At 44.1% G+C, this 71,801-nt stretch overlaps 2 protein-coding genes and 2 pseudogenes across 2 annotated transcripts; 1 reads left to right on the top strand and 3 right to left on the bottom strand.

Annotated features, from left to right (window-relative positions):
- Positions 1–14,874: 14,874 nt before the first annotated feature.
- Positions 14,875–16,626, bottom strand: LOC148700164 (MDIS1-interacting receptor like kinase 2-like; annotated as a pseudogene).
- Positions 16,627–17,049: 423 nt separating this feature from the next.
- On the bottom strand, positions 17,050–34,013 carry LOC149751411 (uncharacterized; annotated as a pseudogene).
- Positions 34,014–40,262: 6,249 nt separating this feature from the next.
- On the top strand, positions 40,263–57,913 carry LOC103723364 (acetyl-coenzyme A synthetase, chloroplastic/glyoxysomal-like). Its single transcript, XM_026800056.4, has 21 exons — positions 40,263–41,252; positions 41,584–41,727; positions 41,837–41,992; positions 42,266–42,388; positions 42,477–42,645; positions 43,767–43,849; positions 44,038–44,139; positions 44,205–44,293; positions 44,407–44,497; positions 44,827–44,940; positions 45,758–45,834; positions 45,907–45,985; positions 46,154–46,222; positions 46,313–46,488; positions 46,658–46,714; positions 46,852–46,942; positions 47,032–47,130; positions 54,697–54,864; positions 55,519–55,563; positions 56,013–56,498; positions 57,053–57,913. The coding sequence occupies exons 1-21, from the start codon at positions 40,869–40,871 to the stop codon at positions 57,827–57,829; spliced, it is 3,579 nt and encodes a 1,192-aa protein (XP_026655857.3). The 5' UTR covers positions 40,263–40,868; the 3' UTR covers positions 57,830–57,913.
- A 2,173-nt stretch (positions 57,914–60,086) lies between these two features.
- On the bottom strand, positions 60,087–68,761 carry LOC103723363 (uncharacterized). Its single transcript, XM_008814256.6, has 13 exons — positions 68,050–68,761; positions 63,607–63,744; positions 63,343–63,424; positions 63,154–63,230; positions 62,574–62,680; positions 62,004–62,115; positions 61,596–61,712; positions 61,416–61,507; positions 61,260–61,326; positions 61,099–61,177; positions 60,873–60,964; positions 60,556–60,699; positions 60,087–60,454 (listed from the first exon to the last, which is right to left on the bottom strand). The coding sequence occupies exons 1-13, from the start codon at positions 68,275–68,277 to the stop codon at positions 60,434–60,436; spliced, it is 1,356 nt and encodes a 451-aa protein (XP_008812478.3). The 5' UTR covers positions 68,278–68,761; the 3' UTR covers positions 60,087–60,433.
- Between the last annotated feature and the right edge of the window lie 3,040 nt (positions 68,762–71,801).

Raw genomic sequence — 71,801 nt, 5'->3', positions numbered from 1 at the left:
ATTTTCCCTCCGAGGTCAAGATCCCCAAGCTCAGGCCTCCCCCTGGAGGGAACACCCGGTTAGGGCTGGAAGTGGGCCGGGCCGGGTCGGGCCAAACCTCTACCCAAGCCCGACCCGAATTTTTTTTTGGGGCTTCGGGCCGGGCCGGGGCCCGAAAAATTTTTAAGGAACAAGGCCCGAGCCCGGCCCGAGCCCATTTGGGCCGGCCCAATTGGGCCCTAACCTGGGCCGGCCCGTTTGGGCCAGCTCGTTTGGGCCAGCCCGATCCCGAGCCCGGCCCGATCCCGAGCCCGGCCAGCCCGTTTGGGTCATAGCATATCCTCCTTTGTGTTTTCTGGCTTTTTCTGATGTTTCATTCTCACCTGCTTCCTTATATTACTAACAGCATTTTTTGTTTGAAGCAGCAATCATGCACGACATGCAAACAAGTTCATGCTATTCTTGGACAAAGAGAACTTAAAATATCCTCTCTTGTTTCATTAGAAAAGTGAGCAACTGATTGGCTTTGTGATTATTATACTTTAATTAAAAGCAGATATCCCAGAGAGTCCAGATAAGCAAATATGTAGGCAATGATAAGAAGTAACATCTGTCAGTCAAAGTGAACCATCTGACTTCCAATACTTGTTAGATTTAGACAAACCTATTGGTAGCAACATATGGAGCATAGTCATGAATATATGAACGTGAGCCTCCCAAGCACAAAGGATATCGTAGAGGAACATCAAGGTACGATGCAATAAGCAATACAGCCTGCAAAGCAAGGAAGAAAATAAATAACAAGCCGACCCTGATATCTCTACCTGCTTACCATGATAGCTCTACAAAGTGAGACTCTTGAGCATGACGTGTTTTGCTACACAGCTACATGCAAAATTTCAAAATCACATGAACTTTAATACAACTTGAACTCAAATTTAAGAGAGATGAGCAGAAGACAAATGCATATTCAGTTGTCAGGCCATGTCAGCTACGTAAATTTTTCAAAAAGAAAAGAAAACGAAAACTTACATGTGCAACATAACCAAGAACAGTTGCAGAGCTCTGAACCTCCTTCCTGCCACTGAAAAAGCTAATCTGTTTTAATGGGCGTGCAGGTAGTTGCAGACCTAAAATTGTTAAAGGCGACAGTTGTGGAGGTTTAGATACATTTGGAGAGCGTGATGAAATAGAATCTCCTGAGAAATATTTGTTTCATCTCAGTATACACTCCAGAAACCAAGAAAGAGCAATAATATGAAAGATATTAAAAATGAAACATTGATCAATAACAATTATTGGGACATAACATTGTGGCAACCCATTGTGCCAATAGAAAATGGTTTCCTTATTGGACATTCTAAAATCACTTGAAGACCAAACCTGCCACCCAATTTTCTGCTCTCCTGGAACTACAGCTGGTTCCATGGTTCATCATAAAGTCACTGAAGCAACCCAGCAATGGATAATAGTGCACTTACCTTTAAAGAACCACAAAGAAACAGTAGATATACGGATCAAAATTCAGCTTTATAATGTCATTCCCCTGAGTGGTTCCATATGCTGCTCTTGTAAACATACAAGCAAAAATGTCGACAAGCAAACAACCTATTCAACTTAAATCAAATATAAGATGGACCAAGTAGGCAATCAGACAGATCATTAACAAAATAGCATCTGATGGTTTGAAGATAACTTGCAAAAAAATTCATTCCATGCAACCAACTGCAACGATACAACTGAAACCAAACAAAAGGATTCCATCAAAAACAGGAGGATAAAAAAAATCATCGGCCTGAAGTCGTTGTTCCCTGCACAATAATATATTCATCATATCCATGTAATAGAGAAACCCCCTGAAGTCAGCTTCAAGCCTGCAGTTCAAAAACATACAACTCTCATAAAATTTTGCAACAAATAACCATGATCCACATGAAAATACTCCATCAACAAACATACTTCATACTTGATACTTTAGGTATGAACTAGATCTGATGAGGGTATCGTCATTCAGTTCTCCCAAATTGCCCACTCTAGGAGTCCAGGGTGTCGTCATCTACATTCAACGTTACAGAACTCGAGCAATTTGCAACTGTTAACACACAAATCAATCATAAATGTTTAAATTATAAGTACAATAAGCAAATAAAAAATATTAGATAAATTTAAAAGATTTATATACCTTCATCATATTGTTCACGAAGCCAATCTTGGGTACACACTAAGGCTTCTACGGTAGAAGGGCTCAAAGAGCTTCGATACTGATCCACAACTCTACCACCAGTGCTGAATGCTGACTCAGATGAAACAGTGGAGACTGGAATAGCTAGAACATCTCGAGCCATTCTTGATAGTATAGGATAGACTGCTGCATTGCTCTTCCACCAAGCCAAGATGTCAAACTCTTTATTCTCCAAATCAGGAAGTACATCATCATCCAAATAACTATCCAACTCGGATCTCTTAGGGCATTTTGAAGAACTCTGACTTCTAAATTGAGCAAAGTCCATACCAAATTTTTTTTTGGAAGAAACTGAACTTATATCACCTTGTCCACCAAAATTAGATGTTCGCTCACTTGAACTCATAGAGGGATGCATTCTTGTTGCATCTACATACTCATTATACAATTGAAAAAGACAAGCACGAATATCATCAATCTTTTTCTTGCACTCCTCCAACTCAAATGCCTTTTGATAACAAAATTCTACAAATATCAACTTTGATCTGGGATCCAAAATAGAAGCAATTATCAACAAATTATTGCACTGAGACCAATATTTGTTAAACTTCTTTAGCATCTCATTTGTTAATTGCTTCACTGTTTCATCAGTATCGATACTTTCATCCATCAACAAAGCCCTAATTCCCCAAACTTCTTTTAGGTATAAATTGGATGTGGGATACTTACAACCAGAAAATACTTTAGTGACATCAAGAAAGGCTTCTAAAAATTTAAGAATTATAGAAGCCTTTTTCCATTCATCATTGGTGGGGCATACACATGAATGCTCAGTTGCATATCTAATAAGAGCATCTTTATAACCAAGTGCATCATGCAACATTTCATAAGTAGAATTCCATCTTGTAGGAACATCCAAAGTGAGTCCTTTTCTAGCAGGAAGTCTCATATGCTGTACAATTTCATTAAATGCTTGCATTCGAGATGGGGATGCAGAGACATATCTAACAATTTCTCTTATACATTCAATAGCTTCATGAATGATTTTCATTCCATCCTGAACCATAATATTTAATATATGTGCACAACATCTAATATGACTGTACTCCCCACTAAACAACATTGAAGCACAAAAGTGATCTCGGAGCCTTCTCATTACAGCATCATTTGTGCTGCAATTATCCAAAGTAATAGCACATATTTTATAATCCAATTCCCATTCAACAAGACATTTTTTTACAGCATCTTCAATTGCAAAGCTGGTGTGAGGGTATGGAAGTTTCTTGAAACTAATAATCTTCTTATGCAGAGTAAAGTCAGAATCAATATAATGTGCTGTGAAAAAAATGTAACCGATTTTCTGATTTGATGTCCAAATATCAGTAGTGAAACTAACTCGAGAACTTAGGTTCTTGAATACATCATGCAATTTTTTCCTCTCTTCTTGATACAAAGCCATACAATCATGTTTTACAGTCTTACGACCCATAATTTTGAATAATGGCTGAAGAGATCTCATAAAATCCAGAAAAACAGTGTGCTCAACAATACGAAATGGAAGCTCAGCACATATGATAAATTTTGCAAGAATTTTTCTACTCTCTTCTTGATTGAATTTGAAACACTTTATCGGATCTTTTGAACTTGGTAGTAAGAGCAACTGATTAGTCGAATTCTTTTGATACCTCTTGCAAATATTTTCAAGATGGCATTTTAGACGACTCGTTCCTCCTTTAGTGCTCCCACTTAAAACTTTTTTACAATATTTGCACTTAGCTATTGACCCTTCAGAATTTTTTTCCTCGATAAAGTGATTCCATACCCAAGATCTTTTTCTAGAAGAATTGTCACAAATATTTTCAGCAGTATCTTCATTTCTATCATCCTCATTCCTTAAATCTTCAACAGTCTCATTTTCACCCACTTTAGAATAAGACATTAGTAAAAATAATCTGCCCAAATAACAAAATAAATATCACAAATTTAACCTATAGCATCAGATATGTACGAAAATTTAAAACTCTTGTTATTGACAAAGTTGGAGATCAACTATTGTAATCTAGCCACAATTGCAACTATTGTAACAAAGAATCTTAGATTAAACAACTAAGAAAAACATACTTCAAATTTTTGTACAGATATGAGTATATGACTCTCATTAGCATTTTCTACAAGAAAGTACACAGACAGAATGATAGATCGGAGCATCCTACAATGGTAAGTATCATTCTATAATGTCTTCTTAGTGAACTCATAGATAACCAAGAAAAAAATCTACAATGTATATAATGTTATCTCAAGAGGTGGATATGACATCAAGGAGATAACACAGCATATAATACATAAGTCAACATCAAGTCCTCCATAATTTTCTGTATTAATTTTCTACAATATATCATCAATCCTAGAATATCTCATTACATGTCACACTCAATCAAATGCATTGGCACAACATATAATACATAATTTTCATTTGCCCTGGCCAATCAAATGTTTTCCTTAATACAGTTACTATCAAGTAAATGAAAAATTCATCGGTGGAAAAAGGTAAGTAAGAGCACATCAAGAAAAAGAAACATTTTGCCAAAAATATGAAGGAAAACTACACTTCTCAAGAAAAAAAAGGACATGCTTAAGGAAGCATGATGAGTGACATTAAGACAGCCAACTACTATTATAACAATAAAAGCTTCAATCTAGAAAATGGTGAAGAAACAAATCATTGAGAATGAACACTATTGCCTAGTGAACCACAGCCACAAAATCCTGCACAATGTGGGCTTCAAAATGAGCTCAAATAAGTTTACAACAATTAGGCATAATAGAATTATAGAAGCCTGGAAATGAAAGCCGAAAAATTGGTAACTTTTATACTGCATGCAAACTAAGGATACAATAATGTACAAAGTGCCAGTCTGCCAGATGGACCAACCTTCTTCCTCTCATTATAAACTTTCGTCCAATAAAATTAGGCATAAATCACGAAAGATAGATCAATAAAAATGGCACCACAGAAAAGTCACAGAAGCCAAGTTAAAGAACAAATCAACATAAACCATATGCCATTTCAGAAAAAATTCTGAGTTCAACGGATCAAACAGCCCAAACAAGAGCAACTGAAAGATAAGGGGGAAAATGCACATTTGTATTCCAGATCTTGATCCTAGAATCAAAACAAGAGCTTTCCCACAGGCCACAGCACTCCTCTCCAAATCAACAAGAGCCGGGTAAGACTGTAAGAGGGTAAAAGGGAGAGAGAGAAGAGAGAAAGATAGAGAGAGAGAGTGGGGGTGGGGAGGAGAACAGCAAAATCGGAAGTAGGGAGCCTAACCTGAGAGCCGACGACGACGAGCCGACGACGACGAGCCGACGACGACGAGCGGAGAAACCCTAGCACAGTAGCACTCGAAAACCACCATCGACGAGCCTCCCCCGCTCTCGTCTCGCCTCTGCACTCGACGAGCCGATGACGACGAGCTGACGACGACGACGATGACGAGCCGACACCGAACCGTAGCCGACGACGACGACGATGATGACGGTCTCCTCCGGCTCCAGGCTGGCCCTCTGCAAATCCCCAAATTGGCAACGGCAAGCAAATAGGGAAATCGCGATTCGGCTACAAAATAGGGCTAACAGGTTACAGGCTAACCTATTTACCGCCGCTCGCTTCGAGCTTGGTTCGGGCTGGCACTGGGCTCGGGCTTGGTCCGGGCCCGGGCCGGGCCAATGGGAAACCCGAGCCCGGCCCGATAAAAATTTGGGTTTAAGTTCCCAGCCCGAGCCCGGCCCGATACAAATTTGGGTTCAATTTTCTAGCCCATAGCCCGGCCCGCGGGCAGCCCGACCCGATGGGCTTCGGGCCGGCCCGAGCCCACTTCCAGCCCTACACCCGGTGAGAGGTCCTGGTGACTGGCCACAACCGTCAGAAGCCGAGTCAGTCCCAGGACAACCTGCACCGGAGCGGACCGCCGCGGCGATCCCCTAAAGTGATGAGCTCGATAAGAAGGTCGGAAAGCTGGAGCGCCAGATTGAGGCACTCCACGGAAGGAGGTCGGGACACAATAGTGACTTCGAGTTCACCACGAGGTCCCCCTTCTCCCAACAAATTGAAGATGAGCCGGTCCCGCCAAGATTCAAGATGCCCCAGGTGGAGCCTTACAACGGTAGGACCGATCCCCTTGACCACCTGGAAAGCTATCGGGCCTTAATGGCCCTGCAGGGAACCTCGGAGGCCATGCTTTGCAAAGCCTTCCCAGCAACACTCTGAGGAGCAGCCCGGCTTTGGTTTACCGGGCTGAAGCCAAGCACCGTCTCCTCCTTCGAGCAGCTCGGCAGGCAGTTCGCCAGCAACTTTGCTGCCAGCCGACCCCAGCGGCGGACCTCGGACTCCCTCTTCGATATAAAACAAAAGGAGGGAGAGTCCCTTAGGGAATATTTAGACCGATTTACCGCCGCAACATGGAAAGTCCGGAAGCTTGACCAGTCAATCGCCATGTCAGCACTAAAGACTGGGGCCCGGTCTTACAAATTCCTCTTCTCCATTGAGAAGAACTTCCCTGCTGACCTCACTGAAATGTTGGTTCGGGCGCGGAAGTATGCGAAAGCCGAGGAAGCTGTTGTCGTTAGATGGAGCGGGGCCGAGCAGACTTCCAAAAAGCAGAAAAGACGCCGTGAGGAGCGCGGCCACCCTAGAAGCCCGTCCCCACGCCGAGCCAAGAATCTGCCTCGTCTGAAGAGTCCACCCCGATTACGGAGACCACCTCAGCAAAGTTCCCCGCTCCGCCCGAGGTCTCCACCACGGGCCCGCATACCCAATGGGAGGTACGAAAATTACACTCCCCTTACTACTCCTCGGGCTGAGATTCTCATGGAGATTGAGGGCCGGGACTATTTCCGGCCCCCGCCCTCGAGACGAGATCCCGGAGCTTGGCGTAACCTCCGGAAGTACTGCCGTTTCCACTGGGATCATGGCCATGATACGGAGGACTGCTTTCAGCTCCGAGACGAGATCGAAGCACTCATTTGCCGAGGAGTACTCGATCGGTTCGTGCGAAGCCGGCGTGAAGAGAAAAGGCCAGCGGAGAGAGTCGCACAGCCCGAAGATCCAAATGTCAACAGGCCCATCGCCGGTACCATCAACACCATCCGAGGCGGGGCCTCGGTCGGAGAAGCTCCAGAAGAAGGAACCCCTCCGAAGCGCCTACGCGCCTCGGAAACCATCTCGTTCTCAGATGAGGACTTGGAGGGAGTCAAACTCCCCACGACGATGCTGTGGTCATCTCGATGGTTATGAATAGATTTAATGTAAAACGCGTCTTAATTGATAAGGGAAGCTGGCTCCGAACTGGGAGGGACCCTACCAAGTCGCACGAGTCCAACGACCCGGGCGTACAAGCTGGAGCCTCTCGACGGGACCCCCATTCCACGAAGTTGGAGTTTCGAAAATCTCCGGACGACCCAGCCCCGCTCGCATATACGACCCTGCTCGGATACAACCAGAACCGAGCGAAGCCGGACGCCTCCGTGAAAAATTCGGAACGCCGATATCGAGCTCGGCTCGATCCCCATCAGCTGTCGAGCTCGGCTCGATCTCCATCTTCTGTCGAGCTCGGCTCGATCTCCATCGGCTGTCGAGCTTGACTCGATCTCCATCTTCTATCGAGCTCGGCTCGATCCCCATCGGCTGTCGAGCTCGGCTCGATCCCCTTCGGCTGTCGAGCTCGGCTCGATCTCCATCAGCTGTCGAGCTCGGCTCGATCCCCATCAGCTGTCGAGCTCGACTCGATCTCCATCGGCTGTCGAGCTCGGCTCGATCTCCATCTTCTATCGAGCTCGGCTCGATCTCCATCAACTGTCGAGCTCGGTCTCGATCTCCAAATATTTCAGCACTTGGGAAGGCGGAGTAGTGCCCTCGTGGCCCTCCGTGGCGCTCAACGACGGGGTAATACCTTCGCGGTCCCCCCGCGGCGCCTCCTCGACTACGGTCGGGATGCCCCGACGAGTCGACAGTGAACCCGAGCTCCCTCGACCTCGGGATGACGGGCTAGTACCTTTGATGCCCCCGGACGAACGTTCGTAATCGCCGAAAACGATCGTGGTCGCCAATAATGTTCGTGGTCGGCAACATGTTCGTGGTCGCCAAAAATGCTCGTGATCGACAATGTTCGTGGTCGGCAACATGTTCGTGGTCGGCAACATGTTCGTGGTCGCCAATAATGTTCGTGGTCGCCAATAATGTTCGTGGTCGGCAACATGTTCGTGGTCGCCAAAAACGCTCGTGATCGACAATATTCATGGTCGACTATACGTTCGTGATTGGTAATAAACATTCCTGATGGCGACCGATTCTCCTAATGCGCCGGCGTCCCCAGGAAGTGGACCCCGAGCAGGAGAGCACCCTCAAATGGCTAAGCAAAACTGCCAACCTCAGCAGGGGATGCTCGACTCTAACGGTACAAAAGGTACATTTTAGATTATGATTGCATTATTCTATTCGCTTCTGCAATGACTAAGTGCATAAATAAAACCCCGACTAGCGCCAGGGCGCTCGCCCAGGCCGATCGTCACCTGGTCCCATCCGCCCCGCATGCACTGCTCCACGGCGAACTCTAGCCTGGTTTATATCGGCAGCTCGGCGAAACTCTGTCCCGAGCTTGGGACTCGTATCAAACCCGCTTGAGTCGAGGAAGTCCGACAATCCGCCCCGGCAACTAGAAGTCCGAGCTCGCGGAGTACAAATAAAATTCGAGTCGGGTTAGTGACCTTTGGTCCTAGGGCTCGGCCGAATTCTGGGCCGAGCTCGAGAAGGCTTGACGAGCCTAAGCATATTCTTTTGGACCTAAATACCGCAACATCGCTGGTCGAAGGTCCGAGCGACGGAAACATAGGACCTGAGCTCAGGGACTCGGCAAATATGCCAAACCTAAACCTAGGTCTAACTACGTAACGGACGAAGTTGAGGCCGCAGAGCCCAGGTCCATAGAACCTAAAGCAGATCCGATTGAAGAAATCCAGATTTACTGAGGATCGGAACTTAAACCAATCACACAAGTTAGAAAAAAAATTCATTTAAGAGAGCCCAAAGGCCAAGTACAAAGTCGAGGCTTGGCCTTGTAACAATGTGAAGGCCATCCCTATTTACAAGAACGATAAAAGATGTGAAAAATGGTCCTAAGGCTCGGCCCTATTGTCTTCGGCGACTTCGGGGACGGCTGGTTCCTCCGCGGCCAAAGTCTCCGCGCGGCCGTCCTCAGTGACCTCGGAAGCAGCCTCGGGCGCCCCCGCTGGGCCCTCCTCGGCAGCTTACCTAGCCTCTTCGGCGGCCTCGTCGACCGCCGGAGTACCCGCTTCTGACTCTTCAACCTCCGCTCCAGGTTGAAGCAGATCAAGGTCGAAGTCGGGGAGAAGTCGCCGTAATTGGTTACGGAAGTCATTGAAGCCGAGGGTGAGCCCGTTCACGCCCTCCTCTTCGAGCAGGTCGCGAAACTCTTCCGATTCATGGAAGAGCTTGACGGCGTTTTGGGCCTGCTCCCGGACCTCCCTCTCCCGAGCTTCGTGATACCCGGCCTTCCGCTCCAGATTCTTCATTTTTCGTTCGCGGGCGATGAGCAAGGACTGCGCGTCGGACAAACGGGCCTCGAACTCTTGGGCCTTGAGGTGAACCTCTTTCACCTCCTGCTCGCGGATGGCGAGCGTCGACGTAGCCTCGGCCAGACGCGCCTCTGCAGCGCGCACTTCGGATCTGGCCAGGGTATGTGCGCCCTTCTCCTCTTCGAGCTCGGCGGTCAGAGCCTGAATCTCGTCCTCGGCCGCCTCCACCCTTGTCTGGAGCACTTTTTGCTCGGCCTCGGATGCGAGGCACCTTGCCTCGGCCTCCTCCTGCCTGCGTTGATGCCTTCAGGCCCGGTCCCGATAGTCTTGGACTATATGCATCAGCGTCTCGATCTCGTGGAGGTGCTGTAAAAGAAGGAAATAAGAAACAAAATCCGAGCCAATTTGAAACAAACTTACACATACGAAGGCAAACTTACCGGACGGCAGAGCAGACGGTCGTATCCATGCAGGCACCATAATTCATGGATCGGATCTTGGCCTGGTCGGCCGGGAGCAGCGTGACCCGAAGAACTTCACGTGCCGTCTGAGGATTATCGAGAGCCGAATCGCCCTCGAAAATCGCCCAGCCAGGAGCGTAGGGCACCCTCTTCTGGTGACCCTGATGACCCGACGGGCCCGGTAGGCTAGGCCCTGCTGGGCTTGGCGGATGCGGTTCCGCGGCCTCCTGGCTGCTCCCCGGATCGGGACTAGGGAGTTGGGGTCGGTCAGGCAGCCGATCCGATTGCTGTGGGATTGAGGCGGGGCACGCAAGCGCGAAAACCGCCGTAGAGCTCATCCCTCCTTGATCGGTGCTCGGAACTTCCTGCCGACCAGGAACTTGCGAAATCGGCGCCGGGCACGGGAGCGCCACCGTAGCTCCAGCAAAGCTCGCGCCCCTAGAACTTGGGCCCTCCCCCCGACCAGCCTCAGAATGCTCGGCACGAGGAGCGCCCTTCTCGGCGGCCACAATAGCCGAGATCTTCGCCTTGTTCTTTTTAGGCTCAGGCGGGTCTCCCGCGAGCTCGGCCGCCCTTTTTCGGAAACGAGCGTACAGGACGTCGCTCTTGGTCACCATTTTTGCAATATCTGCAAAGATGAACAAAAGAAGTTAGCCAAATATTGCAAAAAAAAAGGGAGGGGGACAAAGGAGAATTCCTTAGTTACCACCCTTACCCGGAGGGCGCGCCAAGCTCAGACCAACATTGATCAAAGCATCCTCGTTCACGAGGCCGTTCAGAAGGATGCCATCCCCGAGGCTGCGGATAGTGTCAAGGATTCCCTGCTCGCGCGAGGAAAGCCTGGGGAGTTGGTTAGCGATCTTGAGCCGGCTCCGCCTCCACCTAGGGTTGAACCCCCATGGTTGCTCGGAACCCAAGAAAAAGAATTTTTCCTTCCAACCATGAATGGATGACGGGGCGCCATGAAAGAGTGGCCGACCAGTCCGAAAGGCGATGTAGAGCCACTCTCCGTCTTCCTGGTTAGACTTAAGTGAAAAAAGTCGCCGGAAGATATTCACGGAAGACGGGATCTCGTACGCCATACACAAGGACAGGAACCCAATGATTGTTCTCCATGCGTTCGGAGCGAGCTGCGCAGGGACGATTTCGTACTCTCCGAGCAACTCGTTCACAAACCCATGAAGAGGAAATTGTAGGCCGGCCCAGAGTGCCTCCGAGTACACTCCGATCCGGCCTACAGGGGGGTTCGTTACCCGGTCCCCCAACCCAGCGGGTTCCAAACGGAACCCCCGCAGAGGAAAAAACCATTCCTCGACCATCTCAACCTCTAGCTCGCTCATGGTAGACCCGGACTCACTCGGACCACGACCCATTGGGAATAGAAAAAAGAGGGAAGAAAGTTCCGAACAAATGAAAAGGGAAACACCTTGGGAAGTTCGCCGGAGGTAATGGCGGAACAGCCGTTTCGGACTGAGAAGAAAGTGAAGGTAGAAGAAGACAATAAGAAAGAAGCCGGAGGCCGGGTAGGGGTTTATATAGATCCCTCCAACGGCCCAGATCAACAAGAAAGAACGCCGCTCCCCGTTCAGATCGTGACACGTGTCGGCCCGAGAGTCAGAGCGCCGCATTAAATTCAGGCTGACGCTTCGAACATAGAAGCGCCTCGTCGGATCGTGCGGCCCCATCATGAGCCCACGATGCGAGGATGCTTCGAGAAATGAAAAAGCACCCTAATAATGAAACGTTTCAGAAAAGAAGAGACGCCGCCCATTAAAAACGCCTCGAAGCGCGCGATAATCCGAAATTTTCCTAACCCGCGGTAGCCCAACTAAAACTACTTCCCGCGCTCGAGCTGGTGGCCAGCTCGAGCTCAAAAGTCGGGGGGTAGTGTTGGGGGAAAACCCAAGTCGTCCCGGAACGAAGGCGCCCGACCAGGGAGTGCCGACCAGAAGGTGCTCGACCAAGGAGCGCCGACCAGATGCCCCAACCAGGGAACGCCGACCAGAAGGCGCCCAACTGGGCAACTGGCTCGGCTCGGCACCCGGCCAGGTGCCGAGCCCCGAAATGCCTTGTCCAAATATTCAACTCCGGCCTGATTCCTTGAGGGAACCTGACCCTAGATATCCAATGCCACCGTACTCTGCTACCGTCGTCAAGCCATTAATGCGCGTGGCCTCTGCAGGCCTCCAGTGCACTCAACCATTAATGAACACGGCTCAAGATGATCTCCGGATCACTCGACCATCAAAGTGTATGGCCTTCCCTGATCACCGGTTCACTCAACAATTAATGCGCTTGTTATCTACGGACCCCAGACCCTCCACAGCGGGCGGTTGAACCACTCCACCAGGTCCGATCAACCACGACAATTCGCTGACTCCGGTCTGATCCGGTCTCATCCCCCACGACGCCATTAATGAACATGATCGTGCTCAATTATCACAAAGAGGACAATCTGCCCCGTCACATCACAGGTAACCCAACTCCCTCTATAAAAGGGAAATCCCTCCATTTGAGGGGGGGACGAAAAAACTTTAACTTCTGACTGCTATCTCCACTCTTATATTGGCCCCCTCTGACTTAAGCATCGGAGGGCCGGCGCCGGAAAGCCCGGCCACCGGCTTTTTGCAGGTCCTCCGGAGGACGCCACCAGCCGACGTATCGCCACCCACCGTACCAGCAGCGGAGCTCCTCCCCCCTCAGCCGACGGTCGCCCCCGGGTCCAATTTCCAGCAACAGGTAGGCATACCGGTAGATGTACCGGTTGCCTACTGGACCGATATGGTTCAGTTCGTATCGGAACCGGTCCAGCATGAATCAATAGATTTTTTTTATGTTTTCGTTTTCACATCCGCGCGCGGACACGTGGGATAAATGCTACAGAAGCGCGTGGGCCTTTTGGCCACGCGCTTTCCCACCACACCACGTAAAAAAAAAAATTACGTATCGGTACCAGCCTGAGAACAGTTAGAACCAGTTTCCACGCTGTCCGAATATCAGTTCTAGTACAAACCCGTATTGGGCCGAACCGGCCGGTACGGACTGGTTCGACAGATCTTGGTTGTAATACTTGGATTATGATTTTACTAGTATTCTTTTTGATTTTAACAGAACTTGAGTATTAATACCGGTGCAACGTAATTTCATTAACTATGATTTCTATAAAAAAAAATTGTACAATTACTTGAGTATAATACAATATTCTTTCTACATTGCTTTTTTTCATTTTATTTTTCATTAAGAAAATATGGTACAAGTGCCACCTTTTAAGCAATGGTTGTCTTGGTTGATGGCTGACTTGGATGGTTGGGGAGAAGAAATACAAATGAGTCGAGTAGTAGTAAACTAGTAAACTGCTTGGGTTTGTATATACATCCATATATATCTATATATACCTATCTATCTATCTGTCCATCTACCTAGCTATATATATATAGAAATCCAAACTTGTCTTGTTTGTTTAATTGACCAGTATGTTATCAATCTAAGCCCAAACTTTTATTTAGTTTTGCAATCTTAATTTTCTTTTTTAGCAAATTTTCAAGCACAAATTGTTAAACTCTTTTCTTTTCAACAAAAAAGTTTAACTATTTATTCATTACCAAATATCAATGCATTTCCATCACTATAGTCACGTATGACTGCATAGTTGAATCTCAAACTTCAAATCCTACATTACAAATATCATTATATTTTTTAGCAAATTAAGGAAACCTATTATATTATTTTATTGATAAATAAAATGAAGTACAAATAGAAGCCAAAAAATGAGAAAGCAAAAAAAAGAAAGGAAAAGACAAAGATAAACAGAGGAGACGAAGGGGGGACATAGGATGTCCAAGCCTAAGAAACCATACAATCCAATATCAGTCCAATGAATAAAATCTGATCTAGTACAATTCCAGTTTAAACAGAGCATCGAGATAGCAACTATCCCGACCTAAATGGCCCACTATACTTTTTTCCCCCGAAATTTCTAACAAAAACATGCCAGTTCGCATATTTTCTTCGTAAATGTGAGTGCGTGCTTACAAGTATATTGCTCCGTGGTAAACACAATTTCTATAGTTGGGTGCATATTGTGCCAGGTTGATAAGATATTATTGCCTACACTACATGCAGGCAGCCAATCACGGTCATTGATTTCTGTGGGCTTTATTCATCAAATATGTCCAATTGTCCATCATCATAGGAACCAGTGGTTGTGACTAGCTGCAAGCATGGCCATATTAGGCAATAATTTTTTCTAGATTGACTAGGTCAATAAAATGCTTGAGTATAAATTAATTGTTGTGACAACCCAGTGAAGATAACTATACAGTTTTCAATAGTAAAAGAATGAAGGGATCTATCCGTTGGTTGATATGAATTTACTACATAAGAACTTATCTGTACAACATATAAATAAGAGAATCAAGTTCTGCAAACTCTCTTGAACTGAAAAAAGGAGATAAACTGTATATTAAATGGTGGCTATTGTTAGCAAAATATCTATTTTCTATCATACCTTGACATGGATTGGGCGACATAACTTAATCATGTCCAAAAGTTGGGAGTTTGGTCGTGCCCCGATGGTAGATTGCTGTTGAGATACATTTTGCATCGTCGGACGAGAAAGTGGGTTGTTATCCAAACATGGGAATGTCGTCATAACTACTTTCACGGGTCTAATATATCTTTCAGAAAGATGTTTTCACTAACTGGAGAAGATAAAGTAGAGATAAGATCTCTTGGATACTTTTCCATTACAATCTCAAGTGCTACTACTCCAAAACTATATACATCACATTTCTCAATAACCCTCATTGTGTATGCAAACTCTGCAACGGCTATGGAAAAATATATAATCAAAGTTTTATTGTCAACCACTTCTAATAGAGCTAGTTTCGCCCATTTAGTTAATTCTAGAGTCTACTTGTAACTGCAACATAAGGTATCTTGTAAACTTCAAAACATTCTCAAAATTGTGTATGTCCTCACGAAAGCAAGTCAGCATATAATCAATAGTTTACCATGTATTATATAGTCTAGGACAAATTATAGCTTTGAAAATGTAATAGTATTAAAAGTTAAACAAGCATATCTTCATATCAACTTGGTCACATGAATGTCATGGAGAGTAACATGCAATTAGCTAATTCTAATAAGAACAAGAAAGAAACAATAACTCTTTTTGAGGAAAAAATTGTACTATTTCTTTGAGGAGCATGGAAGTGTGTGATGCATTGATAAGTTACCATGGTCATAGATATGTTACTTTTTTTTTCTATAGACATAAACCTAAAGATGCTCTTAACATATCTTGAACAATGTATTAAAAATTATAAACAAATTTGTAAGGCCATTGTTCTTACATTACAAAAATAGAATTGTAGTATACCTGGGGCTAAATATCCTATTGTGCCTGCAAGCATACTCCAGTTAAATGAATCAGGCTTTAGAAGTCTAACACTACCAAAGTTAGGAATACAAGACTTGTATTTTGAATCAAGTAGAATATTATTACTTGTTATGTCTCGGTGCACTAATGGCAAAGCACAATCATGGTTGCATGTATGATAGAGCATGAGCAATATGTTTTACAGTGTCCACTCTCTTAGACCAAACCAATTCAGGGGCACCTTCACTTTGGAGAGTATTTGCCAAGCTCTCTCCATGTATTCACAAACAAAAAACTTATGTCGAGCACTGGAGCAAAAACCATAAAGCTTCACAATATTCCGATGTTGGATCTAGGTTAGTGTCTGAACTTCGTTCCAAAAAGTTTGCTTGCTTAGTGAGTTTTCAATTTCTAATGGATGAATTTTCTTCAAAGTTGCTAACTTGCCATTTGGCAACAGTGCTTTGTAAACACTAAAATATGCTCTAGTGCCAATGCAGTACTTGGCATCAAAATCCTCTGTTGCTTGAATGATATCATTATTTGCGTCTTCTCCATTGAAGTTCCAAATAGAGAATCTACCTTCTTCAATACTTGCATCATTTCTTGTATATTTCTTCCCCCTCAAATTAGCAAAGCAAATACAACAAATAGAAATAAGAGACTAGGAGAAATAAGAGAAGTTTGTGGTGCTTATTTGAATCATCTTTGCTGGTTGTAAACGAGCCACATGAAGGCAAACCTTTCATTGCACCGCACAAGCCCTTGTTGTGGGTAAACCACTCCATTGGAGCATTCTGCGAAATTCTGTTGTTGGGCAATGGACCTTCTAATTCATTGTATGATAAGTCTATAGATGGCAAGCTTATCATATCACTCAAAGAAAGTGGAACATGATCGGTCAGCTCATTGTGTAATAGATTCAAAACTTCTAGCTTATCTAGTTTGCCAAATTGTGATAGTATCTCTCCATTAAATGAGTTGTGACTCAGATCCAAGAAGTATTGCAGGTTTGTTGCCCAGTAGACAACCCAAGAGGGGGGGTGAATTAGGTATTAATAAAACTTAGGTACTTTTTAAGTAATCTAATGAGAATTGTGAAAGCTTTCTTGATTTTAATTTAAGAAGATAAATCAACCTATGAATAAAGCAATAAGGAAAAGTGCTCCAAGAACCATGACACAAACATACGAAATTTTATAGCGGTTCGGAGCCAACCCTGCTCCTATGTCCACTCCCCAAGCCTCACTTGGGAGTTCACTATAATTTCTAGAATTACACCTGGTTGTTTTACAAGCTCACAACCTAACTTGTTGTTTTCACGAGATCGCAACGAATTTGGTCGGTTTTCATAGACTCACCGACTAGAACCAAACCGATTATTTTTCAGGGCTCACAATCCAATCTAGTTGGTTTTTTCCAGTTTACCAACTACAACCTAAACAACGTTGATTTTACACTGGCTCACCAACAATCCTTAATCCCCTTGATTCAATCCCCTGATCGAATCAAGAAACAAAATCAGAATATATGAGTTACAACACAATATAAACAATATGAGAAAGGTAAAAGCTCTCAAACAGATTTTATGCTGAAGAAAGATGTGGCTTCTCATTTTCTAGATCCTCTCTTGAATGTGCCGGTGCTTGAGGAATGAATAATCGAGCCTTGAATGTGAGGAGTACTTCTGAAATCAATGTAAGCATAGTTACTCCTCTTTCTCTTTTGAAAAAGGCTCTTAACTTTCTTTTAGAAAGATGTAAACTTGAATGCCCTTCAATAGATACTTTGTTCTTATCTCACTTCTCCTTTTAAACACTTTTCAAGGCTCTTCTTTTTGAAAAATAGCCGTTAGAGAGAGTAAGAGAGCCGTTCTGATATTACTGTGCAGCCTGACAATATGATCGTTGAGATTGGAATCGACTCGCGCGACTAGAAGACGGCTCGGCTGAAACTGGAGACGACTTGTATTCTTCAGAAGACGACTCGCTCACTTATCTAAGAATAAGTTTTAATTTTAAATCCATTGTAATTATTTCATTAATTATTATTTATACATTCTATTTTTTTTTATGCATTTTATACATTTTATTTATATATTTATACATTATATTTATATTTTTTATATATTTTTTAATATATATATATATATGTTTTTTAAAGAAATCTTTCTCGATCAATCCCTTTGCCCCTCATTCTTCGAGAATCAGAAAGATCTATCTCTAATAGTGCTGCCCGGGCATTTCTTTCAGGACATGGCTCGTGACATTTAGGAGTCGGCTCGCCAAAAGCGAGAGATGACTCGCGACCTTCAGGTGTCGACTCGGTCTTAGTATACCAAAAACTGATTTTCTGTTTTTTCTTATTGGAGTTGACTCGATCTCAGTGTATAAAAAACTGACCTTCTGTCTTTCTTGTTGGAGTCGGCTCGTCCATAGTTGGAGTCGACTCATTATCAGAAGCTTTAAAGACTTGATCTTTGACTTAGTCCTTGGAGTCGACTCGGTCTTCACTGGAGTCGACTCGATCTCAGTGCCGCAGAAAATATTCTTCTATCATTTTTATCGGAGTCAACTCGTCCATAATTGGAGTCGACTCGATATCAGTAGTCATCTATTATCACAAGACCATATCTCTTTCTGTCTAGACTAGTGGTTCTAGTTGGCCCAAAGAGATCCATGTGGAGTAGTTCTAGTGGCTTAGTAGTTGAGATTGCATTTTTAGACTTAAATGAATTTCTTGTTGGTTTACCAAATTGGCATGCATTGCAAACTTTATCTTTCTCAAATTTGAGTTTTAGTAATCCACCTACTAATTCCTTTTTGATTAGTTTAGATAGTGTATCCATGCTAGTATGACCTAATCTATGGTGCCACAACCAACTTACCTCATTGACCTTAGCATTATTAGCTACTAAACAGTGACTATTTTTAGATCATCTAGATATACCATGTATACATTGCCACGTCTAAGACCTTTGAATACTATGCTATTGTCAATTGAATTGATTACTATGCATAATGATGATTTGAATGAAACATCGAATCCTCTATCATATAGTTGACTAATACTAATCAAATTATGCTTAAGACCATCAACATACAATACATTATCAATATAGTTAGGAGGGGTGATTTGAATTTTACCAATGCCTATCACACGACATTGGTTATTATCACCGAAAGTCACTATACCACCTTCTTTTGCTTCAAGGGTGAAGAAATGTTCTTTGTTATCCGTCATATGTCTTGAGCAGCTACTGTCTAAATACCAACTCTTTTCATTGTGTTTGGCCGCAAGACACTCTTAGAAGCACACATCAAATAAATTTAAGTATCCAAGCTTTTTTGGGTCCTTCATGGTTAGTATAGGTGGTCCCTTTTGGAATCCAAACATATTTTTCTTTTTTTGATTTTCTATTTTTCTGTGATTAACTATGTTTGTTTTATGTCCTATTCTATCATTGCATAAATATGTTAAGCTTTCAGTTTAAGTATCTTTAGCTCTTACAAAAAGTTTTTAAATAATTTGTGTTTGTCTTTAGGTTTGTACCCTAAACTAGCTTTATTAAAAATAATTCTTTGACTTTTAAGGATCATTTGTAATTTTTCTGAGCTAAAAGTAAACTTTTCAATAATTGATTTATATTTATTAACTTTCTTACTTAAGTTCTGATTTTCAGTTAGTAAGTTTATGTTATTGGTTAATTCATCTTTTAAGGATTGATTACTTATTTTTAATTCGGAAACTTCTTTAATTAGTTTTTCTTTTTTCTTTGACAAGATTTCTGTTTTATGCATGATAGATTGATTAGATAGCTTTAATTCTTTATTCTTTAGAGTTAGAATTCTGCATTTATCTATTACTTCATTAAATGCATCATATAATTCTTCAAAAGTAAAATCAAGATGAAATTCAGAGCTTACCTTAGTTTCATCAGCCATAAGGCAGTGATTTCGCTTTTCTTGTGGTTCTTCCTCCGATGATGAACTTTCAGTTTCGCTCAAGGATGTGAGGAGTGCCTTCTTTTTCTTCTTTCCAAGCTTCTTTACTAATGGGTAGTCAGCTCTAATGTGCCTCGGTTTCCTGCATTCATAGCACCCAATTGTCTCTTTTTCTTTTTCCTTACCTTTCTCTTTGTCGAAGGCATGAGAAGTATATCTCTTCTTGTAGTAAGGCTTTCTTTTGTTCATAAACTTTCTGAACTTCCTCACAAGTAGAGCTTCTTCCTCATCTTCTTCTTCCTCATCCTCACTGCTGCTGCTGCATGCACTTTCTTTGTTAGTAATGGATTTAAGTGCTATTACCTTTCTTCTTTGGCTCTCATCCTCGATATATTGCTTCATAGTTAACTCGTGGGTCATCAAGGATCCAAGAAGTTCTTCGAGTGGAAGGACATTGAGGTCCTTAGCTTCTTGGATTGCTGTTACTTTTGCCTTCCACGTTCGAGGTAGAGAACGCAGTACTTTTCTAACAAGTTCACTGTCAGAATATAATTTACCTAGGCTTTTCAGCCCATTAATAATATCAGTGAACCGAGTAAATATGTAAGTAATGGTTTCAGTTGGTTCCATCTTGAAAAGCTCATATTTGCGCACTAACATGTTTATCTTAGACTCTTTTACTTGATTAGTACCCTCATGGGTAACTTCAAGTCTATTCCATATTTTTTTGGCTAAAAGACAAGAGAAGATTCTATTGAATTCATTAGGGTCTAAGGCACAATATAAGACATTCATAGCCTTAGCATTTAATTGGGCTTTTCTCCTATCATTGTCATTCCAATCTTTTTCAAGCTTGAAAATAGGGATGTTATCTACTGTGTGTGTAGGAATATGTGGTCCATTTACAATGATGCTCCATTCATCATAATCTTGGGCTTGAATGAAAATTCTTATTTTAGCCTTCCAATAGGTATAGTTGGTTCCGTTAAACAATGGTGGCCTATTAGTTGACTGTTCCTCTGCAAGGAAAGACCTGAGTTGAGTTGTCATCTAATCTTTTATCCTAGTTTGATTGGAACAACAATCACTATAAGAGCACCTGCTCTGATACCACTTGTTGCCCAGTAGACAACCAAGAGCAGGGGTGAATTGGGTATTAATAAAACTTAGGTACTTTTTAAGTAATCTAATAAGAATTGTGAAAGCTTTCTTGATTTTAATCTAAGAAGATAAATCAACCTATGGATAAAGCAATAAGGAAAAGATGCTCAAAGAACGACGACACAAATATATGAAATTTTATAGTGGTTCGGAGCCAACCCTGCTCCTATGTTCACTCCTCAAGCCTTACATGAGAGTTTACTATGATCCCTAAGATTACACCCGGTTATTTTACAAGCTCACAACCTAACTTGTTATTTTCACGAGATCACAATGAACTCGGTCGGTTTTTACAGGCTCACCGACTAGAACCAAACCGATTCTTTTTTCGGGCTCACAATTCAACCTAGTTAGTTTTTTTCAGCTTACCAACTACAACCTAAACAACGTTGATTTTACACTGGCTCATCAACAACCCTTAATCCCCTTGATCCAATTCTTTGATCGAATCAAGAAACAAAATCAGAATATATGAGTTACAGCACAATATAAACAATATGAGAAAGGTAGAAGCTCTCAAATAGATTTTATGCTGAAGAAAGATGTGGCTTCTTCTTTTTTGGATCCTCTCTTGAATGCACCGGTGATTGAGGAACGAATAATCGAGCCTTGAATGTGAGGAGTACTTCTGAAATCAATGTAAGCATAGTTACTCCTCTTTCTCATTTGAAAAAGGCTCTTAAACTTTCTTTTAGGAAGATGTAAACTTGAATGCCCTTCAATAGATACTTTATTCATGTCTTCCTTCTCCTTTTAAACACTTTTCAAGGCTCTTTTTTTTGAAAAATAATCGTTAAAAAGAGTAAGAGAGCCGTTCTGACATTACTGTGCAGCCTAACAATATGACCGTTGAGATTGGAGTCGACTCGCGTGACTAGAAGACGGCTCGACTGAAACTGGAGACGACTCGTATTCCTTAGGAGACGACTCACTCACTGTATCTCTAATAGTGCTGTCCAGGCATCTTTTCCAGGAGACAGCTCGCAACATGTAGGAGTCGACTCGCCAAAAGCGAGAAACGACTCGCGACCTTCAGGTGTCGACTTAGTTTTAGTATACCAGAAACTGATTTTCTATCTTTTCTTATTAGAGTCGACTCGAGCACAGTTGGATTCAACTCGATCTCAGTGTATCAGAAACTGACCTTCTGTCTTTCTTGTTGGAGTCGGCTCGTCCACAACTAGAGTCGACTTGTTATCAGAAGCTTTAAAGACTTGATCTCTGACTTAGTCCTCGGAGTCGACTCGGCCTTCACTGGAGTTGACTCGATCTCAGTGCCATAGAAATTATTCTTTTGTCATTCTTGTCGGAGTCGACTCATCCATAGCTGAAGTCGATTTGATATCAGTTGGCTTAAAAATGAGTCTTCTGTCTTTTCGCAGGAGTCGACTCGCCCATAGTTGGAGTCGACTCGATATGAGTTGGAGACGACTCGATATCAGTTGGCTTGAAAACTGATCTTCTGTATTTTCGCAAGAGTCGACTCGCCCATAGTTGGAGTCGACTCGGGCATTGTACCAGAAAATATTTTTCTGTCTTTGCTCTTAGAGTCGGCTCGATCTCAGTCGGAGTCGACTCGTGCTCTGCATTTAGAAATCCTGCTTTCTGCCAATCCACGATGAGTCGACTCGTCCAAATTGGGAGTTGGCTTGAGGGCGTGCCAGTTACCAGCCTTTGTTTCAGAGTCGACTCGAGAATCTTGGAAGTCGACTTGAGTGCAGGGCGAAAATTAAAATGGTTCCAAACATAGCTAAGGTTGAATTTAAAACTCTTGAACCAATTTTTAAGTCATTCTAGCACATTCAATAATGTTTTCCTGAAACACTCATTTGAATTCATTAGTATAATATGAAATATACTCAAGTATTTTGGGCTCATCAAAATCAAATAGGGGAACAACAATCACTCAACAAGGTTGACTAGAATTTCAATTTGAAAAGGAATGTTTTCATTAAAATAACCGTTTCCAAGCTTCAACGATTGAAGTTTCATGCAGTTAGTTACTTAATTATTCTGGTACCCTTTCTCTCAGTTGATTTATTGACAGATCAAGAAACTCCAAATTAGATAGTTCTCCAAATTCTGGATATACCTCTCCAACAAGTTGGTTGTTGCTCAAAGTCAAGTTATATAGATTAGTTAACTTGCTCAGATCTTTTCGAATCTCTCATGATAGATGGTTCAAGGAAAGGTCAAGTCATGGAATGCCGTACCGGCCCGTACCGGCCGGTACGGGCCGGTACGTACCGGTCCGGCCGTGGACCGGTACCGGAACGGATAAAAAACCGGTATTTCCCAGTTTTTTATCCGAACCGGCCGGTACGGGTGCGTACCGGCCGGTTCGGGCCCGTACCGGCCGGTTCGGAGCCCGTACCGGCCGGTTCCGGCCTCGTACCGGTGCGAACCGGCCGGTTCGCACCGGTACGATTTTTTTTTTTTTTAGAACCACAGCGCCGCGCGCTGTGGTTTTTGAAACCACCGCGTACCGGCCGGTACGGGACCGGTACCAACCGGTACATACCGAACCGGACCGGTACCGTATCGGTCCGGCCGGCCACCGGTACGCCGACCGGTACCGGTACGGCGGACCTTGGGTCAAGTTCTTGTAGTCGAGTCAACTTTTTGAGTTTTGCTAGTATGCTTTCTGTAACCTTGTTGTTGGAGATTCTTAAGAGCGACAAATTATGACACCCTCCCCAATTTGGTGAAAGCTTACCAGATAGTCTGTTGAAGCTTAAATCGATGTACTAGAGATGTGGATACACTCCAAAATTTTCAGATATATCCCCAGATAGTTGGTTCTGCTCAAGTTAGACGGTGCTTAGGCTTGTACAATTTGTCAAGCTGTTGGGAATTGGACCTTCAAAATGGATGTTGCTCAAAAAAAGATAATATAGAACTTGTTGCTGGTGGTCCAAACCGAGAACGATTGGCACAGCGGTGTGAACGGGATTCCGTCTGAGCTGCCTTGGTCGATGTTGATTGTGCTCCACCTTCCACCGGGAAACCTGCAAGCAAGCCTCGCACCACCACTGGGGTAGTGGGGGCCCTCCGACGATCAAGTCAGAGGAGATTGGAGGAGAAGGAGAGATAATTGCAGGTAGTAGGAGAGTGCTCTGGAAGTTCTTGCTTACCCCCCCTTTCTCCCCCCAGCCGCATATATACCTGGCTGGGGGGTCTCTCAGGGGGGTTTGTCATCGTGGGGCGCGATGGAGTGGCCACTGACATGGCCGTTACAGGGCGTCGTGGAGCAGCGCAGGGTACGGCCATGACAGGGCGTAGTGGAGTTCCGCTTTGTACGGCTGATACAGGAGATCGTGGAACAGCATCGGATACAGCCGTTGCAGGGAGTAGTGGAGCAGGAGGCCTCGGCGTGCCTCTGGGAAGCAGCCTGTCGTTATCAAGAGATCTCCGACTTGGGGTCGGAGTGCTGGATCAGGGGGCAGCCGACTCGGGGTCGGGCTGTGGTGCTGAGGATATCCGACTTGGGGTCGGATTGCTAGATTAAGGGGCAGCCGACTCGGGGTCGGGCTGCGAAGCCGAAGATGTCCGACTCGGGGCCGGACTGCTGGATCGAAGGGCAGCCGACTCGAGGTCGGGCTGTGGAGCCGAAGATGTCCGACTCGGGGTCGGATTGCTGGATCAAAGGACAGCCGTAGTCTTCATGGGCGCGCGTGCCGGTCACGTGGAGCATGGCGGCTTAGTTCCCCCGTAACAGTAGCCCCCCACTTCCGAGCCTGGAACCAGAAGGGGAACGGGTGAAGGGAGTGATGCTTCGAGATTTCCGCCATCCCTCGGAGAGGCGCGCGCGCTTCGAGCTCCCCGCCTTCTTTATGGCGTATGGCGGTTGTTGCTGACCTGGCAGTCTGAGGATTTCGGCGGACATCCTTCCTTAATGGTGTCGATTCGCCTTTGGGGCGCGAGCGACCCTTCGGCGGCCAGGCGTCCTCTGGCGTCATCGAGGCATCACCCGCCTTTCCGCCTATTTAACCGGGGGCCCTCCCCCGTCCGTCTTCCTCTTTACAGACATTTTCGAGTTTCCCCTTTGCGCTGCCGTTGTTGCCGTCGGACTGTTCGCTTGCTTCTCCTTTGACGCTCTCGGAGCCGTTCTTCCTTCTCTTCCGGTGAGTTACCCCATTCTTCTACTTAGGGCTCTCCATACTTTCTCCTTTTGTACTAGTGTACCCCAGTCGTCCCGGTCTTTCCCCCCTTCTTGTCCCCATCTTGACCGTAGGTTTATTGGCCATTAGGAATGGGCGAAGTGAGAGCAGACCACATTAAGTCGGAGCTGGTCGCCGAAGACTTAGACAAACTCGTGGCTCGGTACCACCTTCCCGAGGCCTGCAACGTTACGCTCCCGGGGCCTGAGGAGAGGATGTCCCATCCTCCTCCAGGGAAGATCGCCATCAATGAGGGCATTCTCCAGGCCGGGTTCCGCTTTCCCCCTTCGGACTTAGTCGTGCAGGTACTCCGGGGTTTAAGAGTTGCGCCAACGCAACTGGTGCCGAACTCGTGGCGTGCCCTGACGGTCTTCCAGGTTCTCTGCCGCATGCACGAGATTTCCGCCACTCTGAATGTTTTTTTGGGAGTTCTACAGCCTGAGTGGCCACCCCCAGGACAAAGGGTGGTGGTGCTTTGCGGCGCGGCGAGGGTGCGGCCTCGTCAAAGAGGCTCCTTCCTCCATTCACGGCTGGAAGGAGCGTTTCTTCTTCATCGATGTAGATCCCTCTTGGGAAATCAGGGCGACCTGGGAGACGCCGATGAAGTCCCCGATCGGCCTATCGAGACTGTCGAGGGAGGAATCCGATGGCTTGGCCGCCTTGAAGGGGTTGGTTGCCGAGGGCCAGCTCCCCCCGGTGGCCCGCCTTATTTCCGAGGATACCTTGGTGAATGTCGGTCTGAGCTCGGTCCCCACCGACCGTGAGCCCGCCACCATTTCTTTTTTGACTCTTTTCTCCTCTTTCGTCTCGTTCTTTCCTTCGGTTTCTCAGCCCTCGACCATCTCGTTCTTGTTGCAGAGATTGACGACGTCATGCGGTCGGACAAGGGACCGGCTGTTGGTAGGTCGTCCCTACTGGAAGCGGTCCGGAGGAGGAAACGAGCTCCTCCGAGCGGGGCCCCGCCGGCGAAGAAGTCCCGCAAGGAGGTGCCTCCGACGCCGACCGACGAGTCTGGGCCCACCGATCAGGGAGACGCCGTGGGCACGGACCGGCAGCTGACGCTGTATCAGCCCTCCGGTGGTGAGACTGCCGCTATTCCGGAGGTATCATCCGAGCCCGCTCGAGACGGACGGGTCGGACGTGATCGGTCCCCGGCCCGGCCTTCGACTCAGCCGGCTCCTGATGATTCGAGGAGGGACGCGCCGAGGCCCCGGCCGAGCGGGGCCCTATCAATTCCTGGAGTGACCCCCGCCCCGAGCACAATCAGCAGGACTCTTCCCTAGGCGATGGATAAGGGTAAGGCTGCAGAACCACCATCCGGCTCCGGGGAGAAATCGGGGTCGGCCTTCACTACCGATGGCGCCCGAAACCTCATCGACACAGTGCTGCTGGAGAAGGACCGTCGGCGGGTCCGGGAGTTGGGGGTCTCTGACGTCGGGGCTGCCAGCTGCGTCTGTCTCATGTCGGTGAGTGTTCTTCTGGCCGCTTTTCACCATTTATTAGCTCTGTTGTTCTCCGCCTGACGCCCTCACTTTTCCTCTCTCTTAGCTCGCCCAGTACATGATCCGTCTAGAGGAGTGCTACAAGGAACAGGCGGGGCTTCTGGCGAAGGCCGAGAACCGACTGAAAGCAGTGGAAGAGGGAGGCCAGGCTGTGGCGGGCAGGACGACCGGGGACCTCGAGGCGAGGCTCCGGGAGGCCGAAGAGCGGGCACTCGGCTTCGCCGCCCTCGAGAAGCAACTGTTGGAAGCTCGGGAGCAACTCAAACTCGCCTCGGGCCTCGAAAGCAGGGTTAAGAAGGCGGAGGAACGAGCTGAAAAGCAGTTCCGGAAGGTCGCGGACTATCGAGAGAGGTGGGAGAAGGCTCAGCGGTCTGCCGACAGCGGTCTGCCGACAAAACCCGGTCTCTTGAAGCCAAACTGGGCGAATTGGAGTCAGCCTTGGAGAGGTCCCGCGCGAACGACCAAGAGCTCCGTTCGCGCCTGGAGGAAGCTGAGGCCGCTCGCACTGCTGCCGAGGCGAAGCATAAGGAGGCTCAGGCTAATCTGCTGAGGGTCTCCTCCGAGGCTGAAGACCGGATTGTGGCGAAGGTCTTGGAGGCTAAGGCTCAGATTACGGAGCGAGCAGAGGCGGCGCTGGCCGAGAAGAGTGCGGAGATCGGGCGCCAGGCGGTACAGGCTTATCGTCAGTCCGCCGAGTTCACCCGTGATATGTCGGAGGCGGTACGGGCCTATCGTCAGTCTGACGAGTTCGTCCGTGACGCGTCGGATGCGGGGTCCGAATCCTTCATCTTAGGCTTCGAGGAGGGCCTGGCAAGGGTGTCGGCTAAGTACCCCGAAGTTGACCTGAGTGGGATTTCCCTTCTCGACTCCTCTCCGGCGCCATCGCCTGCTGATTCTCCTACCGCCTCCCTACCCCCTGCGGACGAGCCCGACGCTCCCGACCCGGGGGTTCCTCCAAGCTGACCTCTTGTACCTTTCGTTGTCCTCTTTTTTTTGTATGTCGGCGTTTTGCCAAATTGTATGGGCCTTGGCCCTGAAACAATGAAAATTAATACAAGTCGAATGTTTCTTCATCTCGCTTTCGTCCTCCTCTTTTTTTTTTTCTTTTTAACTCTTGGCAGCGTCTTGCCGACTCTTGACTCTCGAAATTCTTCCGGCCCTAAGCCAGGCGTCCGAGGGTTAGGCCTCAGGAAATTCTTCCGGCGCTAAGCCAGGCGTCCGAGGGTTAGGCCTCAGGAAATTCTTCCGGCGCTAAGCCAGGCATCCGAGGGTTAGGCCTCAGGAAATTCTTCCGGCACTAAGCCAGGCATCCGAGGGTTAGGCCTCAGGAAATTCTTCCGGCACTAAGCCAGGCATCCGAGGGTTAGGCCTCAGGAAATTCTTCCGGCGCTAAGCCAGGCATCCGAGGGTTAGGCCTCAGGAAATTCTTCCGGCGCTAAGCCAGGCATCCGAGGGTTAGGCCTCAGGAAATTCTTCCGGCGCTAAGCCAGGCATCCGAGGGTTAGGCCTCAGGAAATTCTTCCGGCGCTAAGCCAGGCATCCGAGGGTTAGGCCTCAGAAAATTCTTCCGGCGCTAAGCCAGGCATCCGAGGGTTAGGCCTCAGGAAATTCTTCCGGCACTAAGCCAGGCATCCGAGGGTTAGGCCTCAGGAAATTCTTCCGGCACTAAGCCAGGCATCCGAGGGTTAGGCCTCAGGAAATTCTTCCGGCACTAAGCCAGGCATCCGAGGGTTAGGCCTCAGGAAATTCTTCCGGCACTAAGCCAGGCATCCGAGGGTTAGGCCTCAGGAAATTCCGCTCGTCGGTCGGCCAAGGCTGGCGCAAGCCGAGGCTACCGGTCGGGGCTTCAGGCTAGTCTGGTCCCGGGATGGTCATCGGGTTAGCCTGGCATCCGAGGGCCGAGCCTCGGGAGATTCCGCTCGTTGGTCGGCCAAGGCTGGCGCAAGCCAAGGCGACCGGTCGGGGCTTCAGGCTAGTCTGCTCCCGGGATGATCATCGGGTTAGCCTGGCATCCGAGGGCCGAGCCTCGGGAGATTCCGCTCGTTGGTCGGCCAAGGCTGGCGCAAGCCAAGGCGACCGGTCGGGGCTTCAGGCTAGTCTGGTCCCGGGATGGTCATCGGGTTAGCCTGGCATCCGAGGGCCGAGCCTCGGGAGATTCCGCTCGTTGGTCGGCCAAGGCTGGCGCAAGCCAAGGCGACCGGTCGGGGCTTCAGGCTAGTCTGCTCCCGGGATGATCATCGGGTTAGCCTGGCATCCGAGGGCCGAGCCTCGGGAGATTCCGCTCGTTGGTCGGCCAAGGCTGGCGCAAGCCAAGGCGACCGGTCGGGGCTTCAGGCTAGTCTGGTCCCGGGATGGTCATCGGGTTAGCCTGGCATCCGAGGGCCGAGCCTCGGGAGATTCCGCTCGTTGGTCGGCCAAGGCTGGCGCAAGCCAAGGCGACCGGTCGGGGCTTCAGGCTAGTCTGGTCCCGGGATGGTCATCGGGTTAGCCTGGCATCCGAGGGCCGAGCCTCGGGAGATTCCGCTCGTTGGTCGGCCAAGGCTGGCGCAAGCCAAGGCGACCGGTCGGGGCTTCAGGCTAGTCTGCTCCCGGGATGATCATCGGGTTAGCCTGGCATCCGAGGGCCGAGCCTCGGGAGATTCCGCTCGTTGGTCGGCCAAGGCTGGCGCAAGCCAAGGCGACCGGTCGGGGCTTCAGGCTAGTCTGCTCCCGGGATGATCATCGGGTTAGCCTGGCATCCGAGGGCCGTGCCTCGGGAAATTCCGCTCGTTGGCCATGCGCCTGTCGCTTGCAGCCCGACGGGGTTTCTCCGTGGCCAGCTGCGATCGTGTTTCTCCTCTTCTCCAAGCGTTGCCTGGGGAACACCAGAAGGGCATTAAACGCTAATTGATGCGTTACCTGGGAAATCGGATTGCCAGTTGCTGCTTGCGAGGAGTGTCAGTTAAGCGGCCGCGATGCGCGCGTTCTTCGAGGCGGATGCGGCCTGGGCGCGAGCGGAGATATGTGGACCTAGGGGTACGTGCCACCCGGAGTGTCCTGCACAAAGAATGCGATTAAGGAGAATGACGCTTAGGAAATCACGGAAAGATACGCCTCGAGAGCCAGAACGGCTCCGAATTCAATGCGTCCGCATTTATGGGAGCCACCCGCATCGGAACGACCGGGGGGCTGCAGTTTGGCTATAAATACAGGTGCAGGGGCGATGGAGTTTGCCAAGCCGGAGCTGTTCAAGTTGCCATGGATCGTAGACCTTCTCTCTGGCGCATGGCTGAGAGACTCCTGCCGAAGGAACGGGAGGCGCGCCCCTCGCGACTTCAGCCAACTAGCCGTTTCATCTGGGATCAGCAAGGAGGGTCTCTCCGGCGGAACTCCGCTCTAGGCGTTTCATCCGGGATCACATCTCCCCTCCTTGAAGTTCAGCCTCCCGATTGAGCTCTGCACCAGACGCTCGATCCGGGACCGCGCCTCCATATGCTCTTCTCCCTCATATTCCTTCTCTCCTCTGACACTGGGGAGGATCGGAATATCCTTTGGAGGCGGCGTTCCCCTGGGGGCAGCGGGAGCTTCGTCTGCGGCGGCTCCTCATCCTCTTCGTGGGGCGTGGATGGCGCCTCCGGTTGGAGGCAGTGTGGACTTCTCCTTCGTCCACTTCTTCTTCATCCGCGCCGGCTCTTCGTCTCTTTCGTGAGACGCCGATGGCGCCTCCGGTTGGAAGTACCCACTTCCGACGGGATTGCAACCGCTTCAGACGGAGGTTTCGGGATCCCAGATCTTCAGCTCCTCGGAGTCTCCACCTCTTCTTTACTTTCTTTACACCCTAATTCCCCTCTGGGAATTCCTTGTAATCACACGAGCACGCCGTTGTAACCAGAAATTATTGAAATGCAAAGTGTTATACATTTTTGAACTGTCTTTCTGGCATCGTCGTTCTACTGGTAATACATCCGCAGGTTAGCGGAATTCCAGCTCCTTAGAATTTCTCGACCATCTAGGGCCTCCACGGGCTTCTTCCCTTTGAGAGTTGCTAGGAAACATTGCCGTGCGGTCGGTTGGTCACCTCGGACCTCTCCAATCCCGGCCGCCGTGGGGAACCGCATTAGCAAATGGTATGTAGAGACTACCGCGCGAAGGGCGTTCAGTCCGGGTCGTCCGAGGATAGCGTTGTAGGCCGAGGGAACACGGACGACCAAGAACCCGAGCCGCACCGTGGCTTCTGCGGGTGCAACGCCCGCAGTCACAGGCAGCTCAATGACACCTTCGGCCGAGATAGCGTCTCCAGTGAATCCTATGAGGGGGGTGGATGTTTTGTGCAACACTTGTCGGGACAAGCTCATCTTTTGGAAGGCCTCGTAAAACAAAATATCAGCTGAGCTTCCACTATCCACAAGAACACGCCTTACATCATAGTTCGCCATAGTGAGGGAGATCACCATGGCATCATCATGGGGGGTCTGAACCCCCTTTACATCCTCATCACAAAAGGTGATTACATTTCCGACCCGCTGCCTCTTCGCGACGGCCACCCCTGATGCTTCCACCGAGCCCCCTGCGTTTCTCACGGGCCGAGAGCAGCCCCCAGTGATGGTGTGGATTACGCCCGCGACGGGTCGATTCTGCTCCCGAGGCTCCTGAGGGGCCGGGTCGGCCGGACGCGGGTCTGCGGGGGGACGTCGGTCGTTTACATATCGACCGAGACGCCCTCGGCGGATGAGAGCCTCGATCTCGTCCCGAAGCTGGAAGCAGTCTTCGGTGTCGTGGCCGTGGTCTCGGTGGTACTCACAGTACGCCCGAGAGGGCCTCCTCCCAGGGATTTTCTTCATCTGCCTCGGGACCGGGAGGTTCTCCCGCCCCTTGACCTCCATAAGGATCTGGGCCCGGGGGGCCAGGAGTGGGGTGTACCGGTTGAAGCGTCGGTGCGGAGAACGAGGGCGTGGGGCGCCGTGGTTCCTCGCCGGTGACGGGCTTCTGCGCCGATGTTGAGGCGTCGGGCTCCTCCTCTGGGGTGCCTCTTTTCGCCTTTTCTTTCCGAGCTTTAGAGGGGCCTCGGCGGCCTCCTTGTTCCGGTGGGCGGCTGCCTCCTCGGCGTCTGCATACTGGTTCGCCCGAGACAACAGCTCCTGGAAGCTCCGCGGCAGGCGTTTGTCCAGGGAGAAGGTGAGTCTGCCCTTCCGGAAGCCACGCTTCAGGGCTGAGAGAGCCACCTCCTGGCTCAGGTTCCGGACCTCCAATGTAGCCTTGTTGAAGCGGGTAAGGTAATCCCGCAGGCTTTCTCCCTCGTTTTGCCGGACATCAAAGAGGGAGTCGGAAACCAATCGCCGCCGGCTACTGACGGCGAAATGGCTGATGAAGAGGCGAGTGAACTGGTCAAAGGACTGGATAGAGTCAGCCTCCATGCCGGCGAACCACGCCCTGGCTGGGCCACGGAGGGTCGCCGAGAAGGCCTTGCAGAGGAGGGGATCTGATGCTCCATGGAGGAGCATAAGAGTCCTGAAACTCTCCACGTGATCCCGCGGGTCCGCCGCCCCGTCATAGGGCTCGATCGCCGGCATTTTGAATCCCGACGGATTTGGGGTCCGCAGGATCCTCGAGGCAAGCGCCGGTTGGGAGGAGATCTCCAAGTCGGCGTAGAGATCTTTGGAGTGGCCCTTCAGGACCTGGAGTTGTCTGTGGAGATCGTCCACCCGCCGGTCCAGGGAGCGCGACCGGTGGGTGGGAGACAAGGAGCGGCGCGAGGGGGACCGACTGGAGTGCGGGCCCCTCGAGGACTGTGGGGTCGGAGAAAGCGCCCGGGTCCGCCTCTCGTACCCCGCGCAGCTTCGATGAGAAGGTCCTGGCAGAATGGACCGTGCTCGAGAACCTTCCTCGCGCCGGCGCTCCTCCCCATGGGAGAGGAAGGAGCGCGGGTTGAGGAAGACAGATGAGCGCTCGGGGGGCAGCGGCTCCTGGGCCCGCTGTGGCGCTCGAGACATCACACCCCGCAGGTTCTGCACTGCCTCCGCGAGGGTGCGAACCTGCTGGGCTAACTGGTCGAACTGAGCGGCTTCGACCATCTGAATGGGGGGTGGAATGGTGGAGTGTTGCTGAGAATGTGTTGGAGACGCAGCGGCCTCCCGGCCGGAGGCGCGAGAGGCCCCGCGACCGGAGGCATTGGAAGCTCCACGACCACCTCGCCGTGCCATTACGACCGCTCTGAGATCAGGGCCCTTCCTCTAGCGCCAACTGTTGCTGGTGGTCCAAACCAAGAACGATTGGCACAGCGGTGTGAACGGGATTCCGTCTGAGCTGCCTTGGTCGATGTTGATTGTGCTCCACCTTCCACCGGGAAACCTGCAAGCAAGCCTCGCACCACCACTGGGGTAGTGGGGGCCCTCCGACGATCAAGTCAGAGGAGATTGGAGGAGAAGGAGAGATAATTGCAGGTAGTAGGAGAGTGCTCTGGAAGTTCTTGCTTACCCCCCCTTTCTCCCCCCAGCCGCATATATACCTGGCTGGGGGGTCTCTCAGGGGGGTTTGTCATCGTGGGGCGCGATGGAGTGGCCACTGACATGGCCGTTACAGGGCATCGTGGAGCAGCGCAGGGTACGGCCATGACAGGGCGTAGTGGAGTTCCGCTTTGTACGGCTGATACAGGAGATCGTGGAACAGCATCGGATACAGCCGTTGCAGGGAGTAGTGGAGCAGGAGGCCTCGGCGTGCCTCTGGGAAGCAGCCTGTCGTTATCAAGAGATCTCCGACTCGGGGTCGGAGTGCTGGATCAGGGGGCAGCCGACTCGGGGTCGGGCTGCGGTGCTGAGGATATCCGACTTGGGGTCGGATTGCTAGATTAAGGGGCAGCCGACTCGGGGTCGGGCTGCGAAGCCGAAGATGTCCGACTCGGGGCCGGACTGCTGGATCGAAGGGCAGCCGACTCGAGGTCGGGCTGTGGAGCCGAAGATGTCCGACTCGGGGTCGGATTGCTGGATCAAAGGACAGCCGTAGTCTTCATGGGCGCGCGTGCCGGTCACGTGGAGCATGGCGGCTTAGTTCCCCCGTAACAGTACTCTTCCTTCACATATGTCATGGGGTAAATGGCCACAAAAATTGTTGTTCATCAATTGGAAAACTTTCAAATGTGTAATATTATTAAATTCCTGAGGCAAAGAACCAGATAGTCGATTGTTGAATAAGTGCAAATCAGTAAGATTGGTTAAGCTTCCAAAAAATGGAGAGATTAAGCCAAAGATTCGATTAATGGACAGCATCAACACATTAAGCATCCTCAAGTTCCTAATTCATGAGGAATTGTCACAGAGAACTGATTTCTAAAGAGGTACAAGATTTCAAGCTTGGTTAAATTTTTGATACTAGTAGGGCTTGAACCATCTAAAAGGTTGGTATCGATTTCCAAATCTCCTGAGCTTACCAATTTCCTAATTCATGAGGAATTGATCCAGAGATCTGATTTTCAAAGAGGTACAAGAAAATATAGATAAAACTTTTTGTTCTATTGAAAATATAGAGGTATTTTTGTTCCTATAAAACATTGGATTCTCTTTGTTGCTTAATATGACATTCTAGAAAATATAGATAAAACCTTATATTTCATACAAAGCTCCAGCTAGAACATCTCTTCTATTGAATCCATCATATACTCCACAATATAGTCATCCATTTTCTTTAGAACATACAGCCTGCACACGATCCTCCCATATCACACCGCCACCTATTTGTACATCCACATTACAAAGAAAGCTTGAAGATTCAACCCTTGTAGGAGCACTAATGGAGTTCCAAAAGTTTCTACTACTCTCGATCACATTGCTATCAATTGATACAACACCACTTAATGTGGATATGCTACTTTGGGAAGATAATGATAGCTGGTTCAGCCTTGAAATAGAAGAGGAAAATATCTTCCTTCCAAATGACTTGGTGAATCTAATGCAGGCAAGGGTTTTCCTCCAATAAGGCCATTGCATATATTTGTTGTTGAGTATGTCTTGAGTTTACAAGTTCTAGAAGATTGAGTCCAAATCGACTTAGGATACCAGCTCAAGTCTAAATCGACTTAGGACGCTAGTTATATATTGGGGTGGGTTTGAGTTTGTAAGAAATTTTATACTTTGTAATCTCCAATTTTTATTATAATAAGGCTTTTACATCGTCTCTATTTGTGGACGTAGGTCGCCTATATAAATGTTGTGTGCTCTTGTTCTTCTCTTCTCTTTTCTTTTTTTTCTTCTTGTTTTGTTATTCTTCCTGCCTGCCATAACATTTATATTTGCCAAAGTGGCATTTGCATTAAATGTAGCACTCGACAAACAAGAAAATGAACTACTTTGGAATTTGGTTCTAGAATTTTGAATTTGAACTGGTGCAGAATGTTTAGATTTGTAGTTGATTTCAGTAGAAGAGTATTGATAGGCATCACACTGGTAAACAAAGATGGCATTGAGGTCACCATAAGACTTAAAATTTCTTTCAGACCCTTTCATGATTTCTGTAAAAACGGAAGGCTTCTTGATCTATATTAGTTGAAGGCAGCTTTATGGTCGTTAGAAAGTTTTGATTTCAATTCAGACTGAAAAACACAATTCCTTACACTTAAAATCATAGGAAAATTGAACCTGCAAAAACATGTGATTTCACAATTTTCAATAGCTTTCAGTAATTATTGAAAACCACTAAAATAACATGCCAAAACAAATTAAAAAGATCTTTAAATGGTTGATCAATGATGTTGAAAATACAAATTTTCAAAAGGAGCAATACTTTGCTTATTTTCAACTGTTATGCATTCTTATACTTTTTAATATTTCTAAATCGTTTATGGTTGAGACTAGGACGGTATCTGATCGTCTTCGAGCCTCCAACTCTCGTTCTTGATTCATGAAAATATTCTTAGCAAATGCTTTCGCAGTGGTTTATTTTTCATAAATCCAAGAATTTCACCTCTTGACGGATTTTTCTTGAGGGCGATTCATTCACAGTGATTGAATCGATCCAGAGCGGGCATGCCAGGTCAGATCTGCACCCCTTAGTCCGGGATATTCTTGGCAACACATCACTCTGGGGCCGTCTTATGGGGGTCTTTGATCACATGCCGTTGGCACTAGATCGTGTACTGTACACTGTGACTGTTTTGGGCATATGTAGTGAGCCGCCGTTGCACCAAAAAAAAAAAGGAGCAATATTTTGGATTAATCTAATTTCTTGACCTACTAAAGCAAGTCAATGTTGTATTTTAAAATTGATAACTATGGAAAATTTACATTTACGGAGAATCCATTATTGTAAATTATAGTGGACAGATACCATTTAAATTTTTAGTTGCCCATTTTTAAATTGTGGAGCATCATGCTATTCTATTTTTTGAGATGGAAGTTCAACTTCTCTTGCAACAAAAGCAAAGTAGTATTTTGCCAACCAACAACTCCCATGGCTAATTGTTAGTGTGATAACTATGGTTTGCTTCTACATATCATAAAGGGCTCGTTTGGTTCGCGGGAAAAGAAGGGGGGAAAGTGTGGTCAACGGAAAAGTAATGAGATGCCTCTTGTTTGGTTGGAGTTTTCAAAGGAGAGAGAAGGGAAAGTTGTATTCCCATAGGAATGTGATTCCCACATTTCATGGAAAAGTCTTTTCCATGAGAAACATGGGAAAGTTACTTTCCCATGAGGCGGGAATCACTCCATTTTTACTTTTTCCAAAAAAGTCCCTTCAGCATTAAAGAAGCATTAAAGAGGCATTAAAAACCTAATTTTTATTAAGGGCATAATAGGAATTATATATAACTTTCTTAGGAAAGTGGATGGCCAACCAAACATAAGCACCTTGGAAATTTGTCACTTTCCCATGGTCAACCAAACATGCCAAAAGTACTTTCCTAGGCATCCTCTTCCTAGGAATTTGTTTTCCGGGAATCATATTCCTAGGAAGGAAAATGCTTCCCGCGAACCAAACGAGCCCAAAGAGAATTCTCAAAAAGATGAAAAGAACATGTGATTGCTAAAAGACAATGCAAGCAAACAAAACAAAACTACACAACAAAAGCATGTTAGGCAAATGCACACTCATTCAAAGAATGCTACGAACATATGAGCACGAACAACACTATTAATATGGCTACCCTTCCTGAATAGAAGATGATAGAATTGGCAAGATATGCGGTAGTCGCAATCCCTAGTAATAAAATGAAACAACGAGCAATTAACATGCCCAAAAATATATAAAGTTCTTCTATATAATTTGATTTGACTAATAAAATTACCTTGAGGATGTTGATCTAAAACTTAATATTGGTTGTCAATATCCATGATGAATTGATAACAAGGTAGACATGTAAGTACTTGTTCTTCAAGACAGATAAGCTTTTAAAAGCATGTTCTCAAACTCCTGACAAGCAGACATGGTTTATGGTGAACTAAGTGTTTCAAATGTATTGAAATAAAATAGTAATCATCATTTTAGAAGAAGAAAATCAATGATAAGTTGTGCTGAATCAATTTTTTAATTTTAGCAGATTCTATTCCATGAACCTTCCAAAGATTGTGAAAAAATACCTCCACCATTACTTATCTAAATAAACATACTTAAGATTAGAGTGCGCCAATTCTAATAGGCAAACTGCCAATTAAATTGCTTGACAACATTTCAAATGTAATTGTCCCATCGGGGTTGGACTATGGAGTTTGAAGTTAAGTGGAGAGCAAATTCTCCTTTCTTTATTTGGAACATTCCGAAAATCTAAGACCAATTAAATAGGTCTCCTTCGGTGCCACATGTTAGTCCACAGTTGGGCGATTATATATGGACCATATCGTATGCCCCCACTTTCGAGTTTGAGCCATTCTTCCTAACTCAGGTTAAGAAAATAGATAGGTTGGCCAAAATCAGATTATGTTGAGTCTGTCCTACCTACTTATGAAAAATTTGCACTAAATTTCCAAAGTTTGATGGGTTATCTCGAAACTCAAATGAGCTTTACCCCCAAAGCTCAGTTACAACCCGCTTACCAAGCAGAGTCAGACCCTTTTTTCAAGTTTTAACACCTAAAACTCTTTCACAAACTCTTACAAAGTTAGAAGCGAAATCAGTGCCTTCTCATGAGTAGTTTACACAAGTTTTGCTAAGCTCACTAAATGCTCTTAATGGATCATCCAATGAAGCTCGTCTTTTTTGAAATTAATTCTTGACAAGCTCACTTGTTCACTTTTTGTTCTTAGCTTTCTTGCTTTCTACTGATGCTTGAATATATAGTGGACTGTTGGAGCTCATTAATTTCTTACTTTCTTAGCATCCTACATCCCTTAACTTTACTCTATACTAAAGGCAATGTAAAATAATTAATAACTTCTCAAATATTATGTTATCATCATAATCGATCCTTTGGGGTCAACAGGTATTCTAGTTGATTGCAATATCTTAGAAGGCAAATAAATTATGTAAGTCATTTGAAGTAGTCCATATACCCCCCACACGCGGTCACTACCCATGATTGAAGAGACATAGTGGGTTGCAATTTAAATAAAGATAATGGCTAATTCCTAGATGAGGCTAAGAGAAGTCATCAGCCTGGTACAGGGGTAAAGACTCGAGATCAAGATATAAGAAGCGGAATCATTATCGAGAGATTAGGACGTGAGAAGTGGAGTCAACCAAAGATGACAAGTGTTAGCATCGTAGGTAGGCAACTATTTAATGGTTAAACAGAAGATGTATAAATATCAAATTATAATCCTATGTTAGCATCCTATGTTTCGAATTAGGCAAAATATATATTTATTGTTCTAGTTATTTTTGCTATCTTAATCTTTATTATTTAGCTTTTATCTCCAGTAGCGTTGCATCATAGTTACCACTTCATTCCGTAAGAAGGCAACATCTGGCAGCAAAAATTTTTAGAAGGTCAAAGCAATGAAGCCTACTCCTATCTATTGTTTCCAATTTGAACATCGGTGGCATGCCCGTGCATCTTTCCAACCTAGCTATTTACTATTCCCCTCTCTCCCACGCTAAGAGGAGAGATCCAGTGAGACAACACTTCCCCTTTTTATCCTAACTTTCCTAATTTGAACATTAGAAATTCTAACGGCTCTTCTTCTCAAAAAAAAAAACAGAAGGAAAAGAAAGAAATTCTCAGTATTGTTTTCCATTTTGTTGATGAATACTACGCATTATGAGTGCCACTAGGGCATGTGGTCCTCATTCCTAATGTAAAACTTGTAGCTGGTAAAGCTATTTCAATGAGACATCTCATCCAATTTTGTGTTCTTACATCCATATTTTGTTGGTGCTGTTGTCTTGGCAAGCTATATTAAAAATATTTACATCAATATGACATTTTAGGCTTTGTTTTGGGTGAATATCTTGTCCCTAATAGGGATGACAATGGGTTGATTAGGCCCAATACCTGTATTCATCTCGCAATTAGAAATCTCAGACACATACCTGCCTCAGGGTGGGTCAGGTTGAATAGGGTACAAGTTAGGTGGGGCATTGTATAAGTTATTAAGTTTTAAAGCTAGAGCATCACATGCCCAGACTATGTAATTTATCATGATATCATCATCAGAATGTTTTTCTTTAAAAAATTGGGATCGGAATATTACCTTTGGGATTTAAGATATGGAGGAAGGGGTCGAGACCTTGAGGAGGTGAAGGAGGACGAGATTCAAATATCTGATCGAGCTCATCTGCTTCCTTCAATCCTATGGGATATTCTTCTGATCCACCAGCCATTCTTTTTTCAGAAAAGAACACAAAAATAATATGAACATAATTGAAATGCTTCAAAAAAATAAAAAAAAAGGTATTCTAAATTAAAAAAAAAAAATAGAGATGGAATCGAGATCTCTGAGACGAATGAAGGATATGTCAATGGAAGATTTCAGATATATGTGGGGTCTTGCATCATGCCTTCTTCAATGTCCAGGGACAAAGCTCCTCCACTCTCTCCTCACGCTGCACACTTTTAACTCTCTGAACTGCTGCCATGTATCCAACTATATATCTAGTTCAAATTGAAGTAAACTCTGGAGTTCTCTTTATCCCCCCTTGTCCTTGGTGATTGAAGGAGAGTGGATGCGATGATGGAGGGGATGGATAGAGCGAAAGGGAATGGTCGAGCGAAAGGGGATGGTCATCGAGGCTATGATCGAAAGGAGTGCAGACAGCTAAGGCAAGGGGGGAGATGGATGATTGAACATGTTGTTGGGTGAATGAAGGGTGGGGAGAGAAAATTATAGGCATTAAGGATATGATATGAGCTCGGATTTAGAGAGGTTCTTATCATTATTCGCACCCATCCTGAATTTGCTTTGGGTATGAGAACTAAAATTTTATACTTGTTCTTAAATTTAAACATATCATATAAGATCCATTCCATTAATGTCAGGTTGGGTAGGTACCTGAAGGGTTAGTTTAAATTGCCATTTCGGGCATGTTTAGATATTGCTGCACGATTGGATGGAAAATACAACAAGATTCATAGATTGGATCCTTTATTTAAGCATGATCTTGCATCAACCAAATACCATATAATCTAAACTCTATGAGAAGAAGAAAAAGCTCTTTATGAATATTTTTTTTTGGTGCAGCCCAAAAAGTAGAATTTGGAGCGGTTAAACAGATTCTTAGAAAATTACAAAATAAATGAAGCAACTGGTCTGATTTCTGTAAAATTAGAGCATAATGTTACGGAAATATTCAAACAGATCCGTCTAATTTCTAACTTCCACCTCTCTATCTCTCGTAGGCAAACAAAACATATATATGGGTAGTCACCGAGCAGACTCGCGGTAGCCTCCATGGTAACCCAACCACTTACATGAAGCAAACGTTCGCATCTCATGAATGCTGAAACCAACTGATGCGCCTCACCCAGTCCATAAATGAAAACAGGACGGAAGGCTAGTCAAACATCTCGTCCAGACTTTATTCCACTGGTTCCAAACGCTCCATCCATCTCCCCTGCGCAAACGCTCCTCTCCATCAACTTCTCTCTCCTTGGAACCTCCACCTTCACCGGGACTCCTCAAAGTTCCAAAATCCAATTTCTTCTTTCACGATCAACTCTCCCATTTTTTTTTCTTCCTCCATTTCCTGCATAGAAGAGGTCCAACCATCACCGTCTTTTATTATTTTTTTTTTCCAAAGGTCTGTTAAATTCTACCATCTTATGCCGTCCGTAGACCATATGCGTTAATTAAATAATAGTTTCTGAAGTATCGATCTCTCTCTCAATCCAGGCCAGCAGAGCAAAATCTTGATTAGGAAAGGGATGCCTCATCCTTTTATGTGGTTAGTCAACTATCCCAGCTTATGGTGAGTTGCGCTGATCCCGCGCAGGGGAGAGAACCATAAAAAAAAAAAAAAAAAGGCGTCGGAGCGTTTACCCGCGGCCCTCTCGCATTCCACTCCTGCTGCCAGAGGAGAGAGAGAGAGACGGGACCAACCCCTGCATGCAGTATTTGTAGATTTTTATTTTTAATCTGACGAGATTAAGATTAGTTGCTTTCCGTCACGGATGGCCCAAATCTCCCAAATAAATAACTGTTCCTACTCGTCCGTCTTGGTGGTATCTCCGAGTCGTCGCCCCACCGCGCCCTTCAAGGCCCCGCCTTCTCCTCTCCTTTGCCTCGCCCGGTGGTCTCACTCTGCTCCGCGGTGCGGCTACTCCCTCGGCGGCGGGATGGAGACGCGCGCGGCGGCGTCGTCCCCGCGGCGGAGCCTGGTGACCTCCGGCCACCTCCGGCACGTGGAGTCGATGGCCCAGCTGCCGTCCGGCTCCGGCAAGATCTCGCACCTCAACGCGGTCATCCTCGGGGAGGCGCTCGCCTCCGAGGAGAACGACCTCGTCTTCCCCAGCCCCGAGTTCTCCGCCCAGGCCCTCGTCTCCTCCCCCGAACAGGTGTGCCGGCCCATACTCCTCTTGTTTCCTTCTCTGTTTCTTTTCCTTCTTCTTTTCTTCAACTAATCTCTGTTAGATGTGATTTTGTTGATCCGTTCCTGAGTCATCGTCGCTAACGCTATCACTCTCGCTGAAAGTTTGGAAGAAAGATTCCGTTTTTCAATAAAGTTTCGATCTTTAAGAGATTTTTGCCTTTTCTTTTTTTTTTTTCTTTTTTCCAAAGCCAAAAAAGGATTCGATTTTTAGTTTAATTTAGATGGCTTTTATTCTTGATTTTTAATGAAATAAATCATAAAAATATGCTGATAATCTCTATGCCCCCCTGTTTCAGTATCAACAAATGTACAGGAGGTCAATAGAGGAACCTGCGGATTTCTGGTCAGATATCGCTTCGCAGTTCTTCTGGAAAGAGAAATGGCATCCGGAAGTCTATGCAGAGAATATTGACGTGAGGAAGGGAACCGTTAAGATCGAGGTTAGTATTTTGTCACGGTGTGGAACTGTATTCATCCGTGATTTTTTTTTGTTGGTTCTCTTTTATATACAAACAGATTGATTTGAATTCTGTTGGTTGCAATTCACAGTGGTTCAAAGGAGCAACCACGAACATATGCTACAATGCTTTGGATCGAAACGTAGAAGCAGGGAATGGTGGGAAAATTGCCATCTATTGGGAAGGCAATGAGCCGGGTCAGGATGGGCAGCTGACGTATGCCGAGCTGTTGGACAAGGTTTGCCAGGTGTGTTCATACTCATCCATTATCCTTTTTTTATTTTTTCCCTTCGGGCTTCGGCATCCGCTTCAGTGCTTGGGCCTTTGTTGCTTTCGGACCGACTTTCATTGATGGCAGATATTGTATCAGCTCGGCTTGGAGCTCTTTCTTAAGCAGCTGTTGTTTTAGGTATTTCCCATTGGGGCTTAGGGTAGGGGGGAGGGGCTCGGAGCTAAGTCATGTAAATCAGTTAGCAAAAGTTGGGGCAATGTCAATGCATCTTCATTTCTTTTATGACAGCTCTCCAACTACTTAAAACATGTTGGTGTCGGCAAAGGGGATGCGGTGGTCATCTACTTGCCTATGTTGATGGAGTTGCCGATTGCAATGCTAGCATGTGCTCGTATTGGTGCTGTCCACTCGGTATTGTCCTCAGCTGTCTGTCTTTTCCTTGGATTCTTACAGTTCAGATTGAGTTGTCAAGAAATGTGAAATTGTGAGCTTCGTTCAGGTTGTATTTGCTGGTTTCTCTGCGGAATCTCTTGCACAACGAATTCTAGATTGCAAACCGAAAGTAGTGATAACCTGCAATGCAGTCCGGAGAGGCCCCAAAACCATTCATCTCAAAGAGATAGTGGACAGCGCTCTAACTGACTGTGCCAAGGATGGAGTCTCGGTCGGTAAGCCAGTAAATGCCTTCCCAGTTACAAATGCACTAAGCGTTTGTACGTAATGATACATGCTCACCTGCTTGGCCACTACATTGTCAATCTCCAATAAAAATAGCTAACATTTTTTTTTATTTCATCATTGTAGTGATAGTTTTAAAGCCTAATTTCTCAGTCATCTTGGTGGGTGGGTGATGCTGAAATGAACTGAGATATTGGTTTAACTCTGCTGAGATAGAAAGCTGGAAAACTTTGAAAAAGAAAAAAAAAGAGATATTTCAAGTTCTAGGTCAATGTAGAGGAATTGAAATATTAAAATATCTGTTGACATTTGCAAAACCAAGATTAATTACCATTTTTTTTGAAACGAACTGAGATCTTCGTTTAACTCAGCCAAGATGGAATGCTGGAAAGTGTGAAAAGAAATGAGGCATTTCCAGCTGTTGGTCAACATATACGAACCAAATATGAAAATATCTGCTGATCTAGCAAAACCAAAATCATTTACCATGTTAAGGCTTTGTTTGCAGTGCCTAATAGTTAAAAAGCTCATTTAAGGTTGTGAAAAAAATTTGAAAAATCCAGGACAGCATATTGGTATTGTATAAGCCAATATTTTGGAGTATATCATTTTTTATTAGCCATGATGATGAGGGCCTAAATTTTACATGTGTCTTATTGGAGAGTGCCACATACCATTAGAAACAGATATTTCGGACATGATGAAATTCTTGTTAAGATCCTAATTGGGTTTTCACCTTTAATGAAGTAATACCAATGTTATCAAATAAATTTTTATAACATCAATACGAGAATGTTGGAGAGAAACATGCTTGGATATATTTTTGCATGATGGTTTTTTGGTGTATACAAAATTTTATTTAAGAGTTAACCTTGCCATGGGATTAGACAGAATACTTTTTTAATTCCTACTTTTCAATATAAATAATTACTAGCAATCCTAGCACCTGCCATGGCAGGTGCTAGGAATGCTAGTAATTATTTTTAAACCATCTGTTCATATCCATACATTTTTTCTTCACATTTTTTTTGTTCAAAATATGTTGAGCTGTTCACCTTAGAATGAATAATTCTTTCTCCATAGACTACCTTATCTTTATCTTCTTGAACAGGCTTGTGTTTGACTTATGAAAACCAGTCAGCCATGGAGAGAGAAGCTACAAAATGGCAGGAAGGAAGAGATGTCTGGTGGCAGGTCAATATGCTCGTTTGCTCAACATCAACACATCAGTCAGAATAAGCCTTTCATGTTAACGTGTTAATGCAAAGTCTTGGCACTAACATTTGTTCTAGCACCTTGTTTATGAGTTGCGTGACTGCAAAAGCCTTGTAACAAGTGGATGTGCTGCAGTATTAATCAGTTTATTTTGGACTGTATTTCAGGATGTTGTCCCAAAGTTCTCCACAAAGTGTTTAGTGGAGTGGGTTGATGCAGAAGATCCACTATTTCTCTTGTACACAAGTGGCAGCACTGGAAAGCCTAAGGTGATCACTGTTAACTTTTTAAAATTTTTGTCTGCATCATTTGGATACTTACGTTTCATATGCAGGGTGTTTTGCACACGACTGGGGGTTATATGGTATACACTGCAACAACTTTTAAGTATGCATTTGACTATAAGCCATCTGATATATACTGGTATGCTGATTACTTTGCTCTTGGTTATTGACTGTAATAAAACATGTCTTCAAACAAGATATCATGCAAATATTTTGTATATATGGTCCTTCTTTCTTGTGTTCTCACCACAGGTGTACGGCTGACTGCGGTTGGATCACTGGACACAGCTATGTTACTTATGGGCCTCTTTTAAATGGAGCTACTATTGTGGTTTTTGAAGGGGTAGCTGTCTATGAACTTTGTTCTTTATAGAAAGGAGCATTCATAGTTGATGGTTTTAGGGAATGAACCGTCTGCATTATTTTGATTGCAGTAATCCCCTATTTAGTCTATAGAACCTAATAATCTCTTTACTAGTTGATTGAAGTGGCTGATATGTATCCCAATTAGTAGGTTATTCTAAGAAACCATGACTTATTTGAGGGTACCATTTAAAAGTATCACTTATAAACTGGATACGATCTTTTATTTTCAATTTTTTACGCTGCGATGGAATTTTTTTAAAACAAAGACTAGTTTATAGTTTGTAATTTTGTGAATGATGAATGCAGGCTCCAAGTTACCCAGACTCTGGACGATGTTGGGACATTGTTGATAAGTACAAGGTGTCAATATTCTACACTGCCCCGACACTCGTGCGTTCCCTCATGCGTGATGGGGATGAGGTAGGTTGTTTTTCTGTTTTAAGTAGAATCTGATATTTTTAATGACTAAGAGGGCAATTAATTATTCTAGTCATCTACAGTTTATGAGATTGGGATAGTATATTTAAGTCTGTAACATTTCCCCCCCTGTTGTCAACATATTTCTTGATACTATTGTCTGTCATCAGTTCTCATGTCCATAATTGGTTCACTCTAGAATATCAGCGGAGTGTCAACTTCATGGATCTATGTTTCACCTTTCACCTAGAGTATCAAACTGGATGCCCCAAAACCTTTTACTATTCTGTCATATATGTTTGTGAACACCAATTCATAGTTCTCTACTTATTGGATTTTTCCTAGATTCCTTTGATTGTGCCACAGTGGCACCAGCTTAATCCGGTTGTCTATGAGTATTTATTATGTTTGTGCGAATTCTAAGCCTCCTTTTGGTTTACTCATTGCTTGTGCAGTTTTTCCAAATTATGCAATATGTCTTCCTTATCATGTTCATTCCTATGAAGCACTTCCCCTAACAACATTTTCATCTAGCCTGTATGCAATCATGGGATAAATCATTTTCATTCCTATGAAGCTTCATGAACATGCATTGGTACTGCCTAGAACCATCTCTCATTTTTATCATGCCTTGCAGCATTAGCTCATCCATCTCTCCATTTTATGTATGATAGATAATAACAAAACCACTCACTTTTGGGGTGTTTCCATCTTCATTATTATATACTTGTCATAAGAAAAGGATCTTGTTTAATGCTATGGAATATCAGTTGATTTGGTTACATATCTTATATGGACCTCTTGTAATGTTATCATGCAGTACGTTACTCGCTATTCCCGTAAATCTTTGCGTGTTCTAGGAAGTGTAGGGGAGCCCATCAATCCTAGCGCATGGAGGTTAGTACTTTTCTTTAAGTAATGTTTTTTCTGGGTAAGAAGCTCCTTACATGTTCTCTATAAATCTTTTAGGTGGTTTTTCAATGTTGTTGGGGACTCAAGATGTCCTATATCAGATACCTGGTGGCAAACTGAGACTGGTGGTTTCATGGTATCTTTACTGCATGTTCATCCATTTTTTGCTGTTGGCTGATCTCAATTTTTACAGCACAAGTGTGCCTTTTCCTAGGCGATTGAGTTAGGATAGCCAACCATGTCGGTCCTTTGAGCCCTTTAGATTTGATCAGTTGGCGTGATACCTGGTCTGTGGTTCTTGCAGATAGCGCCTTTACCTGGTGCCTGGCCGCAGAAGCCTGGTTCGGCCACTTTTCCATTCTTTGGGGTTCTGGTATGTACTATATAACTTGTGTGGGGAAACATAATTTTCTAATCTCTATTCTTTTTGATTTTCTATATGAAATTTGGGAAAATATTGCAGCCTGTCATAGTTGATGAGAAGGGGAATGAGATAGAAGGTGAATGCAGTGGCTATCTTTGCATCAAAAAATCATGGCCTGGGGCATTCCGCACGCTTTATGGTGATCATGAAAGATTTGAGACTACATACTTTAAACCATTTCCCGGTTATTATTTCACTGGTGATGGCTGCAGCAGGTAGTTGTCTTTAGTATATCCATTCAGTTAGATTTATAACCTATTTACACTCTAAGTAAAATATTTTAGCTTTGTCAAAGGAGATGTTGACACCGTAGCTGAGATATTTGTCATCTAGATTTTTCATGTTGCAAAAAATTATGTTTTGGCAATTGTCTTGATGCCTTAGGGACCAAGATGGTTACTATTGGCTCACTGGAAGAGTTGATGATGTTATCAATGTCAGGTACCCTAAAACTCACATCTGTATAATATTCTATTGATAACCATGGACCCAGCTTGATAGATGCAATGCATTTTTGCCTACTAATGCATTCCAATATCTTATGGGTTTTTATTTAATGATATTTTATTTATATGCAGCGGACACCGTATTGGCACTGCAGAGGTTGAATCTGCCCTGGTATCACATCCCCAGTGTGCAGAGGCTGCTGTGGTTGGAGTTGAGCATGAGGTGCAGTTCTTTAGCTTCCCGCCGCCTTGCCTACTTGTCAGCTTTTCTTCATCTTTGAGTGTCTTCTGGCAACATTTGTTTGGTCTCAGGTCAAAGGGCAGGGGATATATGCGTTTGTCACATTGGTGGAAGGTGTTCCTTACAGTGAAGAACTCCGGAAAAACCTCATATTAGCAGTGCGAAACCAGGTCTATTCTTTACTTCACGTACTATGATATCTACTCAGATATGGAAAATAGTATTATCACCTGCAGACCTATGTGTAGATCGCCTTCTTAGTGTTTTTGACTTTCCATGCTCATGACATAGCCTACTGCATAGGTCTTGCTTGATGTGTTAAGCAAAATAGCATTAAATTATTGTTTGACAGTAAGCTTGTAGGTTGTGCTCATTAGAAAGGTTATACGTCCATGCATGTTTGCCAGTTTTAGGTTTTCTTTCCTTGCTTATGAGGATGCTAACAACAATTTTTTTCCAATCAATATAATGCCTTTTAACGACATTCTATAGCCTACAAAATGGAAATAAAAGAAACATCTGATGGTGGAATCAGAAATATTCCCCAACTCCTGGACTATTGTAGTTTGGTTTTCTCAGATGGTTTGAGGTTTGGAAGTTTTGTTACACAAATTTCTTAATAAATTTTGGGTGCATTTGTTTTTGATTAATCCAGTCTATGTAGTCCCTCCCAACTATAAATTATGCAAAAAAAGCATCATATGCCTTTTAATTATAGAAACATACTATGATCTATCACATACGATCAAATAATTGACTAAATATAAAGAATGTGGATTCTTTTCTGCAAGGACCTCCCCATAATGGGTGCAAACCCAGTTTGTAGTGCCATACATGGGGGTGGCAGGTTATTCAATTGTTAATTTGGATCCAAATGCCAACTTTGCCTTCAGGGAGATTTTGGGGATACAGCATTTTTCAAAAATAAATCGAAGTAGTGCCTGTTCGAAAATGAAGCCTGAGGCATCATACATATTATGTGACTTGGTAAAAAGAAAATCTTCTTGACAGAAGAATAGAATATTCATATTCATATAATACATATACATATACGTCAATCCATCCACCCATACATGCATACATGCATATGTACATATATATCAATATTACCCCGACACGGCATGTTCATGGATTTCTGTCATGTCTACTTGGGGACATGATATAACACACTGGATACAGCTTGACATGTTGATACGTATCGATAGTAGTCTCCACAGATCATGCGTCATCAAATCCCTAATTCTAAGGACTCTGCAATCAAAAATTGAGCCCCCTCTCCATTCTGACATATAACCAAGATGACGTTCCTTCACCTCTCACCTCATCTATCCACTCCACGAAGGGATGAAGAATAGAGATGAGGGAAGAGCATCGAACCAGAAAAGTAAAAGAAAAACTAAAAAAGGAAAGAAGAAGCGAGAAGGGAAAATAGTGCATAGCAGTGAACAGGAGTAAAAGAAGAGAAAAAGATAAAAATGGATAGAAGAGATAGAAGAGGGAACAACATGTACCTTCCTCATCGCCATCCCACCTAAACCATCCTCCACACTTTCGAGCTCCACTCTTCTCTTCTCATCCGTTCCTCTATCCAAATCTTTTCATTTCTATTTCTTTTCCTTTTCTTTCAACTTGAGCCATAGAAGGCAAGGTGCTGTTCCTATGTGATGCCTTGGGACTTCAAGGCCAAACTCTTTTCTGCAGCAGTTTAACCTAGAAGCTTCTTCTTTAACGGAGCCTATCATCCAATCATGTGGCCCACCAGGCCAAGCATATAGCCCACTAGCCCATTACTCCTACAAAGGATCTGTTAGGATTATGATAGTTTAGTATTATTTTTGTCTCTCTAGTTTGAGGCTATTGAGATATAAAATACTTGTCACCGCATCCATACTTTTGGATATCACTATGTCAGATTCTTCAGGATACTTAGACGCTTGACCCCCATGTGTATGTCTATATACATACATACATACATACATACATACATATACATACATATATATATATATATATATATATATATATATATATATATATATATATATATGAGAGAGAGAGAGAGATGGACTATGCTCCTCTCGAGAGGATATAATATCGACTCTCGATTCCAAAAATCAATATTGGGTCATCTAAATTGAAGATCCACATTATTGATCATGATCTATACCACTACAAATGCCGAAAAACTAAAAATCACATGTTTTGATGATCTCTAGCATATGAATCAAGTGGGTGCAAAAATAAATGGTTCAAATGATTTAATACCATGTTTTGCTATGATCTAAGCATTAAAAATTATTAATTTTCAGTCTATGCATGTCTTAATGTGTAGATCGTGATAAATGAGGTGGATTCTCAATTTAAATGCTTTATCATGTATCTTAGTATATGAGTACATTAGTCATCAGCTTTTGTTGTTGGTCCGTCGTTTGACAACTATGTTATGCTTGTCTTTTCCACCTTGACTCTGGAATCTTTTGCTAGTTGGGTGTTCTTGAATAATGCTCCTAGCGTAGCAGGAGATGTGTACCTATAGGGTCCAACCTACTTCCCGCTCAAAAACCATTCATTTTTATATCTACATGATGCATAGATTAGACCACCAAAATATGCAATTTTTAGTTTCTAGGCTAGTGGTATGGATCATGATCAATGTTGTGGATCTTTAATTTTAACATTCTATTATTAATTTTGTAATCGAGAGGGGACATCCTCTCCTCTGGAGAGGAGCGCAGCCCATCTCATAATATATGTGTATATATAGTGCATGCACATCTGTATGTGTGGACGATCTAGGACTCAGAAGGGATTAGTGAACAAAACCATTTTTAGCAAGTGCGAACAATTTTTTGAACTATAATAATTTTAGGAGTACGTTTTTTTTTTTTTTTTTTCAAGAAGAGGGAGAGGCTGGAATAAGTTTTGAGAAAATTTCCTTTAGCGTGCCTCTCTTTGGCATAGATAGTTCAAGGATTATCTAATAGGATATATCATTTATTACTTAAATCTCGGGCATTTGAATATGTATGTATGGACAATCTAAGACTTGTGAAGGGATTAATGAACAGAACCTTTTTTAGCAAGTGGGATGAATTTTCTGAATTATGATAATTTTAGGTGCACACTTTTTTTAATTATTTTTCATGGAGAGGGAAAGCTCGGAGTAAGTTTAGAAAGATTTCCTTTAACAAGCTTCTCATTGATATAAATAGCCGAAGAATTGTCAAATAGGATAGATCATTTGTTATTAAATCCCAGGCATCTGAGTTCGGCATTGTGTACACTTAAAACTGTTTCTACCAAACAGTTCCATAAATTGGTCCTACTGACTGGCAAGTGTCTGTATTCCATGCTAAACTGAGAATATAGTTTATAAACTTTCTTTTAAGAAAATGGTTCAGAAGTCCCACCCTCATTTCTTTTTGTTTTTCCTTTCTTTATTTGGGCACAGACCCCTCATGTCATTGAGGATATGAATGGGAAAAAAGATGTATAAATTTATCTTTTTCAAATTTTGACTTGTTAGGAGACAATCTTTACTAATAAAAATCTTTAACTACTGACTAAAAATGATAGCTTGGATTTCAAGACTTGTCAACTGCCTCTATCATGCACCAAATCCGAGATATAACATGCCATGCTATCATGGGGTATTGCCCACAATAACATAAAGCCAACACTAGTAATCCATCTCAAAAATAACAAAGGATCCAAAATCTATCATCCATTAAATCAATAAATAAGTGTTAGTACATAGTGTCTAAATCCAAATTTAAATGTCAAAAATCCGTAACCTCAAAAAATTTATAAATCATCATCTACAAGTCCATAATCAATTAATAAACTAAAATCCTACTACTAAAACCTCCGGACTTGCTAGTACGAACCCTCTATGTCTGGATCAATCCTCGCTCCTAATGATCTTGTCTAAAAAGATAGAAAGGAGAGTGAGCTACATAGTATGGTAAGTAAATCTTATACTACCTTACCAGATCAATCATAAGTTTTTACATAAATTAATACATGTTTTAGATAAAATAACATTCATTGCAAAATAAAATATTTCATATTATATTATGATAAAGCAAGTTACAAAGCCAATCATATATGCATAAATCATGAAGATTTCATAAATATGGTTCTAAGCAAGGTCGGTAGAACTGTCTCGAATCGTCCGATTCAGAGCGTCTTGAGCTGTATCAGCTGCAGACCAGGATGGTTCCGGTGACAAAAACGAGATCGACGCCGGAGAGAAGATGAAGGAAAAAGAGCAAAAGAGAGCGAGGGAGGGAGAGGGAGAGGGAGAGGGAGGAAGAGGGAGGAAGGTCGAGGTTGGCCGACGGAGGTCAGGGAGACGCTGCGCGGAGAAGGCAGCTGCGGAATAGGGGCTCGCGCCGGTCTCCTGTTTCGTTCGAAATAGGGGCCAGAGGGGCTTCTTTTATTTTTGGAGTTTTTAAGTGAAAGTCGGCAAACCCATTGTCGACTTCACTTAACTTTTTTTAAAATAAAAAAAATAAGTGAAGTCGGCAATTGGTTTGCCGACTTTCACTTAAAAATCTCAAAAATAAAAGGCCCCCGTCTGGCCCCTGTTTCAAACGAAATAGGGGATTGGAGCAGAATCCTTTTTTTGCGGCTTTCCGGCGGTTCTCTGACCTCCGCCTCCACGCGGCGGCTTTCTGGACCTCCGCTGGCTCTCCGCCGGCCTCCCATTTTTTTCTCTTTTTCTCTCATTCTCCCTCTCCCTTGCCTCTTCTACTGTCGGTATAGGCCCGACATGGTACGGCGCGGGCCCATATAGACTCGTGCTGCCTGGCAACCAATACGGTGCCTAGTACCAGTCCGCTGACTCTAGTTCTAAGTGTACCATAAATAAATTTATAAATTACTGTCATTTGCTATTTAGCCATATGAGTTTATTATACTTGTGACAGGGACCCTAGTCATGATTCATAGTTCGTATTCCAACTTTATACCTATTGGTCATAGTTCATTTACCAACTTTCTACCTGCTGGCAGGGCCTTAATTCACAGCCATAGTCCGTATATAGCTATCTGAGAGCCTTTAACCATATTTCTTAAATCATATTTTCTTAAATCATACATTCTTAAAATATATTTGCTTAAAATATACTTACATAAATAAGATTCATGGTCTATAAATAAATTATTAATAGTAAAACAATCATGCAACCATTCTTTTCATAATAAAAATACAAATTTCATAAATATAGAGTTCATAAAACCATTCTTTTAATGACAATACATGTTTTGCATAACATCAATTGTTCAATCCTTTGTTTTAAGCAAAACCTGACATCATCAATGTTAAATTTTATTTTTGTATTTTCACCTATATCATAAGCATGGAAAACATGTGGTAATTTGAAAACTAATAAGGAATGTCAAGATTACTTACAAGTTTGAAAACTAGTAAGGAGTGCAAATTTACTTACCTCTTTGCGCCTTAACCTCAAAGTTCAATTAGGCAAGCTGGTAAAACCTAATCAAAGCCATTAAAATCCATAATCAACAACTTCAAAACTCAAATACATGATAGGAAACCCAAGATAATTGGAAACGGGTCAAAATAGGGCAAATTATCCAAATTGGGGTGCTACAGGGGGAGTGGCTTCATGCTAGAACTAGAGTAGAGGAAGGATAGGGCCAGTCAGGTAGTGGTGCCCGATGGTACGGTTAGTCCAAATTCTATCATGTATTTGAGTTGGTGACCAAATTCTAGAGGTACTTGGTAAGGGCTGGGGTAGGGTTCGACATGCTGCTCGGTAACTAGGGGCTTGGACCTCTTTACGAGGATCGATCAAGGTCACTGAGGAGGGAACCTCTACCGGGGTCCAACAAAACCTAGAAAGATAGTAGAGAGAGTGTGGTGAGAGAAACAATAAAGTAAAAGAGAGAAGTGAGAGAAAGAGAGAGAAAGAAGGATTATCTCTCTCCAATAGAGGAAGAAGACAACAAGGGTGGCTGGTGGTGGTGTAGGTGGTCATGGCTGACGACGGGTGGTGGCGGTTGATGATAGATGGCCGCGAGAAGCCGGAAAACAAAGAAAAGTCAAAGAAACAAGGGATCGGCTGGAACAGGGTAGTCAAAGGTTTCAACAATGAATTGGGCTCCATCCTTGTTGCCGGGAGTAGGAGATTCGACATCCCATCTCGAGGTACTAGCCTAGGGCTTCGACAGCATGTGTCGATGACTACGACGATTGGAAAGAGGAAAAATAAGAGAAACAGAACATGGAACAAATGTGATTTACTTGATCGATTCCTTGGCCGGCAATGGGGCTTGTGCAAGAATCAAAAGAGAAGAGTTATGGCCTTACATTGAGGTCCGACAAGGGCTTGGCTACAATCTCTAGCGAGCACAATAAACCTAGGCCATTAGCAATCTAAAGGAGAAACGGGAGGAAAGGGAGGAAAGGATGGCTGATCGACGATGACCTCCCCCGAGGGGCTTCGAGGGAGAGGGAAAGCCCTTAAATAGATGACGACTAGGGCTTCCTAGCTGCCGAGGGTGGTGGAAGTCCTACTCCCACCTGAAGTCGGAGACGAAGAATGGAGTCTGTTTCATCATCCCAGCACATGCAAAGTACGTGCTCGGCCCACAATTGGGTTGGGTGGTTGGTTTGGACCATATTAGGCCGGTCCAGGTGGATCGAGCCTTACAATCTCTGGTTGCTAAAGACCTTACTAATTTCTTCCTCTTTAGCATTAATTAGATCTAGCAAGACCTGAATTTGGAGCAGGATGACATTTGAAATAGAAGTTTCAATCAATGTTTAGGTGATGGCAGCATAGGAAGCCTCCGTAAGGAAGATGATGGGATTTTTATGTAAAGTTACGGAAGTGGATGGGAAGACCTAGATGAAAGCTGAGACATGGATTTGTTTTTCTCCTCGATAGATGATATGGCCTTTGATAAAGGAATTGCCAAGAATAATTAAGAGTATCCCCAATGGAAAAGGCAGGTTTATTGGTTATGGTTTTGGTACTTAGCTAGTGCCAGTAGAAGTATTGTATTCAATATCTTTGCCCCCAAAATGATTCCCTGCCCCAAAAGTATATGTATACTTTCTCTTCAATCTATTTGTCATCTTGGCAGAAGATTCCATCCTCTTGTAGAAATCAGCATGGTGACAGAATGTTCAAGGATATTTTTTTGGCAATATAAGTGGTTTCAGGAAGGATGGTGATGAGATTTTTCTCTACAGGTCATGAAAGTGGAGGGGAAGACCTAGATGAAAGTTGTAATAGAATTGAATAATTATTTCTTAATAGATGAAGTGGCCACTAATGAAGGAATTGCTAAAAATAATTCATAGTACCAAGCCTAATGGAGAGAATAGTTTTTCCCCCCTTTTTTTTTCTTCTCAATGGAAGGGGAGGGAGATATCCCACCCAAGAGTAGGATAATTAATTATGGTTTTGGTACTTATGTCTGCAAAATTATTAAAATAAAATTTATGACCCCAAAATGAATTCCTGCCCCATTCTGTATTTCTACGGCATCGAGATGGTAGATTCAATTGTTCAGTAGTATGTAGCATCATGATGGAATGTTGAAGATGTTTTTCAGTTAGATACCTCATTTTAAAAAATTTTGTATATCAAGCATTTGAACTTCCAGCATAGCGAATTTCATATTGCTTGAGTAAAGACATTCGATGCAGAAATGAGCAAATTTATTTGTAAATGTGTCAACACTAAATTTTTTTGCATCAGATTGGTGCATTTGCTGCTCCTGACAAAATCCATTGGGCACCTGGACTCCCAAAAACAAGGAGCGGAAAGATCATGAGAAGGATTCTAAGAAAAATTGCTTCCAGACAGCTGGATGAGCTTGGAGATACAAGTACCCTTGCTGACCCAAGTGTGGTGGACCAGCTGATTGCACTCAGCGATCGCTAGATGATGCTAAAGATTTTCTGTCAGCATGCCTGTGTACTTGATTAAGGTGTGGCTGCACTGCAATTGTGGAAATAGAAAAATGTCAAATAATGCTCGCATATTTTACCTCCTCGATACCATTGCTCAGCATTTCACCTGTATAATTAGCATGTCAGAGCATTGCCTCGCCTTTGGCCAAGCTCATGGCTTTCGGTTCGGCATCGATATGCTGCTTTAATTTTGGTTTATGATGGAATTTTAATTTATCAGAGACTTATCTAGAATTGTTGGGGTACTTTCTCACCAATCTTTCAAAAAAAAAAAAAATCAATGAGAAAGCCTTCGGCGTATCCGGGGCATGTTATCCATTTTCTGTATGTGAATTTTTTTGTACTAAGTTGAGATTTATGTTCAATAGTTCTGGAAAATTGCTTGCCTACGCTCTCTCTTTCCAAGATTTTGTCCCCATGACTGATCAAAAAAACAATAAAGTTTTTATGCCATGATGATGCTATGTAGGCTTTATACTGCCCGTGATATATGATATCATGGTAGTCAAGTTGTTTATTGATGATAATTTTGGACTGTGGATTTGCTTTTGATGTAGCTTGGATGAGTGGGCACTCAGTGTGGTGCAACCTCATTTGTAGATTAAAGAAGCTGCATATTAGAAGGGGTCGAAGAATAAAAGGAAGCGGAGCTGTGGATCGTATTTGCAGTGACTTGGAATGAAGGACTTCTTTTGATTCACGAAGGACGTGTAGGCCCTTGCCCTTTTCCATTTCTCTAGGAATTCCTCCCCTGTTCCATACTCTTCCACACACCTTCCAATCCGTAGGCTCCGACTCACCCCATTTAAAGACCTTTGCTAAAGCCTGCCCAATTCCCTCATGTCACGAGGCTGTAAAGCAGTAGAAACAACGAATGAAGCCCTGGATTGCTCATCTACTTTCCATCTCTCTACCGTTTCGATGGCATATAAAAGGGGAGGAAAGCAACTTGCTTCAATAGGTGTGTACGAAGCTCCAAACTCGTGAAAGTAGATCTAGTTTCCATTTCCAGCGATGGCCTCAGGAGAGAAGAGCTGGGCGGTCGACGTCCGAAGCCAGCTGAAGAACGCGAATCCTGCGGAGGAGATGGAGCTGTGGAAGAGGCAATCCATCTACAGGGTGCCCGCATGCATCAAGGATCTCAACAGCAAAGCCTACAAGCCTCAGGTGGTGTCGTTTGGGCCCTTCCACCACGGCGAAGCCCAGGTGATGCCCATGGAAGAGCACAAGCACCGAGCCCTCCTCCACATCCTCAAGAGGTCGGAGAAGCGCTTCGATGACTTCGTGACTGCAATGGGGGAGGTGGTGCAGGAGCTGCAGGATGCCTATCAGAACCTCGACGAGGAGTGGAGGAGAGAGAAACAGAAATTCTTGCAGCTTATGATTGTTGATGGATGTTTCATGCTTGAAATCATACGTGCGTCCACTGGGCCGTCCAATGACTACGCCTTCAATGATCCCATCTTTAGCAGTCATGGGGTGCTCTACACTGTGCCTTACATAAGGAGGGACATGCTGATGATCGAGAACCAGCTACCTTTGCTGGTTCTGGAGAATCTGGTTGCCGTTGAGACCGGCAGACCTAAGGTAATAATCTCCGAACTGTCTCTCTCTCTCTCTCTCTCTCATAATTCAATACATCTTTGTACTTGTTAGCGTGCACGCTCGATATCAGGTAGGTTTCGTTCTCTTCATGCATACAATAGGGTTTTATATACTAAATCATGTTTCAGAGGCAAGGCAAGACCATGAAAATGCGATACATGTTCGTCGATATAACCATAAAGATTCATAGCCAATTTCGTAGTGAGAACACTGCCATTAGATTCATTTTTTTGGCTAATGATTGTTGTTCTCCACGTTAATTTTCCTTCTCCACGTTACGTTGGATGGGTCATTCAGCTTCCTTCGATCCCAGTTCAAATATAGTTCTCCATAGGAATGATCGGCCAATACGAATTTATTCTGGAGTCCGTATAATTAAGATGAAACTTGACAGTTATGATCAAAGGTGGAACTTTTGCAAATCTTTATTAATTTGCTCAGGATAAACTCGGATGAACTCAATTGCTAATCGTTCGTTGTATGCGTGTTGCTTGTCCTCCGTTCTGGCGGTGCTGCTGCTGCATTTCTGCAAATAGAACGAGGATCAGATCAACAAGCTGGTTCTCAAATTCTGCGCTCCCATCGCCCGGCCGCCGCTGGCGGGACTGGGCCTGGGCCTCCACGCCCTCGACCTCTTCCGCAGGAGCATGCTCTACGGCCCTACCCACCGGTCCGCCGCCGTGTCGGAGCCGGCGTCCAGCGAGATCATCCGGTCGGCGGTGGAGCTGTACGAGGCCGGCATCCGGTTCAAGAAGAGCAAGACCAGCAGCCTCCACGACATCAAGTTCAGCCACGGCGTCCTCAGCCTCCCCGTCATCGTCGTCGACGACACCACCGAGTTCATGTTCCTCAACCTGATGGCCTTCGAGCGCCTCCACGTCGGCGCCGGCAACGAGGTCACCTCCTACGTCTTCTTCATGGACAACATCATCGACTCCGCCAAGGACGTCAGCCTGCTGAACTCCAAGGGGATCATCCAGAACGCCGTCGGGAGCGACAAGGCCGTGGCCAAGCTGTTCAACAGCCTGTCCAAGGACGTGGTGCTCGACCCGGAGAGCAGCCTGGACGGCGTGCACCGCAAGGTGAACGCCTACTGCCGGAAGAGGTGGAACATGTGGCGGGCCAACCTCATCCACACCTACTTCAGGAGCCCATGGGCAGTCCTCTCCCTGGCGGCCGCCATCTTTCTCCTCCTGCTCACGGTGCTGCAGACATTTTACAGCGTCTACCCTTACTACAAACCGTCGGAGAGTGGCGGCTCCTCTCCTTCGCCTCCCGTGCTCGCGCCACCTCCATTTCGATCTCGCCATTGAGTGCTTGCTTCTTTCTTGGGCTTCTGTCAGCCGGTTCGGTGTGCGCTCTTTCTTGATGGGCTTACCATTTGTGGGCCGACGTGAGGGCTTTTTGTTTTCCACTTTGGGTTATGTTTGCAATTGTTTGTTTTGGAGACCTCTGATCTCTTTATTTGTTCGTTGATTGTGACTGGATTTATTTCTTTCTTGTTCATCATTTCATGTGGCGATCGTACAGCACTACAAATCTTTGATTCCAGTCAAATCTATCCATACGTATAATAAGCGTGAAAGTTGATTCGATGCCGAGCAAGCGGCCAGACCACACTGATTAAAGTTCGCCAGATGTGACGACGAAGCCCCAGTGGCAGAGAAAGAATAAAGGGGATACCTTTATATTTATTATAATATTTAATAGTTTAATTTTTTTAAAAAATTAAATTATTAAACATAATCTATACAAATTACATTGTACATGTATATATATATTAAAATTATATACTTTTAAAGCCTTTTGACTGTGTATCAAATGCTTATAGATGTAGTTTTGGCGGCATGATGCAGTATTAATTTTTGAGCAACAATTTTTATTAAATAGAGAAAAGACGGGGTTTATACCCCCTTATCCTTCTCTAGGCCAAAAAAAAAAAGAAAAATAAAAATAAAGAACAACCAAGCAAGTTGATGTGCATGATACTGATCTCCAAATTAAGAGAGTATTTTTTACTTTTGCAAAATACCAATTAGATACTCCAGATAATATCTGACAATCAAATTGAATTATAAAACCATCAATATCAAATTTTTACAAAGTGTGTAAAGTCTTTGCTCGACATCCTGCATTTACGCTGCATCATTATAGCAATGCGCAGGAGAAAGACTCCACGAGTACTTGTGATGTGGAGTACTGTGAACTCTTGCAATTGATACGAGAGGACAGATTGGCCATACCTGCAGAAAATAATCCGATAGGAAGAGTTAGTTCACAATATTTTATCCGAGCATTCTTTTTTTTTTTTTTTTTATGTGGTCAATTTTTTGGGGCCCTTTCTGTGCTCGCATGTGGAGCGGTCACGTGTGGTCGAACTTCTGAAGCTGAGTTGCTCATCCTGTGCCTGCGCGGGTGAGGAGCCGCATCGTCCTGCGCTCTGATCGGAGGCGCAGCCCCAACCGAAAAAGCTTATCCATCGTACGCGCCGCAGATGTCGAAGAATAGGACTCGCTGACTGAATCCTACCTGGCGTCTGAGTCTCAAGGTTAGGTGGCACTTGGCAGCTTCTTTCCTCCTACCTTAATCCGTTGTGCACGCCCTTTTTCTTTTTTGGGTCACAGGGAATGAAAGATCACTACATTTGAACCGAGGATATGCCACTAGCACCTGCTCTAATAAAATGAGCAAGATCAGGAGGAAAAGTTTCGATCCAAATTAATCGAATTGCTTCATGCTAATCGAAATTGATCAGATGATCTGCAACTTGGTTGGCTTCATGCAGAACATGGTGACATAAGAAGTCGAGCATCATAGAGAAAACAGATTAGATGTTTCAAAGTGCCGGATGGTGGGAGGTGTCCAAGCCATTGATCCATGTCACCACAATCAATAAGTCTCCCTCTAGAAGAATTCTATCATGTTAAAAGGTTGTAGTTGCTGATTTTAGCCTAAACCAAGCAGCCATAAATCAAGCAATGGGAACCGAAGTCGTGCACGCAAGCAAGGATGCAGCAAGAAGAACTTGGCCCTCCTCATTTCTGATTACCAAACCAAAACCAGCACCAGCACCAGCACCAGCACCATTGAGGCAAACAAAACCATCGAAGTTAACTTTAATTTATCCCGGCTGCGGGAGCGTCCTAGAGAGCGACATAAAAGATCCGCCAATTCACACGGTATATAACAGCCCCAGATACCAGACTTTTGCAGCTCTGAACCTGTCAAAGATCTCTAAAATTCAGAAGCTAAACTATAAGCTCTGCTTAAGATTTCTGCAGCACCCATCATCCTGTCTTGGAAAATTTCTTCATATCCAGCTTTCCATATAGGATACAGGTCAGAAGGTCCACGCCTTCTTTAACTGCTAGGCATGAGCAGATGCATGTGATATACATTGGAATTAGTGAATGACCAAAGAAAAATGCTACGCTACATATTAATTCAGGCACGGAGCATGCACTACATTCTTTACTAACCATACTTATGGAGGGCCGGATGTCAGCCTAATATATAGTCTTCTTGTTCCCACAGAGAGAGAGAGAGAGAGGGAAAGCAACACAAAAGGTATAGGATAATATAAGCTCAACTGCTCATACTAATGTAAGTTGTAGATGCCATGAAAGAGACAAATTACAATCTATACCTGCGCACTACCTTTCAAGCTACCACCTTTTACGTGCTAAAACGAGCAATGCAAATAAGGCCCCGCAACAGAACGGTAAACCTTGCAACATCTAACTATAACCATATACAAAACCGAGGCCCAGCCGCTGTTTCTTTAGAGGTGTTGAAATGGACCGAAGTGTTTGGCAGTTCTATCTTGGTGAGAGAGTATCATATGCATCCTCCATTGTACCAATGTAACGGAAATTGCGGCTACGGCTGGTTCTCCCACCAGTGCTTGTAGAAGATGATCAAATTCCAAGAACCTTCAGCTGTTAGTCAAAGAAAAAAGAGGGCAGCACTGTTGAGACCATGTTGTGATCAACAATTGGAAAGGGAGCGTACAATTTCCACAGAGGTCAAGAGAACTCACAAGGTTGTTCTGAGGTTCACCCCAGTAGAAACCCTGGACCAGAACTGGCAAGACGTTGCAGGCTATTAGGATATAAATCATCAGTGCATGCATTCCCATCCATTCCATTGCACAGGTTGGTCGCCTAAAGCCATAGACATCAACCTGTCGTGTCAAAGAAAGATAACCGATCAAATAATAGACTTAGTGAGCTCGGCCAAAATACTTTTTCACCAATAGCAGAAAATAATCAGACCGAGTTCCATTTTCCTTGGAACGGAAATGGTAGTAAAAATGATCTTAATTTGAAAACACAGAGATTCATTTCTGTATCTGACCAGCACATATATTCCAGCAAAGAGAATCCCAGCTGCACCAGCAGTGACACATGTGTAACTTAATGAGTATAGAGCCTTGTTCATATGCAGTCCTATGACAAGAGAAGGATTTGACGAGTTCAAAAATAAAGTATTATAATCAAAATGACATTTTTAATCCAGAAAAAAAGAGGAAGAAAATAAAGATCAGAGTGGCATGAACAAGAAATCACAAGCTGCTTCATACCAAAATAATCCAGTGAGAAGGCTAAAGCTAAAAGGAAGAAGGAAGGAATCATCCACTGAAAGATTCTATCCTTGTGATCCTGCAATTTGTTCAAGAATGTTAAGCTTTCAATATAAAAGATTTTTGTTGATGTGAATGACAACCTAGAGAGATACCGATACCTCAAAATGTACAATAACATGCCCAAATTGCAAACCGATCAAGCAGGTAACAACTGCCATTATGGAACTGCAGTGTCAACATTAAATGTTGCTTTAGTTACCAGAAACAAAAAAGCAAGTAGGGGATTAATATCAAGAAAGAAAATGATAGGTTACCTAAGTAGCCCTTCAGGATCAAAAGGTGCCTGACACCAGGAAGGAGCATCTGGTGGAAGTGGGCCATTATCTGGTGAATTTATGCTGCATTGCTGCAGAGCGAGTAAGGAAATGAAAGATTATGTTTTTTCGAAGAATAAAAACGCAATGGGGTATGAGTTAATTAGTGTCTCAAAAAACCTTTGTCCTTTCATAAACTGGGCGTTTGTATAGATGTTGGATACCCAGGATTTTGTGGTCAATCATACCAACAGCATTGCAAGCAGGTCCAGTGTCACCCCTGACTCCACACTTCACCTGATGAAGATTATGAAATCTTAACACAAATGTGTACACCAATACAGAACACGGCATTAAAAGAGAAAAACTAAAATAAAGTTAAATCTGTCTACCGCTGATGTACATAACTGGAGTACCAGCTAGAATTCTATTAGTCATTAGCCTCTCACTACCAATAAGAAAGCATGAAATGGAAGCCGTGCAAGCTGACAATATTCCAGTTATGAAGATCAAATACAGGAAGTATTCATCCGATATACAATAGCGAAAAAAACCAGTCTACATGACAGAGCAGAAATTGGGACTTACTGAGAAGATCTTGGGACTGGAGGCCGCCTCTGGTATCTCATACTCCCAATCAGGAACATACAACCCATATAAGAAGGCCATGTAAATGGTTGTAAGAATCAAACCGACCAACCTAATTAGAAAGGAAAAGAGCAATTAGCAACTGCTTCTTTTCAAAAGATTGTATGCACCATAACCAAAAATTTCATTCACATCACTAAATAACTACATGTAAAAGAAAACGTTGATAAATAATATCAACACCATAAATTAATTAATCAATCTAATTTGTTTGTCTAATTCCTCCTTATAGCATCTCTCTCTCTTCAATTGATTGAACTCTATATTTTTCCAAATCTTTTGCATTATTTATCAACAATAGAAAATTCCAACTTTGCCAAATCAACCTCAAGGCTGATGTTATTATAGTGACCATATATGCAGCGGCGTTACTTCAAAGCAAATTATTAGGATGCAAGCATATTCCGTCTCTGTCTATCATAAACTGACAAGAAGGAACCTCCCATAAAGTAACAAAAAAAATATCGACATCCTATAATTGACTGGCCAAATGTATGCAATCATACTCACAATTGGAATCTGTATCTCCACAGCAAGGAATATCCAGAATCCACATCATCATCACTTCTAAACCATATTTCACATATTGCTACTGACAGATAGGCTATTGCAATTCTCTGCAGGGAAAAAAATACTTCAAGTGATTGCATGTAACCATGCCAAAAGGATATGCTGCAAAAATAAAAGCCTAAAGACTTCATTTCCAATCACCAATCCACATGAGTGACCAGTGTAGATTTTTGTAGTCACTTTCAGCATTATAACAAGCAATAAGTATATGATCATAACTCTACATTGCTTAAGGGAAACCAATATTCAATAATTATCTACTATATGGTCAGTGTGGATATGCATTCCAACATTATAATTCCAAAAATCAAGATACGATGACATTGAGGAAGGTATATATCATGTAAGCATCCTACTGTCTGCGTCATGAATATGGGTTAAACATGTATGTCAGGCACTGCAAAGAAGCGCACAGCCACCAAAACATGGATGTTATGACTCATCAGAATTTTAAAAAATTTAATGACCCTGAAAATAATGCAAGAATGTATAATAGGTCAGAATCAGTGAGTAAATAGACCTGTAGTACACCCATCCATCGTATACTCATAATATCAACTCCATAAGTTAGACTGTGAATGCCATGAAAATAGCCACCTGGGCAGAGTAGACAAGTTGAGTGTAAGGAACTCAGAGAGAACCTAAATATTTCTATAGAATGGAATAGATGTCATATCCATCAAAACAGCAAACAGTACAAGTTAAATACCTTGAAGAATGAGACCTAAAATGGCAAGCTTCAGTGCCCGAAGTACCGCATTCTTAGTTGCTGCAACACTGTCTGAGACTCTCTACACACAGGATAAATTGTAATTAGCCTCTTTTATAATTTCAAGGTTCATACTGTCATTATAATCCTTGCCATATCATTCTTTCTGATGATGAAAGGCATGTGCACTCTAAATGCATTCGACACTACCATAAACTTGATGTATGAAATTCCAACAAAGCAACAAATGATTTGTAAGCTTACCTTATATGCGAGTCCCAACGCAACTCCAACAATAAATAAGAAAAATGGCATGACAAAATCAGCGAGGGTTACACCATCCCATGGTGAATGATTGATTGCTGAAACAAATGCTCCAGCATCATCTACCAAGATCATCAGCTGCAGATAAAAATATTAGAAGGTAATTGCAAGCACTTTGTTGGAAAGAAACACATCAGATGCGGCTGTGACTAAATTGGGTGTGGCTGTGAAACACATTTTAGTCAGAATACTCCAAAATCCATCACTCCACTTTGCATAATAGGCTGATTAGTTGCAGCTGAGTTTTGTAATAGTAGAAATTCTTAATATCTATTACATCATTCTCCACTTTCTCAATGCAACTCCCATTAAAGTAAAACCACAATACTGCATATTTTTTCCCGGAGGCCTATTCAATTTCTCATTTCCCTTATTTTCATTGAATCTCCTTTAGAAAATGTTTCAGCTTTAACAGAAAACAATTGTTTAATCTGAATCTTATTTATTCCAGTTTAGCGGTGGGTTGAGTGCATATTATGTATATATAAACTAGACATTCAACAGGTATGCAAGAGGAGAAGGGGATGCTTAGACATACAGTTAGATGAGCACAAATACTGCAAACTATATAATCTTGTAGTCAACTAGAGAAAGCAGGCATAACTAGATATAGTTATATCAATGCCATAGTAATGTACAATAGTTTTGACCAAAAGAATCATATAGCGAAGGTTTGTTAAAAGTATTCCCTTGAATTGCTAATGACCTTAGGACGGTACATGCAAATTGCAAGAACACAGAGAGGGTTTAGACTTCCATCCACTAGGAATCAGAGTGTAAGCAAATTGCAAAGACGGACATGCGCAAGCCCGGACTTAGGTTCTAGGGTCGAACCTACCGCATGGATTGTAATTCGTAGGATCTAGGCCATTTTGAGGGGAAGGTCAACGGCCATGGTACCTCTTCTACGTCTAGGCAGTTGGACTCGACCCAAGTTTGTTTTTCAGTAAATCGAAAAAAAATTACACTACTATAAGGGGCCGTTTGGTTGGAGGCAATCTAGTATCGAAAAATAAATCTCATGTCAAATTATTATGTTTGATACAAAAAGTGGATAAAAAAATGATAAAATAAAGGGTGGATCCTATGTCTTCTAAGAGAGATAAAACAAATACCACTAGAAGGTGGCATTTATTTTCTGAGGTAATCTAAAAATATCATTTCTTAATGGAATACCCTCACTTATATTATATTAATATGGTATTCATTATATTATATAATTGATATTAATTATATTAATATATATTATATTAATATTATATTGCATATATTATAAATATATTAATATAATGACTAATAATATTTATAAATAATAATATATTTAATATTCTAATATATTTATTTATTCCAAAATTTACTAAAATTTATTTATCATGAGAAATATATATTTTAATATATGTATAACTAATTTAAAAATATTTATTAACTCATGTAAATATATTTTAATATTTGAAATAGGCAATATTAACAATGTTTATGTAAGTGGGCCATAAATGGCCAATAAATGGATTGAGAAAAATATGTTATTACTTGAATTGTCTATTGAAGAATATTGTTGAAAATTTGGCAATATTCTTATATAAGATTAACTCTAACCAAAATAGTACTTTTTTTATGTCAATTTTTAGAATAATTTTTCCACCAACCAAATATAATAAAATTTACTTTCTCCTGCAATCATTTTTAAGATATATAATTTTCAGAATTCATCAGATTATCCCATAATCTGACATGCCCCAACCAAATAAACCCTAAATACATCATTAGGAATTAAAAAATAGAATGGTAGATCAGCTATAAAATTTTAGAAATTTTTGCATCTATACCTTCCAAAATATATAAAATTATATGAATACCCTTGTAAAATATTATTTGCATATATACCCTCATAAAATATTTATTTTGCATGCATACCCTTCAGTTATTTTTTTATATATATGTAATGCCATTAAAAATAAACGATTAAAATTAAAATTACTAAAATACCCTTACAGGTAGCCATAAAAAAATTTTATATGGATATATATGCAAATAGCAACTTTGCAAGGGTATTCAATTACATATATTTAGGAGGATATACACTTACAAAAATATAATAAAAAATGATAAAAATCTAGTATAGATAATTCATTAAAAAAATAACAAAAAAAATTAAATCATGTTAATATCAACTCTTATACAATCAATTACGAAATTCTTGCCCAAAAAACCAACAACAACTTAACATTTACAAATCACTAAACAATATTTTACTAATCTAAACATCTACAATTAATTTAAATTCGATATGGTTTAATCTTTTAAAAATAATGAAGAATATGTAGATGTGATAAATTCAATAATAATAATTATATCAAAATTAAATGAAGAAATTACCAAAATGATCATCTAATATTCTAACTTGACCAACTCAAGATTTTTTTAAAAAATTAACAATGTGACTCGACCTTTTTTTGACTTATCGATGCAACTGAATCATAAAAGTGAGCAAATTTCAGCAAAATTTTGATTTCTTTTTAATGAATTTTTTGAATATATGCCCTTCTAAATATAAAAAATTGTATAAACACCCTCGTATTGTTGTTATTTGCGTGTATACCCTTATAACTTTTTTTGCATATCTACCCATAAGAATATTTCAATCATTTTAATTTTAAGTTGTTTATTTTTTAACGACGTTAAATGGTATAGATACATATGAAAAAAAAGAAAGAAAGATATAAATGCAAATAGTAATTTTACAAGAGTATTCAAGCAATTTTGTATATTTAGGAGGGTGTACATGAAAAAAAATCCAAAATTCTATAAAATAGTTCTTGTATAATTGGCTACATAAGATAGTTCATGTATAATTCAATAAAATTGGACTTATGGCAGTTCAATCTCTCATGTAATCATTCTTATCTTCACATATACCCCAAAAGGCAATAGGAAGGCCCTCCTTGTATATTTTTAAATTAATTGTGAGCATAATGAAAAGAAAACAAATAAAAGGCCAAGAAAAATCGAAGATAAAGGTGAGGGGGAATGAAAAAGGAAAAAAGAAGCGAAGTCCTTCGAAACAGGACCGAGGACTACGAAGCCATCCATCCCTACCCCATCCACTTAATGGTCAGCTGACAAGTGGCACACAGCCAGGAGCCTGGCCGGATAGCAAGTAGAGCCTACCCCATCCACTCAATGGTAAGCGGACAAGTGCACATCACAGCCAGCGGCCCTGGCCCGGAAAACAAGTAGAGCCGCTGAGCAGTCGCCACCGTCGAACAGTGAACTTACCAGTTCTTCAGATGGCAGGCAGGGGATGGCGACAGGGACCATCCAATCCAGCAATTTAAATTGGTTAATAAAAGAAACACAGAAGACCCAGGCATCACACATGGTTAAATGCGGATGGTGTTTCGGTTTCCTCATCCTCGCCCAAGGTGAGCGTAGGACGTCGGTGGATAAGACACTTTACCAATCGAATCTTTGTAAGAGAAACCATAAAAGCTAAAGGACCGGTGGCTTCTATTGATTACATCCCAGCCATTTAGGCCAAGGGGTGACGGAGATGAACATCCAAATGGAACCACCGATCATAGAGATAAGGTACTCGAAAGCGGAAATGGAAGCAAGAGGAGGATAGGAGTGACTTTTATGAGATTATACCAAAGAGGCAAGGACATGCTTTATGATGCCTCTCCATTTGTGACGTTTGGTTTGTGCAAACATATCTGGAAACTTTTTGGCCACTGAACAGGCGGCCTAGAACAATTGGCGGAATCGCGGTGAAATTTGATAAAAAGAAGAAATTAGATTGCTGATCCTGGTAGAGGGTTTGTGAAGAGGATACGAGGGAGATTAAACGGGGCCCATTCTAAAATACCATCCAAACTATCTTTCTGTTTTTTGGCGGCAGCGCATTCGTCTCAAACCATTCTTTTAGATGTAATTTAATGCACGGAGCCAACTAAAAATATGACTAAATAATTCGACGCAGCAAATAGATATCTCTTGTTTTTCATCCATATACGGATACTACTGACTTGCTTCAGCCCGGAAAAAAAAAATAAAAGTGAAAAAAACGGAGAGAGAATCGTGCTAAATAGAAAGAAATCCGGTCAATTTTTCAGCAGGAAAGCCGGAAGATAATTCTGGAAAGCACGTTCCACCGAAAACAACGGATCCAAATTAAGTAAGCAAATATCGAAATTCTTATGGCGTCGCTGATTTTTTCTTTTTAATTTGTCTGGTGAATCACAAATATATTTAAAAAAATATATAGCCCAAGAAAGCGAGAGTAAAGTAAAAAATGATTAAGGAACCATGGGGGAAGTGGAAATTTCAGTAGGAGGAGGAGAAATGGAAGCAATGAAGATGGAGATGGATCTTGTGGAATCTTACCGCGACGGTGATTCCCCGGAAGACGTCGAGCGAGACGAGGCGCTGCCCCTTCCTGGCGGAGGCGGCGTCCCTCCCGCCTGCGGCGACCGGCGAGGATCTGATAACCTTTTTGCCGGACTCGATGTCGCCCTTTTGGGGGAAGCCATCGTCGCCTTCGACGACGAGGAGGTTCTTGTTGGGATCGGCGATCCCGCTGCCATCCCCATTGATGAGCTCGTACATTCCCATGAGATCTGGTACTAAGCGAGGCCCGCCGTGTTATGGAGGATCGACGGGCGGGGCGGGGCGGGGCTACGTGGAAGGGGTAGCGAGATCCGAGGAGGGGCGCACTCGGATAACAAGAAAGAGTTACTAAGAGACGGTCGCGGATCTCCACCGCATTGCAGTGGAGAAGGACGGGATGGAGGAAGGGAAGGGAGGGGAGTAATTTAAATAGCGGTGGTGGTGGTGGTGGAAAGGGAAAGATGGATGGGAATCGGAGATTCGGAGGGGAGGGTGGACTGCCCCTCTCCCTTCCCTCCGCTCGGTAACCGCTCCGTCTCTTTCTTTTTTTTTTGTTGTTATGGTTGCTGCCGTCGGCTTGGCTTCTCCCCTCCAGGCTCTCAGCCCGCCTCCCTATTTATCAAGAAAGCAGGCGCACCACGGAGTGCCTTTACTTTATTCTGCTGAATATTGATTTCATTTTATTATATTTAAGGAAGTAGCAACTTGCAAGTGGGGGGTTAAATTGTGAGACCCTCCTGATTAATATCATTTTTGTGCGCCAGCAAGAGGAGCAATACATGGAACCATGATCGTGTAGTAAATGCCTTCCTACGTTGGAACCCCGGTTGTGAGACTCCGGGGACTCGACCTAGACCTAACTTGGATTTGAATTTGACCTGCCTGGACTCCGATATCTAACTCCACGTCCGCTGGCACTGAAATTCAACAACTCTTTAGAAAACAGAGGCACCTGGAGAATGATAATTTTAGAAAAAAAATATAACTACATCTTTCAAATTTAGACAAGAAATATATCATTTTTAAATTTTAATTTTTTTTCTATTAATCATCATAGTATATTAACCAGACGAAAAACTTTACCATACGATCATCATGTAGTAACTTAAATGCTCTTCTTGGCTGTAACAGAGGTTATTCTTGGCGACGGTGGGGCCGACGATGAACGTGGCCAAGTTGATACTAACAGACTTCAAGCAATAAGGGCTTTTTAAGGCCTACATCCTGCTATTGACACTGGCCAAGCTCATCGGGTTGATGTAGCTCTGCCTCCTCATGATGAACACTAGGGGTGCCTTTGAAGTGGATACAACCTTCCAATGGCACAATATAACAAGGTATTCTATATCTATCTTTGTTGGGGGGAATAAGATTTTTTCCCAAATGACATAAATGCCCCTAAGAAGCCATACAACTTCCGACCCCGGACGGCCGAAGTCGGCGTCCGACTTCGGAACGCCCGACCTCGAGACCTCCGGCCTAAGAAAAACCCCGATGTTCGAGATCTACTCTTGTCAGCCACCTACTACGGCCGTGCGCCTCAGAGGTCTGGCCGAGGACCATACCCTGACGCCCCTCTGGCATTTATTGCGCATGGTCGCTGTAACTCTCCGGCTTACTCCACAATAAATGCGGATCTCCGGCTTACTCCACAATAAATGCGGATCTCCGGCTTACTCCACAATAAATGCGGATCTCCAGCTTACTCCACCATAAATGCGCATGGCTCCTGTCATCTACGGACTCTCAGCTCTCCACGGCAAATCAGCCCAGCAGAGTCTAGTCAACTATGATAAGTCTCCGATCTCGGCCATACCCCCGACACCAATGCAATAATTCGTCTGACAGCGTGCTAGTTCGGGTTATACGACGCCCTCACCGCCGACATCAGGGCAATGATTCGCCTGACCATGCGCCGACCTGAACAACATGCCGAGCCGTACTACGGCCTCGCTCTGTTACATCGCAGGTAAACCAACCCCCGCCTATAAAAGGGAGCCTTGGCCTCTCAGGAGGGGGTTGGAAGATTGATATACTCTACAGACATTATTTATCTCCCTTTCGACACTATTTGCCCCCTCCCTGACTTGAGCGTCGGAGGGCCGGCGCCGGAAAACCCGGCCACCGGTTCGTGTGCAGGCACCCGGACGGAGGGCACCGCCAACTGACGGATCGCCGCTTCGCCACGAGGACCTGCCGCCCCTTCTCTCCGACCGCCCCAGACGGAGGACGCCGCTCGCCGACGGACCGCCGCCCCGCCGTGAGAACTCACCGCCGCTCCCTCTCCTCGACCGAGGACTGCCCCCGGGTCCAATTTCCAGCAACAGTTGGCGCTAGAGGAAGGGCCCGAGTAGCAGTCATGAAGTTGAGAAGTAAGGGAGCCTCTAACATCTCCCGGCGTCCCCCGTAAAGCCCTGGACACTCTGTCCAGAACTCTCCAACTCCGGCTGACCCAGTTCCTCTGGTCCAGCCGGAACAGTTCGACGCCTTGGTACAGCAAGTCCAGGCCTTGGCCGCCGCCGTTCAGAGTTTGCGGCGCGAGGAAGCCTTACCTACGCTCCCCCCACGGGCTCAGGCCCCGCCGGAGTGTCTCCCCAACGGCCCGGTTTTTCCAAGCCAAAACTTGCATGGCTCTTCTAGAGCCAACAACGGAGAACGAGCTTCTCCCCGGAGGGAGTTACCGGGAGAAGGTTTCGATCGGAGACCCCAACTTTCTGAGGCAGAGTCAGCCCCAGATCACCGTGAGCCGGCGCAAACCACGGCGACAATCCCACGGGTGGGGGAGCTCGACCGGAAAGTTGAGCATCTGGAGCGTCAGATTGCGGCGTTCCACAGCAAGAAGGCAAGACAAGAGGGAGACTTTGAGTTCACCACCAAGTCCCCCTTCTCCCGCCAGATCGAGGATGAGCCGGTTCCCGCGAGGTTCAAAATGCCTCAGGTGGAACCCTACAACGGGACGACCGACCCTCTCGACCACTTGGAGAGCTATCGGGCCCTCATGGCCCTACAAGGGTCCTCGGAGGCCATACTCTGCAAGGCCTTCCCAGCGACCCTCCGAGGGACCGCTCGGCTTTGGTTTTCTGGACTGAAGCCGAATACGGTGTCCTCTTTTGAGCAGCTCGGCAGGCAGTTCGCCACCAACTTCGCTGCCAGCCGGCGCCAGCGACGGACGTCGGACTCCCTCCTCGACATCAAACAGAAAGAGGGGGAGTCCCTCAAGGAGTACCTGGACCGCTTCACCGCCGCCACATGGGAGGTTCGCGAGCTAGACCAGTCGATAGCTATGTCGGCTCTGAAGACTGGGGTTCGCTCCTACCGATTCCTCTTTTCCATCGAGAAGAGCTTTCCAGCCGACTTCACTGAAATGTTGGCCCGAGCTCAGAAGTATGCCAAGGCCGAGGAGGCAGTTGCATCTAGGCGGGGGGCAATTGAGCCCGCCTCCAAGAAGCAGAAGAAACGCCGCGAGGAGCGCGGCCGACAAAGGAGCCGATCCCCCCGCCGAGAGAAGAACCTCCCCAGACTGAGAAGTCCGCCCCGACAGCAGAGGCGATCTCAGCAAAGGACCCCTCCTCGGCCGAGGTCCCCACCACGGCCTCGAACGTACCCGGGAAAGTACGAGAACTACACACCCGTCAACGCTCCCTGGGCCGAAATCCTGATGGAAATCGAGGGTCGGGACTTCTTCCGACCCCCGCCTCCTATGCGAGACACGGGATTCCTCCGGAATCCCAGGAAGTATTGCCGCTTCC

Source organism: Phoenix dactylifera, chromosome 13 (assembly GCF_051530095.1).
Source record: "Phoenix dactylifera cultivar Ajwa chromosome 13, Ajwa_hap1_PhDact_Kaust_v1.1, whole genome shotgun sequence".
Lineage (NCBI taxonomy): Eukaryota > Viridiplantae > Streptophyta > Magnoliopsida > Arecales > Arecaceae > Phoenix > Phoenix dactylifera.
This window is presented reverse-complemented; position numbering and strand designations above follow the sequence as displayed.

Coding starts and splice junctions, on each gene's coding strand:
- LOC103723363 (XM_008814256.6), bottom strand. CDS start 68,277: ATGGGAATGTACGAGCTCATCAATGGGGATGGCAGCGGGATCGCCGAT. Junction 63,425..63,606: donor CGTTGGGACTCGCATATAAG/GTAAGCTTACAA, acceptor TCCTGTGTGTAG/AGAGTCTCAGACAGTGTTGC. Junction 60,965..61,098: donor CTTCTCACTGGATTATTTTG/GTATGAAGCAGC, acceptor CTCTTGTCATAG/GACTGCATATGAACAAGGCT.
- LOC103723364 (XM_026800056.4), top strand. CDS start 40,869: ATGGCCCAAATCTCCCAAATAAATAACTGTTCCTACTCGTCCGTCTTG. Junction 44,140..44,204: donor GCAGCACTGGAAAGCCTAAG/GTGATCACTGTT, acceptor TTTCATATGCAG/GGTGTTTTGCACACGACTGG. Junction 55,564..56,012: donor GAATAAAAGGAAGCGGAGCT/GTGGATCGTATT, acceptor GAGCTGTGGAAG/AGGCAATCCATCTACAGGGT.